A 65,010-nucleotide genomic window follows, 5' to 3' on the forward strand; every position below is an offset into this window, starting at 1 on the left:
AATGATAGAACATGCATGGTTATCACCAAGAAAGACAACTCCCTTCTGCCCTCCTGCATATCTGACAAACAGATCTCTGTAGGATGTCACATGAAAGGAAGCACCTGAATCTATAATCCAGGAAAACATATCTGATCCATCACCAGCATGAAGTGTATGAGCCTCCAGTGAAGAGGTGAAACATATCTCATGTCCACTGTCACTGTCACTAACATAAGTAACATTCAGCTCCTCTTTTTCTTTGCCCTTAGACTTGCCTTGAGCCTTGCCTTCTTTGGCTCTCTGGTCATTCTTCTTTTGAAAACACTTTTTCTCAATATGTCCCTTCTTGCCACAATAGTTGCATACAAGATCACTCTTAGAGCGGGACTTGCTCCTGTCTCTTTCTTTGTCTTTTCCACGTGTTTTGGACCTGCTGCGTGCATTCAAAGCATTTGACTTCCCAATAGCATTGTTCTTTCTGTTCATCTCTTCCTGTAGAAGAGCACTCTCCACATCTGCAAATACCAGAATGGTTTTTGAGTTGCTGGTAGAAGTCCTGAATGTGTCCCATGACTCAGGTAGAGAACATAGGATGAGTGTAGCTTTCAGCTCATCATCGAGCTTCAACCCCTGGTTGATCACCTGGCTGAATATGCTGTTAAACTCAATAATATGAGTGGACATAGCTGTCCCCTCCTTCATTTGAAGACCAACAAGCTTTTTTAGCCAGTAAGCTTTTCCCGTGGCACTTTTCTTGGCATAAGTATCCTCAAGACGTTGCCACATCTCCCACGCAGTAGGTTCATCCCTGATGCCTACAACCAGTGAATCAACAACTGTAAGCATAATGGTCGACCTGGCCAAGCCGTCCATCTTCTCCCACTGCTCATCAGTAATGTTGGAGGGCTTAACACCCTTCTCCTTTATAGGTTTGTACTGGTCCTTCTGCATCAACACATTGTAGCACTGTGTCCTCCATATGTCGTAATTTTTAGCTCCTTCGAGCTTCTTTATCTGGAACAAGGACGACACGTCGCTGCTGGAACTCATGGTAAAGTGATAAGAGTTTGTTCCTTGATGGAACTGCCTGACTCCCTGCGAGCACTAGTCACTCCAACAAAATTCTCCCGCAGCGGAAGTACGATCAAAAGTGAACTTTGTACTGTTTCAGTGGCACAAAACCAACTGAATATTGTTCTCCCACTTGCTGCAGAAACAGGACAGCAAGCTGATTTTACTGTTTTCAGTGGCGAAAATGCAATACAACTACGTATAATCACTCTAGAAAAATTTCAGAACTGATATAATATTTTACAGCTGCAATATTTTGCTTTCTGATGGTCAAAATAGGTCAAAACAGGCTGTTTGACAGTCCCGGACTGTCAAAAAAATGTAATTTTCTGATTTTTGGATGAAATCCCTGATTTTAGACCTTCAAATGACCTCCAAATACACCAGTAACTTCCCCCCCAGCTGAATATACAGTCTAGAGTTGAAGTGGCTCAAAAGCCCTCTGAATCATAGCATCATAAGCACATAAAATGGCTGCATATCCCATGCATTAACACGGTAAGTGTCATCAACAACTGTTGCTCATAAGGCATTTGAATACATATCCATTTGGGTTGCATCCAACATAGCATACACTGTAAGTATCAAGCACAGATCTGCCCAATGCATATACTCAGTGCCAACATTGACATACAATCACTGGCCAAGTGATAAGACCTGTCTCGACACTGTTTGCGGCATAAGCAAGCCTCAATGCGAATATAAGCCCTGACACAAGTATCAATTAGCATAGAACTGCCCAATGCATACACTGAGTGCCATCACTGACATACAATCACTGGCCAAGTGATAAGACCTGTCTCGACACTGTTTGCGGCATAAGATAAGCCTCAGTGCGAGTAAAAGGCCCTGCCACAAGTAGAACACCTGCACCTGTATGTGTATATTCACAATACAAGGTACAAGAAAAAGAAAATGGCAGGAATGAAAGATGACAATGCAAGTAATACAGAGTACCTGGCTCAAATGCCAAATGAGCCATGGTTATGCCAGTGGGCTTCACACCGTTGTGTATGATACCTGTAGCTTACGAGCAGGGCCACAATCAAGAGAAGATGCTCGCATGAACAATCCTCAGCATCAGTAGATCAGCAGTAGCGACTCGGGCAGCACAAGCAGCAGGCTGGGGTGCTCCTGGAGAAGGTAGGACTGCTCCAGCACTTGCTACAGCAGCAGCTCTAGTACAAGCGGTAGCAGGGGAGCTCCAGAAAGAGGTCGGGGTGCTGCTACAGCAGGTTGTTTTGCTACAGGGGAGCTCCAGGAGCAGCTTGGGCAGCAAACAGCAGCTCGTTTTTGCTATGGGGAGCTCCAAGAGCAGCTCTGTGTCGAAGAAAATCAGCAGCAGCAGCTCCTGAGGGTGTGCTGAAATAGTGCGCAGCAGAAAATCAGCCCGCAGCAGCTCGTTTTTGCTCTGGGCAGACCCGGAATGGCCTGGAGCAGCTCTGGGTAGACCCGGAATGACCTGGAGCAGCTCGGAGCAGCTCCGTAGAGGTGCTCAGGTGAAAAACGACCTGCACAGGGTAGGCTTCCAGCTCTCTCAGCTCAGCAATGAACTCCCCCAGCACACGAACTAGCAGTAGCAGCTCGCGGGAAGAGAGAAGGGAGAAGCAGGAAGTCTCCTGCAGGGTATGGCTCTGATACCAGTTAACGGAGAATCGGAGTGAGTAGGGAGTAGAGAGACTCACTGCACTCACAATAGTGGGGATAATCACAATGAGTGAGTGGTACCTCCCCAAGTACACACATATATATCTATTATGGATAAGGTAGTAACCCTTAAGTACATCTAAGTACAAATGTGTACATAGTGTACTTAAGTGTCCTACATTAAAGTACAACATGAAGTACTATTTACATAGGGTGGCCAGTGCCTTTACCCCAACAACCTATTGATTGGGAAAATATTGCACGGTATTATCCTTGATCTACTGTGCAGTGTAGGCTGACATCGTGCGATCTTTTTGAGGGTGCCTCCCATCGCAACCAGGACCATGATATTTTGTAGGATATTCAATCAAGGCTATTGAGCTACAGTGTCATTGCTCGAGGTACCGCACGATAGTTTTGTGATAGATTATAAAAATGGCCCCACCCCACATTCTTTGCAAAAGAACCATTTGAGCTGTAATTTTTGTGGAGCTAGGGTTTTTGCTTTATTCTTATTTAGGTTATATTTTTGCTTTTGTTGCTCTTTTTGTGTGAGTCAGATGGGCCAGGTGATGGCCCATCTCAACTGGTCAGAATCACCTCGCCTTAGCTGATTGTAGGATGTTAGAGAGAGAGAGAGAGAGAGAGAGAGAGAGAGAGAGAGATGCATTTTTGTGTATCAGTCAAGCCAAGAGATGAGTTGCATTATGGAAAAGTCCTAAACAAGGATGGTACATACATGCTAGTGAATGTTAATTATCCCAAGTGCCTGAAAGTGGACCTTGCAGACAGGAAAGGCATAGGATGTATAGCTTTGCACATAGATGAGTTGTACTACAGTGATTTCACAAGGTTTTTGAATATTGGTGATTGCATTCGAGTGTCAGACTTCAGTATGCAAAAGGAATCCTAGGAATTAGCTATGGAGGAATTGTACTCAATACACACATCAACAATAAACACAGACGATCATAACTCAATACACACATCAACAATAAACATAGACAATCGTAACTCAATAGAAGAAAATGAGGATGTTGAAACAAACACATTGATCCATACATTACAAGTGCAAAACAAATTGTGGACTACCAAATGCAAGCAACATTCATTGCTCCAGGCAAAAATCAAAAGCCATTGGGTATTTTCCAAGATAAAATATAACGAGGAACTAAACTTTCCAAGGCTATTCTTCAACTCTGCTTGAAGCATCAGTAATGAGAAGCTGAAATATTTAGATATTGTGAAGTGGGAAATAATGCACAAATCTTTGAAATTTGCTCATGCCATTCCCAATCTTTTTTTCAAAGAAATAAAGGTTCTGATAATGCAAGTTATGCAATCAATATGGGTACGCCTAAGAAAAGGCAAGATGCAAAACAAAATTCTTTTTGCAAAAGATGTGAAGAACAATACAAACATAAAAAGAATTCTCCCTTCGGGTATAGGCTGCCGAGACTTTCAGAGCCTCAGGACATCGCCCGATTATAATGAGAGGTTGCACAAAGAAACTTTTGCAATGATGAGGCAACTAGGTCCTCCAACATTTTTTGTCACCTTCTCATGTGCTGAAAGGCTATGGGAACCCCTAATGGCCACAATGCACAATACATATCAACCCAATAATAGCATGCCATTAAATGTGCAACAATTAGCCACGGAAACAAACAACCTTGTCAGGAAAAATCCAACACTATGTGCAAGATATTATGTTCATATGTTGCAACACATGTTATCTTTACTACAGAAAGAATCAAGCTTAATAGGGAATGTTCACGACTATTTCTTTGTGGCCAAATTCCAAAATAGAGGAAGCTAGCATGAGCATGGAATCATATGGGTGAAAGATGCACCAAAAAAGAAATGTGAAAATATGGAGCAAGTGATATCCTTTATAAACAAACACATTACATGTGATAAAAGTTTCTTGAATCACAATATGAAAGAAATACAAACACATAGACATGCATCAATATGCACCAAGAACAACAAGAGGGTTTGTCGATTCCACTACCCAAAACCACCACTACATAAAACAATGATTCTAACACCTACTCAAGGAGAAGAGAGAAGGAAGTACCAACTAATACAACAAAAGGTTGATGAGGAGCTTAGTAACTTGCAAACACAAACACAAATGACATTCAACGAATGGCTCGAGCACTTGTAAATTGACATTGCAACATGTTTGCTAGCACTAAAATCAAGCATCACAAAACCAACATTGTTTCTCAAAAGAGCCACCAAAGACATATTCACAAACGCCTTCAACAAAAAAATCATTTACTTATGGCAATCAAACATGGGCATACAATACATCATGGATCCATATGCAGCAACTTCGTATTATACATCCTATATTACCAAAATGGACAACAACATAACTCAGACATTGAAAAGAACCATGAAGCTCTGCATGTATGAAAGCTCAACCATTCAAGAAAGAATGCACAAAATGGGAAACGCTTTCCTTCACTTCCAACAGATGAGCGCACAACTTGCTTCCTTCATTGCATTGTCCTTGCCACTCCACAGGTCTACTAGAGAGTTTCAATTCCTCAACACAAACGAAAGAGAGAAGAGGGCATTTCTACTTAAACGTAAGGATAAACTCCAACATCTCCCAAATGACTCAACGGAAATATCCTACGGTTCAATAATCGATAAATGCTTGAAAGGAAGAGGCATGGAGGACATCTGCTTGGCAACATTTGCTGCGCAATACAACCACAACAACTCCTATAGCAAAAAGAGAAAGAAGGACAAAATAACAAGATTTGTTAAGTTCAATAAATTCAAGGATCCAGAAAATTTTTATCATGAACATCTACTACTATACTACCCATTCAAGGATATTATAACCAAATCCATATCTCGATTTCACAAACAATCCAAAACTCAAAATAATTAAACAAGTTGAATGACTTTCATTCATAAGGCCTACCCAAAAGGAGTTGGAGCAAGGGTGAAGCTTCTAGGCTACAGCACGATAATGTGGGCTTGGAGATTGAGAGTGGGGGGAGACGAGGGAGAGAGAGAGAGAGAGAGAGAGAGAGAGAGAGAGAGAGAGAGAGAGAGAGAGAGAGAGACAGATGAGAAGAAGTGGGAGAAAATGGTGGAACTGCTGAGTACTTTCCTGAAAAATAAAATAAATACAAAAATAAGCAATTTCGCTGTCAAGGGCCATCGTCTCAACATAAGCCTCCTTGAGGGCAGGCCAAAAATTTGCAAAAGTAGGGCCTTAGTGGATTGTCGAGCTTGTTTTCCAAAGAAAGGGACCTTCTATTAATGCTTAAAGGTACTACAAGAGATCCTTCGAAATCAATGTGTGTAAATGTAATGCGGGCAGCCCGCGAGCCATTCTATGAGGGGGAAAGGTGGACCCCCTCCCTTTCCCTTCCGTCATAGGCATGGGGAGCGCTCCACCTGTCCATCTTTGAGAACGGGCGGCTGTTCCGGGCAGGGTGCAAATTACCATTGTGCAGATATTTTAATCCGACGTCTTAGATCGCATGACGGGCGACCCCAGCCTTTGAAGGACAGAAAAAGGATGAAAGAGTTTGAAATTTGATGAAGAGGAATGTGGCCACTTGGAAGAGAGAATGAAAGTGAAGATGGGAAGGACACATGGGAGCACCAGCGAGCAACACCACCCTTCATACGCGTCGCCAATCTATGCGCATCACTCTCTCCAGAACCCCCCGATCGGTTTGCCTTCTAAATGCCTCCCTCCTTCAATGTTTTTCCACCTTCCATCCTTCTTCAGAATCAGTCTGCTCTTTTCAATCCATCCATAGCTTTCATTTCCTCTACCCTTCTTCAGCTTTACCCTCATTTCCCATCTTTCACCATGTCCAAGACCTCTTTCGCCCTCCTCTGCCTCCTGGCTTTTTCTCTTGTTAGTATCCTTGCCCCCCGGCCTCCTCTTGCCTCTGCCGGCACTGTCGAGGACTTGCTTCACAAGACCAAGGAGACCAGTGGCCACGTTGGCGAGCATGCCCAGTCTGCCCAAGAGGCCGCTGATGCTAAGGCGCAGGAGTCCCAAGAGAAGTTGAAAGAAACTACGGAGACTGCCAAGCAGAAAGCGCAGGAGTCCAGGGAGAAATTGAAAGAGACTGCGGAAAAGGCCAAGCAGAAGGGCGAGGAGTCAGGGGAGACCTTAAAAGAAACTGCAGCGACCGCGAAAGAGAAGAGCCAGGAGGTTGGCAAAGGTGCGAAAGAGAGTGCCCAGGCTACGAAAGAGCGTGTGGAAGATACACTTGAGGAGACTCAAGAGGGAACCCCAACATGGACAAACTGGGCTTACGATAAAGCTCAATCCTTAGCAAATGCCGCTTCGAAGTAAGGATTTGCGTTTTAATTTTTAATTAACATAACTCTTTTCGTAAACTGGAATTGTTTTTCTTGTCTATTGTCCATTGGTTGTTCAGCTGAGCTTGTGACGGTGTGCACGATTTGGATCCGAGATTGTTAGTGTGAGCATGATTTTCTTCACACTGAAATCGTCTTCCTCTTATTAGCTTGTTACTGTTTTCGGGTCTGATCACTAGTAAGGTGATTACATAGATAACAATTTGGGCTGTCAAACTTGTAGTGGGGGAGTGTTTACATAGATAACAATTTGGGCTGTCAAACTTGTAGTGGTAGTGTTTCGACGTCGTAAATGGGAATGTGATGATGGGTAAATGGAAGTTTTTAATCGTACTAAAGGAAGAGATCAGTCTCTAAATGGATGAATGGAAGAACTGGATGATTAGTTTTTAATCGAACTAAAGAATGTTATCAGTCTGTACAGAGAAGCGGAAGAGCTCGCAAAGCAGGCGGGAGAGCAGCTATCGTCAGTGAAAGACAAGCTGGGCAACTACGCCTCCGGTATATTTGTTTTGATCAAGCTGTGTCAAACCAGTAACTCAGTGCCTGTGCCTAATATTTAAAATCAAAATGAGCCCTCTTTCCATTCACACAGAATTTTCATGAATTTTCATTTCTCTATTGTTGGACCTCGAGAGTTTACAGTTGAAATACCCCAATGAAAATGAAACATTATCACATCTTCATACTTCATTATAAGGAAAAAGAATTCACAGTTGAAATACCCCAATGAAAATGAAATTTAGGCCGTACTCAAAACTGTGTGATCTTTATACTTCCATCAAAAGGAAAAAGAATTCACAGTTGTAACACCCCAATGAAAATGAAATGTAGGCCGTACTCAAACTGTGTGATCTGAGGAGAGCTATTTAAGGGGACAATCCTTTATTAACGCGTGATGCGGCGTGCAGGGACAGCGCAGCAGGGGTCAGAAGCAACAACGAGGAGTGCAGCGGAAGAGGCCATGGAAGAGGCTAAGCAAAAGGGCGGAAGCGCTGCCGAAATTCTGAAGGAGAAGATGGGTGCGATGGAGGAGGGGACGGAGGCGGCGAAGCAGCAGTTCCAAGAAGCGGCAGCGACTGCAGCCGAGAAGCTCAAGCAAACTGCAGGGTTCACAAACAATGAGAAGGAGCTGTGAAGTCCCTGCCATAGCCTTCCATTCCAGCTTTGCAACAACAGTGTATCGTCACCAAGCTTTGGACGTGATTGCCGTCAGCTTTGGACATGATTGCCGGAAGCTCTCGATGTAGTCATCTTCACGTAGCTGGTAACTCCATAGCCATGCATGCGCAGGTCTTTCTGCATCCTCACCAAGCTCTCGTCTCTTCACTCTTCTTCGGCTTCCTCCATTTCGGATGCGCAGCTTACTCTCTGATCCATCGTGTTGCAATCCTGCAAATAAATTCGAAAGAGTTTAGTACTGCTCTGATCATTTTATCGCATTTGTACGTCATCTAGTCTCACGTCGTTTTAATTTTATGGTTATGTATACCTCTAGCCTCCTATAGTTTCGATTTAGGTGAAGTAGGTCGTTACTGTTTGTATATACGAATAGCAGGACCCGTCTATGAAGGGGTGCTCAGCTGCCTTTGGTTTTCGAGAGACGAATAAAATATAAGGCTTCATTTACAAATCTCAAGCTTTGATAAAATTTAAGGAAATCGCCCTCCCCCCCACACACTCTCTCTCTCTCATTTCTCTCTAAAAATCGCGCACACAAACACACACACATCCTCTCTCTCTCTCTCTCTCTCTCTCTTTCTCTCTCTCTCTCTTTTGGCGCTCTCCACACCCCCTCCTCTCTCTATGTGTGTGTGTGTGAGAGAGTAAACAGTGTGTCAGTTGCAATTACTCCCCTTGTTGCATCTCTTGCATATATATATATATATATATATATCTTGCATATATATATATATAAAGTAAATAAATCATTAAATAAATAAACAAGTGAGTACAAATACTTGTGAGCACTAGCGAGTTGATTTGGAAAAAGGGGGGGGGGGGGGGGGAGAGAGAGAGAGAGAGAGAGAGCGGGGTAAGGGAAAAGAGGGACATGTTGATTTGGGAAGGGGGGGGAGAGAGATAGAGAGGTTACTCAACATAGGAGGAAACATGGCCTAAAGTAATTGGAGGGATACTTTTTTGGCCTGCAAGGGTTCTAAGGGATGATTTGGTTAGTGAGTTGCTAATCAGGGCCATAGTTTTGAAATTAGTTTATTTGGTCAATTCGATCTTGCAAATGAGGGTTAGTATTGAGGCTTGAACGTGGGTTAGTAGAAGTTTAAGGGCTTTTAATATGTTTAGGATTTAAGGTTTTGTTTGCTTGTGGAGGTCCTAAATGCTTGTCTTTTATCCTAAAGCTTTTGCCTTTTGTTAGGCATCTCTCTCTAAAGATGGTTCTCTTTGTTTAATAATTAATTAATTAGTTATTGCTCCCCCCCTCTCTCAATTAACTTATGCCTAATATGCAATTCTCCCCCTCCGTCTCTAATCGCTTACCCTCTACCTTCGTCATCGTTGATCTGTCGCACCTCCTTACTCCCCTACATACGCTCAGCCCTCTCCTCGCTCCCCTCCCTCTCCCTTGCACTCAGCCCTCTCCTCCCTCCCTCTCTCTCCCCTCCCTCTTCTCTCCCTCCCCGCCTCCCTTGCACTCGGTCCTCCGTCTCCCTCTTCCTCCCCTCAACCCTCTTGTCTCGTTCTTTCTTTCAAGGAGGATTTCACAACCCCCCTTCTCCTCCCTTCAAGCTAGCTTGCTCTTTATAGTAGCCAGCATAACCTTCTAGACACCAAAAGCTTCTCCAAGAAGCTTGTAAACTTTTCTCGAATCTTCTTCGAATTTGTGCGAAAAATTCAACGAAGCCTTACCTTTGATTACTTTACTCCCCCATCCTACTAGGGGCATAAATTAATTAAATGCACAGTTTTCTCATTGGGGGGCCTATTGTCTCTTGTATGACACCACATTTATATTAATCTTATCAAAATAGGCACGTCCTCACTTTTATTTAATGGCCCATCCACCACACACACACACACACACACACACACATACCTTTTCACCTCTTTCTCACCTCTCTTTCACTCATCTACCTTTCCCGATATTCCTTCACCTTCACTTGCTTTTTCTCTTTTCCTTTCCTTCCAATTTACACCTATCGTTTCCTTTCACAAGTTATTCGAAATATTTATCGAGCTACTTACACTTGGACTTATAATGACACTCTAAAAGACAGATCCCTACCTTGTTTCAAATTGTAAGGAGAGCACTGCCTGCAAGGTATTGTTAATAAAGGCGCACATATGATATATATATATAATTTTTGACACTATTTTTTACTGTCCCATGGGAAGGTCTAATTAGAGGTGCCACTTTGAGAAGCTAAAAATGTTGATTTTTTGAAATTCACATTTAGATTTCTATAATTGGGCTAAGTTGCACTAGCTATTTGCATCCCTTGAAATCCCCCCCTCAATGACCCTGCAGAATTCATGACCCAGATTCCTAAGCTTACAGCAGATCATCAGCAAGAGGAAGGTGCCAGCACAGAAGTCAGAGCTGATTTGGAAAGAGAGGGGGGGGGGGAGAGAGAGAGAGAGAGCGGGGGTAGGGAAAAGAGGGACATGTTGATTTGGGAAGGGGGGGGGGGGGGGGGGGAGATAGAGAGGTCACTCAACATAGGAGGAAACATGACCTAAAGTAATTGGAGGGATACTTTTTTGGCCTACAAGGGTCCTAAGGGATGATTTGGTTAGTGAGTTGCTAATCAGGGCCATAGTTTTGAAATTAGTTCATTTGGTCAATTCGATCTTGCAAATTATGGCTAGTATTGAGGCTTAAATGTGGGTTAGTAGAAGTTTAAGGGCTTTTAATATGTTTAGGATTTAAGGTTTTTGTTTGCTTATGGAGGTCCTAAATGTTTGTCTTTTATCCTAAAGCTTTTGTCTTTCGTTAGGTATCTCTCTCTAAAGATGGATCTCTTTGTCTAATAATTAATTAATTAGCTATTGCTCCCCCCCTCTCTCAATTAACCTATGCCTAATATGCAATTCTCCCCCTCCGTCTCTAATCGCTTGCCCTCTACCTTCGTCATCGTTGATCCGTCGCGCCTCCTTACTCCCCTACATGCGCTCAGCCCTCTCCTTCCTCCCCTCCCTCTCCCCTGCACTCAGACCTCTCCTCCCTCCCTCTCTCTCCCCTCCCTCTTCTCTCCCTCCCTTTCCTTTCCTTCCAATTGACACCTATCGTTTCCTTTCACAAGATATTCGAAATATTTATCGAGCTACTTACACTTGGACTTATAATGACACTCCAAAAGACAGGGCCATAGTGGGATCCCTACCTTGTTTCAAAATTGTAAGGAGAGCACTGCCTGCAAGGTATTGTTAATAAAGGCGCACGTGTGATATATATATATAATTTTTGACATACTATTTTTTACTGTCCCATGGGAAGGTCTAATTAGAGTTGCCACTTTGAGAAGCTAAAAATGTTGATTTTTTGAAATTCACATTTTGATTTCTATAATTGGGCTAAGTTGCACTAGCTATTTGCATCCCTTGAAATCCCCCCCTCAATGACCCTGCAGAATTCATGACCCATATTCCTAAGCTTACAGCAGATCAGCAAGAGGAAGGTGCCAGCACAGAATTCAAAGCTACCCCAAGCCACTCCAGGTGTGCCAGCGGGGGGGGGGAGAGATAGAGAGGTCACTCAACATAGGAGGAAACATGGCCTAAAGTAATTGGAGGGATACTTTTTTGGCCTGCAAGGGTCCTAAGGGATGATTTGGTTAGTGAGTTGCTAATCAGGGCCATAGTTTTGAAATTAGTTCATTTGGTCAATTCGATCTTGCAAATTATGGCTAGTATTGAGGCTTAAATGTGGGTTAGTAGAAGTTTAAGGGCTTTTAATATATTTAGGATTTAAGGTTTTTGTTTGCTTATGGAGGTCCTAAATGTTTGTCTTTTATCCTAAAGCTTTTGTCTTTCGTTAGGTATCTCTCTCTAAAGATGGATCTCTTTGTCTAATAATTAATTAATTAGCTATTGCTCCCCCCCTCTCTCAATTAACCTATGCCTAATATGCAATTCTCCCCCTCCGTCTCTAATCGCTTGCCCTCTACCTTCGTCATCGTTGATCCGTCGCGCCTCCTTACTCCCCTACATGCGCTCAGCCCTCTCCTTCCTCCCCTCCCTCTCCCCTGCACTCAGCCCTCTCCTCCCTCCCTCTCTCTCCCCTCCCTCTTCTCTCCCTCCCTTTCCTTTCCTTCCAATTTACACCTATCGTTTCCTTTCACAAGTTATTCGAAATATTTATCAAGCTACTTACACTTGGACTTATAATGACACTCCAAAAGACAGGGCCATATTGGGATCCCTACCTTGTTTCAAAATTGTAAGGAGAGCACTGCCTGCAAGGTATTGTTAATAAAGGCGCACATATGATATATATATATAATTTTTGACACACTATTTTTTACTGTCCCATGGGAGGTCTAATTAGAGTTGCCACTTTGAGAAGCTAAAAATGTTGATTTTTTGAAATTCACATTTAGATTTCTATAATTGGGCTAAGTTGCACTAGCTATTTGCATCCCTTGAAATCCCCCCCTCAATGACCCTGCAGAATTCATGACCCAGATTCCTAAGCTTACAGCAGATCAGCAAGAGGAAGGTGCCAGCACAGAATTCAAAGCTACCCCAAGCCACTCCAAGTGTGCCAGCCCTAACAGAACCAAGGAACAGCCCGAAGGAGCAGAACCAACACCAGAGACTCAAGAATAGAAAGAAGAAACCAAGATTGTAGATCCAGTTATCACTCAGGGAACACTAATTGATCTCAATGCTTCACATACCTTCAAGGTGCGCTTGAAGGAGTATTTTTAGTGAAGGGTTTGTGTCGACTTTTTGAGAAAAAGCCTCTCCACTGAAAGTGCCAGGTGTTGAAGGCATAGCCTCCACCCACGTGACCACTAACCATGGGATAGGTCAAATACACCTCTGGTAAGAGGGAGTTATTAGAACAATTTTGTAGCTATAGGGTCAGTTGATCCACCACATAATGTTTTTGACTAGGACTGTTACATTTTGAAACTTACTGTTGCCTTACAACAGTCAGACTGATCTCGAATGGCTATAAAAACTTGTATCAGCTCCTGTTGAGAGATTGAGTTATTGAGTTGATGTATTCTCTATCAAAACATAATATACAAGAAGCATACTACCTTTTGCAAGATTTCCTCTCTGTCCTCTTTACATCTCGTGATAGTCTTTTAGAGTCCGTCTATTGTTCGACTATACTCCAACTGCTGGCACCTTATTGTCAGAAGTGGAGATGTGTTTGTGTTTTTCACTTGTCTAAAGACACTCTGAACATTGTCTTTGATGTAAGTATGCACAATTAAAATTGAAAAATGCATCGATAGGGGAGTCATTCTTGGAATTGTTACATAATGGTAGGTCAATGCACGATCAGGTGTAGCCAATCGTAAAACTATTTTAGGGGCAATCTTGGGACCACAACGTGATGCATAGGTGGTCGATATTTTGAATTTCAGGCGAATTCAAGCTCTTGACAAAAAAAATCCCAACGTAATGATTGCCTTACTAGCATAATAATTAGACACAGCCTATCAAAACTTGTTGTTCTAAACATAGTAGAGCTTGACACATGTCACTACACAAGCAATTATGCCCTCCTTCGTGCAATCTCTATGTCCTTGCAACCACCATGTTGGTTCTACACTGGTTCTTGGAACTATTTAAGTGCTGCTTACAGTTAATCCTAAAATCAAGGAAAATCTATTTCGTTGTGCAACCATAGTGTTGGTTCTATTTTAGTGTGGGTTGCAGTTAATCCTAAACCAAGGAAACTGTATTTCCTTACAACCACCACGCTAGTTCTTGGAACTATTATGATGATGCTTGTAGTTAGTCCTAAAACCAAGGAATATGTATTTCCTTGTGCACAATGGCTTGTGCAACGACCATTACCAGCAAAACGATTGCTACCAGCAGTGATCACAATAATAGTATTATTCATATTAAAGTTGAAACTTAAAAGAGATTACACCCAGCAAGTATAAAATTTGAACAAAGAGATTACATCCAAAGACAATTTATAACAACTCAGCAATTGTTGAGAGCCTCATCGACAAAAAATTGAACAAAAGAGATTACATCTACATCCAAAGATAGTTTATAAAAACCACCAACTTAGCAATTGTTGAGAGCCTCATGGAGTAGAAATTGAGCAAAAGAGATTCCATTTATGACCACTCATCAATTACTAAGAGCCTTAGAGCCCAAAAGATTACATTCAGTGAGGATAACCACTCAACCATTACTGAGTGGTTATGAGCCTCATTGGGCAAAAGTTGCAAAGAGGATAACTCTGTATTGTTGATTGTTGATAGACCGCTATACATTATCATATTCACAGAGGCCATCCTAGCTTGTTGTGTCTGAATTTATTGGGAGATGATGGAGGACTAGACAATGGAGAGGCCGAAGACCGTGCACAAATGCAAGACTCAAAATATGGTCCCCCCAACAACACGAGAAAACTCTGTCCTAAAATCCTTAGCCCTTCATCAACATCTCTAGGGACTCCATAGATCACAGTCATAAAGAGGCCAACTATGTGCATGCCATCAAGGTGGTGACATGGAGATGTGGGGGCAATCGATGGAGATTATGAAGATATTCCACAAGAGCAGGCATTTCAAGTCCTAGCGAGTGCAACACAATGACCTTGTATGAGAAACCAAACAAGATTGGGATCACGTTGTATCAAGGGGGTTAGTATTGTTGACTACGTTTCTTGTGGGTCCTACCATGGTGAAAAGAGTGGGTGAGCAATGGAGCAAATGAGTAGGGGAGCAAATGAGTGGATGAGAGTTGGAGGAGGGAGCGTGGAGCAAAGCAATGGAGCAGGGCAGATGAGAGTTGGAGGAGGGAGCATGGAGCAAAGTAGAAGAGCAAGGACAGATGAGAGCAAAGTAGCCAAATAGCATTCTCCATTTTTTGAGGCCATAGTTAAATAGTAACAATGTCACTCTAATATTAATGAGCCACCTTAAATTAATCAAAATTTGAGCCATCGCGGGGGTGAGTGGAGGCTCAATGGTGCCATCCAAATAATCATGAGCCATCTTAATAAGCCACCTTAAATTAATCAAAATCCAAGCCACCGCAGTGATTGGAGGCCCACTAGTGCCATCCAAATAATCATGAGCCACCTTCGATTAATCAAAATTTGATCCGCCAATTAATCACATGCCTGGCCGCCCGCATAGTGCTTGATTTTGCAAACATTCTTTGCCATGCAAGGCTTCATCAGTTGAAGGTGAGGGCACCGTGGTGACGGGGACTAGATTGCTTGTTTTGACCTAAAAATAATCACCGGCATACAAGCCCATCCAATTATAGAATCATGAGCCACTATTTAATCTCATGCCACCATAGTGACTAGTAATTAACTGCACGAAAAGCAATCAAGAATATTTTTTTTCCCAAAAATTCACATACAGGCCCGTCCAACTATAGAATCATGGGCCGCTATATAATCACATGTCACCATAGTGACTGGTAATTAACTGTAGTAAACATAATCAGGGCATTCAAATAATCATGAAGGAGCTGCCATGGCCGTGACTAGTAACTGAGTGGTAATTAAATCGCATGCATGCCGCTAGTGCTCCGCCCACAGATCATGGACGGGCAAGATTGCCCGCGACACAGATGCATTCAATGCATCCTTAAATTGCATGCAAGCCCAGTGGTGTTGTCTAAATAATCCTAAAGGAGCTACCATGCCCGTGACTGGTAATTAAGTGGTAATTAAATCGCATGCAAGCTCGATCTAAATGTGAGCCGCTAATTATTCACATGCCATCGATCCAAATAATCATGAAGGAGCCACCACAATGGAGCTGCTAATTAGCTGCACTCTACCTAATGGCATGCACGTCAAATTTTTTGGCAAAAAAAGACTTATGGTTTAGCTGCCAATTTGAGCTTCAGACAACCACCAAGGTGGCCCTCGCTTGAGCCAAGACCACTGACGATGACCTTCACTCTACTTAAGCGTCCACTATTCCATTTCATTCACCATTTTTTACTCCTTTCATTGTTTCATCTTCATTGTTAACTACTCCTTCGCCATTTCCGACTCCCTTCAAAACCTCTTGTTCTTTCTCTATTGCGGTCTTTTGGCAACTTCTATCCCTTCTCACAATGGATCCATGTCATCCTACTCCTCCATCTCTACACAGTCCAAGAGCATCTCACACAATTTGTACTTCCCATCTATATAGTGCAAGAGATTCTCACACAATCTTTTCTCCCCTAATCTTGAAATCGTGGTATGCGAGAGCTCCTCACACAATTGTTCTTCCCCTAATCTTGAAATTGTGACATACAAGAGCTCCGTCACACAATCTTCAAAAGCCCATTGGATTCTCTCTCCAACTTCACCAAGTTGATAGATGAAGTGAACATGAAGGATGGATACATTATATGTCAAAGTTAGAAGATTAACATCAGTGAAAGCATGATTGAAAAGGCGCTATACATTCTTGGAGGCTATTAATTCTTGGAGAAGTTGTGGAAGAAATTAGATATTTTAGATTTATACCCAAACACTCAATGTGTCAGCAGCCTATGAGCACGCAAGTAGCATGCAGGCATCACAACAACATGCAAGTGCCACATCATCAAGTGCCAGGTCATCAACCATGTAGCAGATTGCCACATGGAGTCGGCTACTTCAACAAACCTAACCCCAATTGGGATAGAAGTGACGGCATTTGTCCCTTCATACAATACTTATTCTTTTAGATATCTTCATGTATATTCAACTCTATTGAGCAGACATTTATTGATTTTGCTTTGGAGCTCCCTTATAATCGTCCTCAAATTCTCACACTCTCCTCACAATTGCCACTCATGATTGTGAGTGCACTATTCTCTCAATTCAATCAACAAGGTAGTGGGAGAGAGTGTGAGTTAGTATTTCTCCCTACTACATTAGTATCATAGCTTCAAAATCATTTCCTGAGATAAGGAGGTTCAGCCATGGACAACCACTGTTTTATGGTATAGACAAGATCTAAAAAGGACACCATGGATGCCAGTGACAAGTCCAACCCTAGTGTAGAGGAAGAAGTTTCTTCCCATGGCTCTCCACCACCAAAAGTACTTTCGATGGTCATAGAGGGCCCGATGATAGTTTTTGCCATGGTAGCCATGACGCAGATACAACAACAGCAATCATAGAGTCTCTTTGCACACATGGTTCAGGTCTACGAGATGCAAGATGATCGTGTGCATGCTACCAAAGAATGGGAGAGAAAGAAGAGAGCAATTGCAAGGCTCAAGGATCCAGGGTGCTCAGAGAGTGCACAGCCAGGAAGAACCAGATCAACATCTCCTCATTTCTTTACTCTACCCACAGGAAGATGAGGAAAGGGAGACAGTTCCATAGCTCACCAAATCATCATTCCCCAAGAAGCTCGATTTTCTTTGGCATGACGATAAAATTAAACCCTTATTGTTGATTTCTTTGGCTCAACCAGGTATTTCTCCATTGTGCCTATGAAAGACAATGAGATGTGTATTCTCGCATCAATGCACCTCATAGGCAAGGTAATCACCTAATGGAAAAGTTGGCAAAAGTGGAAAAAGGACCATTATGATGCAAACCTGGAGACACCTCATTATGGGTGGGTGGAGTTCGTGAAAGTTACCAAGACACGATTCCTACCACCACAGTACCTGGATAGAGTTAGTTCTTTTAGATGCACCAGGGGGGACACCAAGACACTGAACCATTATGGAAACAGGTTTACATAGGTGTCCACACTGTTGAAATACAAGGAACGTGAAAAGCTAGGTAAGTTTCCCCATGGCTTGCGTACAAACATCTAGTGGTATGCTCAAATTTTTAGGCCACGAGATTATGAGAGTGCATGCAAAGTTTCTGTCCAAACTGATAGAATGTCTCTCTTCTCCACCACAAGCAAGTACAAGCAATCTTGAAGGTACATCTAATAGCTTACCTTTTGGAGCTTCTTTCTCACATGTTGACATATACGCTTGTCCACAAACCAATGCATGCCAGTATGTGATCAAACCTATCGAAATGACTTGGCTTAAATTGCATGGGAAGGTTGATCGCATCTATTCTCATGTAGGATCGTGAGTTGGCTGCCTATGCTCTTTGTTACAACTCTAGTTATATATGAGTCATGACCAAGAGCCTCAGCTATGGAGCAAGGCTATACAATAGATCACTTGAGAGTTAGACGCTAGGATTGTTGATGGCAAGGTCCTTTGTCAACTCAGTGTGAGAGCCTACCATGCACAACATCACTCGCTTTATGTCCACCCATAAACTGAGGTGATTTTGAAATCTTGACACTAAAGTAGTAATAATGAGATATATTATATATAAGGAAAAATATGTTGCACTACCATTTGCCACATGGGAGGCTGTTCGGATCAAAAGTTTCCATTGAGAACCTCTGGAACCGGAAATTCTACTCCACTCCAACAATAGGTTTCCATTTTTTTAGCTGGCAATGGTGCACTGGTTACCATGCATAAAGTATCCAGAAGTGGATCTTCAAGAAGAGGAGTCAGTGGCGGCCCGATGAGCATCTGCGTACATCATGGGAGACAACATCATCAATTAGTGAATAGTGTATGCTTGACATAGCAATGAAGTCCCTTAAGGCAATTGCAATGATATGCAAGTGGAGCATGTTTTAAATGACTGACATCATCCAATTGGACTATGAAGTCACTGCTGGAAAGATAAGTGCTCTTAAGATTTCTTGATAGGGGAAAGTAGGAGTTGTGACCAATCTGGGCAGATTCCTTGGAAGAGCATCAGGGGGGATTGTGGCTCCATTACATGACTCGAAACCCCATTGTCAAAGGACATTTAATAGATAATGTTGCTGAGATAGTGACAATCTATGTCTAGCAAGACCTCAAATAAAATCAATTCCCAAGAAATGTTTGATAGTTCCCAGATCTTTCATGCGGCAAACCTTTGACAATGTATCTTTTGCCTCTTGAAGCATCACTTCGTCTGAAGATACCAACAGAAGATCATCTGCATAGACTACAACAATCATAATTTCTAAAACATGTTTATGCAAGTATACACTTGGGCTTGAATCTAGCTTAACATACTCAAGCTGCATGAAAAAATCATGGAGCCACTGGTGCCATATTTTTCATGAGTGTTTAACCAATAGAAGGCCTTGCTCCATCCGCAAATAAGACTGGAAACACACATATCCCTCTGGTTTCCTGAATTTTATATACTTAGGTAAATCCCCATCCAAGAACGTGGTTGTGACATCCATCTGAAGTATGATCCAATGCTTGTGGACTGCTATGGCCAGATTAAGCTGACTAAGGCTATTCTTGCTACATAGTAGTCAATGCCAGCTCGTTGCATGAATCCAAAAGCTACTAACCTGGCCTTTAAATATGCCAACTATAGCGGTGATGGCTTCTGCCCAAAATTTAGTGTACATCTTCGCATGGAACAACATGCATGTTGCCCTTTTTGTGAGGGTGCGGTTCATTTGCTCAACACTATCATTCTAAGGCATATACGTATTCTTGATTGCATGTCTATTCCTATCAGCTACTAGCAATATTCATTGAAAACATTTGAGCAAAACTCCCCTCCCTATCATATTGGAGGCCTATGAGATGTTCACTTGCTTATCTCTCAACGTAATTCTTTTGGCGTGTTGAAACATTCAAAAGCATCTAATCCATTACAAAGCATCTAATTCTATAGTAATTTCTAGTATTGGAGTAGAACGTGATGTAGAAAATTGTCTTCTTTTTATCATATTTTTTGGCTTTCTTTTGAGGGGTAGCTGAAGCATTTGAGATGTCTTTGGTTTACTGCAGCATGGCAAATCCTTCCCTTGTTTCTATTGTCACATTGTAGCATTGCATTCACGTTGTTCAAGAAGGAATTGTAGACAGGCTTCACGTGCTGGTGCATCCATTGCAGATATCGTGCAGTGGGAGGCTGTGTACAATAGGCATCCATTTCCACATGTTGTTAGAAAATCCCACATTCCATGGGAAAGGGTTCCATACTTTATTGAGAAGGCGGTCTATGAGAGGGTGGAAGAGGCCCACTCCATCGTGGAGGCATTCAAGAACAAATATGCATGGCATGTGCTTTTCGTCGAGTATTTCAAGATGCACTGGGAACCACGCATAGGTATGGTACAAATCATGCGCCAAAAGTTTGTCATGGTAGTGATGTTTGCTTACGTCCTATATTTCATGTCAATGTGGTTCCATGTCTTAGGTATTTGCGTTTGCACAACCAAATGCATGCCTTTAGCTAATCAACATATGAGCGGTGAGATCCAGTCCTTCCACTCTGCTGAAGGCCAACTTTCTAAAGGGAAGATGAGTAGATTGGCTAATCCATTTCTAGTATTCTGGAATGCTAAAGGATGTTGGGTTTTGGAAAAATATCAGGTTCAAGAGGTTGTAGAGCACTTGGTGATGAGAGCATGGGGAATTTTTTATGACTCTGTCGTGTTTCATGATGGGACCTCCGTTGTTGTCCATGTGAGGATAGCTTGTACACCCATTTACTCCCAATGACCTTTTGCTTGGTTGGTTTGGGCACTAAATCGTAGGTGTCATTTTTCAAAATGGCATCCATCTCTGCCTTCATGGCTTCCTACCATTCTGGTACATCCTTCGCTTCTTGGAAGGAACGGGACGCCGCAAGTTGAGCTACCAAAGCGAAGTTCATGGAGGGAGTCTTCATGTTTCTTTGAGACCGTCGCGCTCCGGAATTGCTCTCGGGAATGTCCGTGACCTGTGAGTCTGCTGATGTCTTGAAATACCATTGAGGTAGCTTCTTCTCAGATGGAGGTGCCTTTGATAGAGTTGACTTGGGAGCTGGCTCTGGAATGGCATGCTCCTCCTCCTCCTCCTCCTCCTCCTCCTCCTCCTCGAGGTCTTCAGTCGGCTCCACCTCGCGGATGGTGACTTTGGGTGGAGGTAACGTTGGAAGTTCTGGAATCTCTTCGACAAGTTGTGGCTCGGTCTCTTCAAAGATCACATCCCTGCTGATAAGGATCTTCTTCTTGTCGAGGTCGAATAGGCGAATAGGCGGTAGCCCTTGGACTCTTCGATGTATCCCACAAAAATACAGCTCCGGCTATGGGGATCTAGCTTTGTTCGCTCATCTTTGTATACATGCAAAAATGCTTTAGAACCAAAAACCCTCAGATGAGATATGATGGGCTTCTTACCATATTAAGCTTCATATAAGTCTTTCCATCAACAGACTTGGTCTTGGTTCTGTTGAGGATGTGAATGGCAGTGTTCACGGCTTCACCCCAGTAGGCTTTCGAGAGATTCCTTCCTCGCAACATGGTCAACTCTGTCTCTGTGATGGTCCTGTGCTTCCTCTCAGCAACTTCATTCTACTGAGATGTGCGAGCTGTAGCGAGCTGTCTCTTAATCCCTTGCTTCTTGCAGAATCCATTGAACTTGGTAGAAGTGAACTCTCTCCCTTTGTCGGTGCGGAAGGCTTTGATTACCTCCCTGTCCTCCTCCTCTACCTGGGTCTTCCAGTCTTTTAATTTCTCGAAAGCCTGAGATTTCTTGGCCAGGTAGAATACCCATGTCATGCGACTGAAATCATCACTAAGTAAGAGAGAATACCACAAACCTGCGAATGAATTTGTCGACATTGGGCCGCAGATGTTGGCGTGAACTAACTCGAGCGGCTTCTTGGCCCATGATGAGGCCTCTTGTGGAAACTTGCCCTTGTATTGCTTGCTTTCCACGCAAGCCCTGCAGACACGATCATTGCTTGCAATCGGTGGAAGTCCATCCATCATCTTTGTCTTCTGCATCTCGAAGAGAGTGCCATAGTTGACGTGACCGAACCGCTCATGCCATAATCTGGATCTTCCATGGTCCTCGTGCAGTAACAGAGCGTTGAGCCGATATAGCCCATGCTCCTCGACACGTTGAGCCACCACCTGTCCGTTTGCCTTGGATGTGACAGTGACCTTGCCGTTGTTGAATGATATTGACATATTGTGCTTGTCCATTTGATTGACAGACAAAAGGTTCTTGCACAAATTCGGTACATACAATACACCAGAAATCAACTCCTCGTTTCCTGCAGTCGTATAATGAACGGAATACTACCGACACCCTTCACAGGGTATGACCGGTTATTCCCAACAGCGACCTTGGAATTAGGATGCGTACCTTCCATGGTTTTGAACCACTCCTTTTTGTTGGACATGTGCTTTGAGGCTCGACTGTCCACATACCAACCTTCCTCTCCTTCACTGACTGCATAAGAGGAGCAGTACTCAGTGATGATGACGAGAGCGCTAGTCGTGACGTTTTCTGATTTGGTCTTTGGCTCCTCCTTGGACTTGGACTCCTTCTTGAGGTCCGCCTTCTTCTTGCGGCACTCTTTAGCGGAATGACCAAGCTTCTCACAGTAGAAGCACTTCATCTGCCTCTTTTTCTTTGCATCCTCGGTCTTGTTTTTGTTTTTGGAGTCTTTGAACTTACCCTTGCCGGGGTTGTCCCTCGCCATGAGAGCCTTCTCGTCCGATTGCGTAAACGATTTCTCCCGAGCCTCTTGTTGCAATAGTAAAGGCCCAAGCTCCTCGAAGGTGAGAGGCTTGGTCCTCTGTCCTGCAGTGACTGTAGTCACGAAACTCTTAAAGCTTCGAGGTAGCTTGTGTAAGATCAACAGTGCTAGTTGACTCCTCTGTCCTGCAGTGACCGTAGTCACGAAACTCTTAAAGCTTCGAGGTAGCTTGTGTAAGATCAACAGTGCTAGTCGACTTGAATCTACCTTTTGACCAACTGCCACGAGCTGGTCCCTTACAATCTTGACTTTTGTCAGATGGTCATGAACATTGTCTGCCTCATTCATGTCCAGATTGTACAATTCGTGTTGGAGCATCAAAATTCGAGATGTATTGTCCGTTTCATACAAATCCTTCAAGATAGCCCACGTCTCTACAGACGTCTCAACTATCTGGATGTGCGGAAGAACAGAGTCCGCCATGGTCCCAATGATTAATGCTAGGGAGTGGGCATCTCTCTCTTCCCAATTCTCAAGCTCTTCACCATCCATTGGAATGAGAATCTTCCCCTTGTTGTCCAACAAGTTTTCTGGTTTTGCCTCCACCCCTGTTGTTAGCTTCCACAACTTTCGGGCCACAAGATGGCTCTGGATTTTCATCTTCCAGATTGGCTAGTTCGACCACCCATCTAGCTTCCCTGACTCTCCGAAGTTCGGGATTGTGAATGAGAGGAATCTGGAGGAGGAAGGAAGAGAAGGGGCTGAAGAGGCAACAGTAGAATCTTTGTCCTCCATCCTTGCTGTAATAAAGAACAGTAAACTGAATTTACAGTGGAGAACTTGACCATGCAGCAAACTTGAGTGTTGATTGGAGTCGCCTTCTAGCAGAGGTACTCCGATCTAGAGCTGTGAACCTAGCTCTGATACCATGTTGGAAAAATCGAGGATAGAATCACTCACACCTCACTTCCTATCTAGCTCATACAACACTCAGAAAAACTGAAAGAGAGATAGGACAGAAACTCAGATATATTCCTCCACAGAAGTGGGTAAACAAAAGCTCAAGGATGAGCATGTACAAACAACCTGAGATGCTGTCAGTGATGCTGAGCCTATACCTCTCCGTGTGCACTTGCCTGTGTGCAAGGCAGTCTGTGCAGGTGATGAGGAATGAGGAGGGAATGAGGGCTTTTTATAGGAGGGGCTAGGCCCCCTTAATCTGGCTGACCAGGGAGTCGGCTCCCTGCCCAATTTACTGACCTTCCAGCCCACCAACCGACCAGACTGGTCAGCCTTTGCTAGCTGATCTGGCCGGCTTGGGCCTGGCCTATTTAAGGGCCCATGAGCCATGCTTATGGGCTGCTGTTGCAGCTCCCAACGCCGCTCGTATGCAGGTCCAGGAGGCGCCTAGGATGCTGCACCATCCTTTGCTGCTGTGCGGGTTCCCTGCCAGGTAGGTCTCCTATCTTTTACCTTCCCCTACCCCCTATGGTCTTCTGCCCCCTTGTCCCCTCAAATCGGGGGCTCACAGGTGGGGCAGTGACCTAACAATTCTGGCAGCAAGTCTGTGATGACATTATGGGTGTTCTAGTAATGTCCTTCTTTGTTAATACACTCTTATTTGCTTGCTTCCACCTCAAGGTTCGACTCCATAGATTAGTTTTTTCACTTCAGACAAAATTTTAGGGGAAATCTGTTTTGGGCCACCTTATGACCCAGGTAATATACATCCCCAATAAATCCAACTTGTAAAACTACTTAAAACATAGATCAAGTGCAAATTGGCTTTGCATGGGAGAGCTAACTTTTGTATTCTCAAATGCTTTGGAATCCCTTATATTAAAGTTTGTAGTCTCTTGCCTTTATATGAATTCAACTACTTTTGTACATGCTGTTGGTGTAGGGTCATTGCCAGTTATCTATTGGGGATCCACTACAAATCTGGGTGGAATGATACATTCATCCTCCTTAAGCATTGATGTCCTTAATCTGGCCTTCCTCATTCACACAATGTCTAGGCAACAAGTATGACATAGATCTTGTTTTTAGAGAATAGGGCTGCGGGCATTTGCTGAGTTTGGCTCCTTTCTGGAGATTTTGGAGTTATTTCTACATCTGGGCATTTCCAGATCATTGTCAGAGGATATCCTCCATTAGATAATCAGTTGTGGACTCCTGTTTGAGGATATGTGATAGGGCTTCTAGGTCTATTAGTTCAGTTCAGAAAGCTGGATTGCCAGCACAATTAAAGCCAAGCTTCATTGCGATAAATAACAAGTGGCACACGTGCCTAGAGCACTGCCCCTTGAAAAAGATATCCAACCAAGTGGCATATAAGTGCCTGTTGTTCCGATGTCCAAGGGCTCCAAAAAAAGTATGTCTCTATGGTAGAGCCCTGCCCCTAACAGGGCAATGCTAAAAATACCAGAGCTTAGCGTTGCTATGGGGTCTGCTGCCTCATGCACACCCTATAACTATCTTGTTTTTTTCTAAACCCTATTCAATGAAATGTATGTGAAGATACATGAGGAATTAAAAAGGAGAAGAATAAAAGAGAAGATTGGGAGAAAGAAAAGGTAGAATGGGAGCTTGAAAGGACAAGAACGCAGGGAAAGATGTACTCCATGGAAATATGAGGGGATTGTGGAGAGAATGGCAGACACATACTGAATTCTCGCAGCAGATCACTAAGGGAGAAGTAGAGATGCTAGAGTGGAAAGCAGTGGTCAAAAAAAGAGATCGTATGAGATGCTTTAGAGGAATAAAAGAGGAGGAATAACAAAGCCTTGAATGTGCTGGTCAAAAGGCTGGCAGTAGGCGATACTAATGAGGCAGCTTAGAGAGTAGGTAAGGTTGACACATCAACAATGGCAATGGAGATTGAACCCAAAAATGCAGCGGACAGATCCACTTTCATGGGAATGAGAGTGGCATTGAGGGGAGTAGGACATACCTAGATGATGACCTCATGCTCTTATAGTAGGAGCACAGAAGCGAGGGAGTGGACATATCCACTTTCATGGGAATGAGAGTGGCATTGAAGGGGACAGACATACCTAGACGATTAGGAGCACAGAAGGGACGGAATGATTCGAGTAATGGCAACAAGACAGCAAGGGAAATGGGTTGCATATAGAGACCGTAAGGTGATCATCCAAGAGAGAGGATTAAAAAAACACATGACAGTGTCGGGAACTGCAAGGTGACATCTTCTATTGTCTCATATGGAGTGTGGCTCTTCACGATGACATCATCCGCATAGGATGTTGTATCCGAGGTGAAGTAATACATTGGAATTGATATCGGGTGTGTAGTACCTTCAAATGTCTCATCTCGTATCCACATGTGTCGTGCATGCTTCTCCTTTTGCACCACTAATCCAAGCAGTCTCAAGTATGGATAGACTTCGAAGTGTATCTAGTCACTTTGTGTAGCCTCTCTTAGAGCTCTCGTGTCTCTGTATAAAGATAACATCCCTATCGGTGTATGTCTATGAGAACCCTACTAGATCAGAACATACAGTACTGTTGCAATTCCACACAGCCATATGTAACTCGTCCTATTTCAGGCAAGGAGAGACCCTCCTTCTAGGCGACTTCAGCACATGGACGGGGAGCAAATAGGTAGAATATGGGTCCGACGCTCTCAAAGTACCAAAGGTGGACAGTAGAGCTTGGCATAGTGAGGCACTAGGATGATACACCACACGTTATGGCATAGGGGTGCTACTTATTGGAGATGGGGTCAGTATATGACTTTATCATTTGTAAACATACTTTAACAATGAGAGTTATCTAGAGGGCTCAATCATTTATCATATGGCGAGGGACAAGTACAAGGGACTATCTGATGGGATCCCCAGCTCGGCTTGGCATAGAACATTCCTATCTGGCATTCACTATCTAAGACGCTTCACCTGACACACAGGCCGTGATCCCATCGCCACTACCTGTGTCAAAATACACATTGATCATGCCCTCGATGCGGTCTATGAGAGCCACCTATTCATGAGCTATTGTAACATGCCTTATCCAATCCCACCCAAGGTTAAAGAAGCATAGGATGAATAAGAGGTCGAAAGGTGAAAGAGATACTTTCATTTGATTGAACATTAAGATTAAATTATTGGAGGAAAAGTTCTAATGAAGTTGCATGGATATTTTGGCAAGGTATGTGAACACCATGCATGAAGAAAGCTTCCAAATGGAAGGAGGCCACCATGAGAAGGTGGGAATGACATGCAGAGCCAGCCCCATTAAGCTCTATGTCATGTAAATGAGTAAGGGATGGTGGTTTCAAACGGGAGACCAAAACCTCAAGGAGGGATATAAGAATAGAAGGAAGGTTTCGAAAACCTTCATGATGATCCCATACTTCATTTTGAGCTCAGCCTTCCTCTAGACACAGGACGAAAGAGAGAGAAATTTAGACCTCAATTAGAAGTGATTGCAATTTATTTCATTTAAATGTGTTTGAATATGTCTTCAAAATTTTCTAAAAAATACTTTAATTTTGAAGAAAGGTCCATTACTTGAATTGAGATACACACATAGTATAAGGTGATAATGCTAGTGTCATAGCATGTGTCTTCAAGGATTGAAGCAATTAACACTATGAGCACCATACTACAATTTTATTTTATGTTTAGACTTATGTATCCTTGATAATTACTTCATTTTCTGAGTTGAAGACCTCCTATTACTTGCATTTCATTGTAGTTTCTAATGATCAATCATAAAAGCTTTAAGATGTACTAGATATTGGGGCAAAGTCGTTTGCTCTTACCCATAGCTGCATAGCATTCTCTTTTCCTTTGGTTATATTTCCTTTTATTTGAACCGAATGCATGTTTTTGGTATGGGTCCAAGAAAATTCAGTATTGGTAGTTCTTTGAAGAACATAAAAGGAACTCAAGAACTTCACAAAATCCTGCAAAAGCATTCACTTAATCTCTTCGGATGGCTCTTGATAAGATCATTCCAAAAATAAATCAAAGCTTGGGACAATCAACTAAGGTCTAAGGTCTAAAGAGCCCTTGGATCCATACGAGTTCCAACTGTCCCCATCGTATCACAAGAGGTCTCAAATTCCTATTCCCATTCATTGAATCTCTACCATCTTACTCCTGTTTTCTTCAATATGCTCAAGTATTTTCAAGGAGCCAGGACAATAACAGGTGCCTGTGCTAATTAATCGGGTAAAGGAGTAAAAGACTAACTTTGAGATAAGAGAAAGAGAGAGAGAAAGAGACCCTAAGTGCATGCATCCGACCTACTACTCATGGCGGAGAACTTGAGGATGCTAACTACTACTACACTCTGGTAAATCACCACGTGCACAAAAAATACATATGGGCCTTACGGCTGAGTACAATTAGAACTGATCGTTATCAAGAGCCTGAAGACTACTTAATGATCCTTCATGGCGGAGAATTTGAGGATGCTAACTATTACTACACTCTGGCAAATCACCACGTGCACAAAAGATACATCCGAGCCCTACGGCTGAATACAATTAGAACTGATCGTCATGAAGAGCCTGAAGACTACTTAACGATCCTACATAAAGAAGCCGAAGGCTGCTGGCACTGATCCTCAATCAAGGGCTTATAGGTTGTTTGCTCCTGGATTGAGAAGGGCTGATGCTCTCATCCACTGCTGACTGGAGGATACTGAAAACGGAAGCTGTGAAGCAGGAAGAAGCTGATACTGAAGGGGTGAGGACCACATTGCTGCTGCGTGACGCCGAAATGACCGGGTGAAGGGATGCTTTATGGGCGCTGGGGTAACCAGACTGACCCAGTCTGTAAATAGCAGACTGGTCTGTTAGGCACACTGACCCACACCTGCTGCTGCCTAAAAATATGCTATTTCGCGGGTGTTGTGAGTTCCACATGGACTGCCTGTGTGGCAGCCTTACATGGACTGCTGCTGTTGGCAGTCCTTGTAGTTTCTCCAAGTACATGGCCACAGGCCCATAGATCCTCTGGACAAATATCCAGCTCTTTCATCTGCTTATTCAATTTCCATAACTTAGAGATAAATATCTTCTTTCTGTGCTTGTAATTTACTCCCGCAATAATTCATGCACTGTGTGCTTAACTCCATCCAGCTGTGGCCTGGTACCTTATCAGACCCTTGATATCATGCAGCAAAAATATTTGACAGCTGAACGTATGTTGCATCAATGTCTGGGTCCAGTTGAAAAGCATGTTCTGCAGCACGCTTCCCTCGTTCTCTGTCCAAATATTGCCTGCATCCAGAAAGCAAGGTTCTCCATGATGTGGCAGATGGTTTACATGGCATAGTATAGATCACATCCTCTCCTTCATTGAGCCGTCCAGCCCGCACAAGAATGTCAATCATGATATTATAATGCTCTTCCACTGGTGTAACTCCATGCTCTCCCCTCATGGCGCTAAAGTACAAGCGTCCCTCGTCTAGCAGGCCGGCATGGTTACATGCAGAAAGAATGTTAAGAAATGTGACCTTGTTTGGGGCAGCCCCTTCTTCCTTCATTTTCCTGAACAGTTGTATTGCTGCTTTTCCCTGCCCATGTTGTGCATATGCTACAAGCATGGCATTCCACGCCACAACATCCTTTTTTGGCAAATTATCAAAAATCTTCTTTGCAGCCTTTACATTGCCACTTTTGGCATACATGTTAACGAGGGCAGTACCCACATGAATATCCAACTCCAATCTGCTAGCCTTGATGTGGGTGTGTATCCTCTCACCTTCAGCTAAAGCTTCCTGTGTGACACATGCATCAAGGAGAGAAACAAAAGTACTTTTGTTAGGTATTATTCCTTCCAGCTGCATTTGTTGGAAAAACTGCACTGCATCCTCGCTCTGACCATGATGGGCATATGCTCCAATCAGGGCATTCCATAGAACCACATCTCGTTCAGGCACTTTGTAAAACATCCTCCATGCATCCTTCAGGCTGCCACATTTGCCATACATATTGACAAGGGCAGTCCCAACCATAATACGTGATTCCAATCCACTCGCTACAATGTGAGAATGAATCGACCTGCCTTCAGTTAGTTGATTCTGGAAAGCAAATGCATCCAGAATGCTTAGAAATGTGACTGAATCTGGTGTAAAACCTTCAACATGCATTCGATGAAATAATTCAAGTGCCACCTTCAGGTCTGCGTGCTGAGCATATGCCTTGATCATACTGTTCCATGAAAAGAGATCCTTTTCAGGCATCATAGCAAATACAGCTTTTGCATCCTCTGGGCTGTTACATGTTCCGTACATATTAATGAGTGCATTTTCCAGCGCCAAATCTGATGCGAAATCACTACTCAAGATACTGCTGTGAATCAACTTGCCTTCAGCAAGAGCTTCCAAACCAGCACAAGTTGAGAGGATGGTGATAAAAGTGATCGTATCTGGCGTCACATATTCCAGCTGCATTTGATGAAAAAGTCTAAGAGCCTCCCTGGCGTGCCCATGCTGGGCACATGCTCCAATCATAATAGTCCAGGAAAAGACATTTCGTTCTTTCATTTTGGCAAAGACCGCACTGGCATCAGAAAAAGCACCGCATTTGCTATACATCTGTATAAGCACATTCCCTAAAAATCTGTTTTGCTCATGTCCATTCTTTATAATGTGGGCATGGACCTGTTTACCCCCTGTGAGCCCCCTTACGTTCCCGCAAAACCTTAAGAGAGAAGCTACGGTACCAATGTTATCATGGTTGCCAACTGCTCCGAGTCGATCCAAAGCTTCGTTTAAGGGTCGGCCCAAGTCTGTGCCATTCAGAGCCCTGGACTCTTTGTCAGTGCCATATAGAGATGGGGATTCTTTCTCGGGTCTTCCCGTAAAACGCATATCAATGGACTTCAGCACTTGCTCATCCTGACAACTTGGCTTTTGTACGGCGTTCCATGAAGCACTCATTTTCTCGTGTCCGTCAGTCACCTCATTCGCCGAGTCCACCCATGTGCGGCTAGCCGTCCCTCTCCAGTCGCCAAAAGGGAGGGGCTTGACATTGCTTGCATCGTTGGCGATCCACATTGGCGGAAGAAATCGACGAGAGGGTTCAAGGCCCTGAGAACGGGGAAAGGCAGGAGGCTCACGCGCTCTGGTGCTACTGCCGAGGAAGACGGTGGGAGGCTCCATGACACGGAAGTAACAATTGCAAACATAGTGGTGGTAGTCAGCGATTGAAAGAAAGCAAGATCGAAGTCCTGGATGACGGACATACTAATTCTCACTACATTGCTCCTGCTCTTATACTCTTAGAGAAATTACCGGGGAGGCATTTCCCGGTCCGGAAGTCTACAGATCGCTTGCTAGTTTCCCGGGAGATGCCGGCTACTACGTCGGCAATTTCCCGAGCGTCGAGGCTTTAACGGTGGTGACCGCTCCACGTGAGTTTTCAAGATTTGTCGATCTGTTTGGTAAGCATTGGTCTTGATTTTCATTTCACCAAAAAAAAGTTGGTCTTGATTTTCTCTTTTTTCTTATGTTTCTTACACTTGCCACATCCTTTATTTACTTGGCGCGCCATTCAAATGGCTTGTGTCATTCAATTCTTGCATGCAATTCTTTAAGGAACCTCCGCCGTTCAATGCCAGCACCGTCTCTTTGTTCTGGATTCCTGCTGGACGAAACTCAACCACCGCCTCGTAGAATGTTCTGTCAGTTCGAGCGGCAGAATTTTGTCCAATGTATTAGAAGAGGATTTCTCTATTGATTAACTAATATTTTGTAACGGAGCAGGCAATAGATAGTTCTTACCGGTACTGGTTCTTCCCTATTGTCTGGTTGGTTGTCTATATAAGAACAGCGTTCCAACAACGGAGTACTCGTCCTCAGGATTTTTGTTTTTCTTTGTTCAATTGTTTTCTTTTCCACGGCGGGGTTGGCTAATTATATGAAGACAGATAGTGAAACGTTCGTCAAAGGTGTTGTGTTGCCCAAATTTTTGGCGTGTGGTTTTTAAGCATCCTTCTTTTCTTCACGATATCGTTTCCTTCACTAAGCGAGGTGGGTTTTGCAGGTCTTACGAAGGCATGTACCGATTTATTGGATTCTCCTACAACTCCAGTTACTGGAAAGGGTATCACTAAACGAACAATCAATGATGAGGTTGTGGCCAAAGCGTTTGAAGATATAGGCAAGCCATGTTTAGCGTTACTTTTGTTCGTTGTTTTCTCCTCCACATTCTTCTCTGTAGCCAGCAGGTCTACTCTTTGTTTGGGCCAACATGACATCCAAGAGGTCGTTTGCAAAGTGTGGCCTTCTTTCCTCCTCAAACTCTCCTCCACAACTTCTCTGAAGTATATGCGAAGCGCTAGTGAATCCCATGCATGACACGCCTTCTACCGTAGCCAACAAGCTCTTGCTCTTTCTACAATTGTCCTTCCATGTGCTTTACTCTTCATATCTTGCTCTACGTATAGCGACTCTTCTTCATTCTCCTCATTTTCTCCTCCACGTTCTTCTCTATAGCCAACAAGTCTGCTCTCTGTTTGGGCCAACATGACATCCAGGAGGTCGTTTGCGAAGTGTGGCCTTCTTCCCTCCTCAAACGCTCCTCCATAACTTCTCTAAAGTATTTGCGAAGCGCTGGTGAATCCCGCTTCTAAGGCCACGCTACGCTCCAGTCTCCCAATCCACAATCGTTCTCAAGCACCAATCGCGCTATTACATTGATGCCCACCATGCCCACACATTTTTAAAGCTCTACACATCGTTTGTCGCCCCAATTGTCGCTGAATATACAGGATCAAAGCGGCCACCTCCTCATGCCTGACGTGTTTGTAAGTTTGAAGCCGCTTCTGGGTGAAAAGTTATAGGGTGCAAAGTCTTCAGAACTTCTTGGTTGAATTGGTTGTTTCACTCTTCAAATTGGAGTAAATTAATACAACCCGCTACACAGAAATTGCATATCGTAATTTGCAAAGTGAAATTGTTTATTTTACACATATCGTTTTTCGCTTTCACTAGGCCACATTGTTTGCAAAGTGAAATCTATTTTTTCACAGATCCTTTTTTTGCTGTCATTAGAACTTTAAACGTACAAATACTGCGATCTGTTTTGTAAAGCCTATGGATAACTTGCGGGATGGCTTGTTGTTGCTCAAACCAGCGTGGAATGCAATTATAGACATTGATTTTGCTTCTTCCTTCTTGTCTTTGATTTGTTGACATTCTCTACAATATTCTTACTTTTATCTATTAAGTGAAAATCAAACTTTGGTTGTTACTCTTCCCAACAACTTTAGATAATTCAATTATCAATGTAGTTTTTTTTTTTCATTACTATTGTCTTTGGTTGGTAGGTGGAGAAGCTATTTCTGCATGCTCTTATGTGGAAAAAACTGCATCCCTGCCTAGTCCTAAGCCAAAGACATTGCCCCTTGCCTCTCCAAGTAGACCTTGTGAAGATAGTGGGAGAGAGGGAAGGAGTCTCACTTGCGGCTTTCTCACATACACAATGGGGGAATACACACAAAGGTGGAGGCTGAAAACAGTTTTCCTCTTCTTAGTTGTGAAAGCCAAAAGAACTCTAGTACAAAGAAATAGAAGAACCCTATATGTGGGTCTCAAACCAAACTCAGCTAACTAAGGTGGCATACTAACTGAGCCACGAACTAGAGTACATAAGGACAGTTGTCATCTAGCTATTATTCGTGGGCCCCGGGGGATTCACAAGAGGAAACTTATGATATCACGTGAGTGTACAATAGGGGGGTTTCTTTTAATGAGGCATAAGCTTATACATTAGGGGTGGGGGGCCTTTTATTTTTTCCCAATATTGAATTTAAGTTAGGGGGGCCATGCCATATTTAAGAGGGGGGGACATAGTATAGGCTACCTTGGATAACTAGTCCAAACAAGTTTGGTTTTATGTATGGTTTTAAATAGTCATAGGGAAAGTAATCTAAATTTTCTTATTGTGCGATCTAAATGCTTGAGAAAGAACGTAGATTTAAAGGGGGGACATAATAGAATTTTGGTGGTATCTTATAAGCTTAAATAGGGGTGTTTTATCATCCTACATGGATCTTAAATAGGGGGTTTTCTTGAAGTTCATGCACGCAGGTGACGTCCCCCTTTCATGAAGAGTAAATCCCTCGGGTCGTGGGCGGAGTACCAACCGCATCTGCAGCTAACAAGTCGGTGACATAAATGCACAACTGTCACCCTGGCATATCACGAGTGGAGCTCGATATCTCAACACTCCCCCTCGAGCTCAATCCCAATTCCTACACACCAAGCAGTCTCTGAACTTACGCAGCTTCTTTGCGCCCAATGCCTTCGTGAATATGTCAGCTACCTGATCCTCTGTGCTGACATAAACTAGATCAATAAGACCTAGTAAAACCTTCTCCCGCACATAGTGATAATGCACCTCAATGTGCTTTGTTCTAGCATGATAGACTGGGTTATTTGCCAAGTGTATACTACTCATGTTGTCACAATAAATGACAACTAGCCCATCTGTAGACTGATGCATATCATAAAGTAGCTTATGCAACCAAGCTACCTCACATGCAGCCATCGCTGCACCCCTATACTCAGCCTCTGTGCTTAACAAGGCAACTGTGGGCTGTTTCTTGCTGCTCCAAGTGACTGCAGCACTCCCAAAAGAGAATACATATCCACCGGTAGATCGTCTATCAGAAATACTACCAGCCCAATCAGCATCAGTGTATCCATGCAACTGTATCTGAACCCCGGCCTCATAAAATAGTCCATACTGCAATGTGGACTTCACATACCTGAGTGTGTGTCTAGCCGCATCCAAATGTGGTTTCCTTGGAGCCTGCATAAATTGACTTACCAATCCAATAGCATAGCTCAAATCTGGCCTGGTAATAGTCATATAAATCAAACTTCCTACTATGCGCCTGTACATAGTAGGGTCTTCCAGAAGCTCACCTGCATCTGTGCTCAACTTCACATTCTGCTTCAAAGGAACTGAAATAGGCTTACAGCCTGTCATCCCATATTTGGACAGCATGTCCAATCCATACTGCCTCTGCAAGAGCTGTATCCCACTTGGTGATCTAATCACCTCAATGCCCAAGAAATAATGCAGCTCTCCCAAATCCTTCATCTCAAACTTTTGCTTCAATAGCATTTTCACGTGAAGGATATTTTCATCACTATCACCTGTGATGATCAAATCATCAACATAAATGACAAGCAGCATAATACCTTTCTCTGTTTTTCTCACATAAAGTGAGAAATCTGCCTTGGAAATCTGAAAGCCAATAGTGACAAGATACTGTCCTATCTTGTCAGACCATGCTCTAGGTGCTTGCTTCAAGCCATACAAGGCTTTCTTCAACCTGCAAACAAATAGCATGAACATAACCTGGTGGCTGCTCCATAAACACCTCTTCTTGCAAATCACCATGTAAGAAGGCATTTTTTACATCGATCTGATGTAAAGACCATCCCTTTGATGCAGCCATAGCAATGACTGCTCTTACGGTTGCCATCCTTGCAACCGGACTGAATGTTTCTTCATAATCAATGCCATATGTCTGTGCATACCCCTTGACAACTAATCTTTCCTTGTATCTGTTCACAGAACCATCTGCATTGTGCTTGACCTTATAAACCCACTTACAGCCAATTGCATTCTTGTCTTTAGGCAAAGGCACCAATTCCCATGTAGCATTTGCTTCCAAGGCATCCATTTCTTCATTTATGGCTTTCTCCCATTTTTCTTTTCCCATGGCTTGCTCAAAAGAAGTGGGTTCTGGTTCCTGTATCACTTTGACCATATAGGCATAGTGAATGGCTGTAAATCCATCATATTTCAGCCTATCTACAGGATACCTAGCTCTGGTAGACCTTTGCAAAATAGGCTCACTTCCAGGTGCTCTCAAAACATCCGTGGTCTTCCTTACTCCACGTGTAATAACAGAAGGAATACCTAACTCATCATCAATGCTCTGTTCTGATACACTGGATTCACCATCCACATAAGAGTGACCTGCATTCACATCAAACATGGGCTGATCTACCTTCTCTTTTCCTTTTCGTGATACCGGCATACCACTATCTGCATTGCTTTGCGGAGATTCTCCTGATCTCAATCTGCCTGTCCATGCCGAAGTATGTGAACCACTGCTAGAGGACACTGCAGGTCCACTAATATTTTGTAATTGCTACTGTGAATTCAATGCAACATTACCATTTTGTGCATCTACATCAATCATCACATTTACTGGTTTATACCAGCTGCTCATCTCATCAAAAACAACATCTCTGCTCACTGTAAACTTACGAGTAGGAGGGTTATAGCATCTATACCCTTTCTACTACAGAGAATAACCAATAAAGATGCACTTCTCAGCTTTTGGATCCAACTTGGACCTCAACTCATCTGGCACATGAACATAGGCAATGCAACCAAAAATTTTCAAATGAGAAATATCTGGTTTCCTACCAGTATACATCTCCTCTGGCGTCATGCCATGTATTGCTACAGTGGGAGTCCTGTTCATTATGTAAACTGTTGTAGCAACTGCTTCAGCCCAATAATAATCTAGAAGGTCTTTTTCATTTAGCATGGCCCGAGATACCTCTCCAATATGCCTGTTTTTCCTTTCTGCGAGTCCATTTTGCTGTGGGGTATGACTGCATGAATATTGCTGCTTTATGCCATGCTCCTGCAGGAACCTTGCAAACTCATTTGAGAGGTACTCTCCCCCTCCATCTAACCTTAGGCATTTTATTTGCAAGCCTGTTTCTTTTTCAACCATAGCTTTAAAAGCTTTGAAGTGCCCAAACACTTCACTTTTCTTTTTCATAAAATACACCCAAACTTTTCTGCTGTAGTCATCAATAAAAGTGACAAAATAATGACAGCCTCCAATAGATGCAACTTTAGTAGTCCACACATCAGAGTGGATTAATTCCAATGGCTTCTTACTCTCTTGAACATGCCTAGGAAATGGTTTCCTTGCCTGTTTTCCAAATTGACAGGCTTCACATACCTTATGCATTTCTGCAACCTTGAATTTAGGCAATCCTGTAACAATATTTTGGGCCTGCATTGATTTAAGTCGCTGTAGATTAACATGACCAATGCGTTCATGCCAGATATCAATATCTGCAACTACACCGGTCCCATGTGCAAACATTGCTATACTCAATTCACGCATATCCGCATCCAATGTAAACATCCTGCCCTTCTTCTTTCCTTTTGCTATCAAGCGACCGTTATTTTTCATATCCTCAACAAAGCATCCATGAGGATTAAATCTGACCTGCAAGCCCTGCTCAACCATTTGACCAACAAAAACCAGATTCTTGGTGATGTTCGGGACATGAAATACATCAGACAAGTATTTCTTTTTCCCATCCTGCATAGACAAAGGAATTTTACCAATCTGCACAATAGGATGTGCAGTATCATCACCAATCTCCACAAATCCTGGTCTTTCCAATTTCTTTGCATCCTACATCCATTCTGCATGACCTGTCATGTGGTTTGACGCACCTGACTCAACATACCACACATCATTTCTTTCTTCTGCACTTGTCACAGACTTGGTCATGTGCTGCACCATAAACAGATGCTCATTTCTGTCATCACCCTATCTACTAGAAGATGCATAATATAATGTCATTCTACTTTTTATAGCAGTCTTTAGCCATATGACCCATTTCACCACAATACTAGCATTCAACATTGCTGTTTGCATTTTGGCCTCTCTGCCATCCACCACGACCTCTTTGGCTCCCTTTGCCTCTAGAGTTACCATGTCCTTCTCCAAAGGACTGGTTTTCTTGAGTTTGCTGCATATTCTGATTTCTACCACGGCCTCCAGATCGGCCTCCTCTACCTCTGCCTCTACCTCTTCCAGCATTTGAGTAGAAGACAGTTTCTTTTGAAGTTCCTCATGAAGAAGATGCACCACCATTTCTCTGCTCTTCAGAAATTAGAAGAGCAAACAACTCCTCAAAATCAAGAAATTTTTCACGGACGGCAATGGATGTCCAGAACTGTGCATAATCCTTTCCTAGACCATTCAAGGTCACAGAAACTAGATCATCATCTTCCACTGGCGACCCAATGGAAGCAAGTGCATCTGCAATTTTCTTCACCTTCATGTGGTAGTCATTGATGCTCATATTTTCTCTCTGCACATTGTGCAACTCCTGCTTGAGCTGCATTTTCCTGGCTTGTGTATTTGTGCTGTACAATTTTGCCAAAGTATCCCATGCCTCCTTTGGCGTACTTGCATCCTGAATATGCACAATCATAGAATCCGAAATACTGATAGAAAGCGAGTACATAACTTTTCTAGCTCTCTCATGCCATCCTTTAAATGCCTGCATTTCCTGTTGATTGGGAACATTAGGAAGAACTGGTTCTTCTTCATTTCCTGTAATGAACTCCCAATAGCCTTTTCCCATAAGGAAATTCGTCATTCTAAACTTCCATGCTTGGAAGTTGTTCTTATCAAGCTTTTAAGTGACAATCTGTGAAAGAGAATTAGACGCCATTATAGAACACTGCAAAAAATTATGTCATTGCAAAAAACACAGCTTCTGCCTCACACGCGCAAATCTGCAAAAGTGACGAAAGTGGTATTTGACCACACAGTCACTTCCTAGTGACGATTTTGCATCAACACGCAATAAGGATGATTCTGTAACTCCCAGTAGCTCTGCACATAGGCATACGATGCAATTTCTGCGGCAACTTTTCACCGACCTACAGAGCAGTGGTCGCACAGCAAAAACCGGGCCTTTTTTTGAGTGCCTGCGAAGAACTTCCGCCTTCAAAACGGGCCCCGAAATGGCCTCGAATCAAAAAAATAAAGTCACCACAGGCTTCGCTCCATCCTTCGCTCGGTCCCGTAGCATATACTGCCCTCTCGCCACACTGCGAAGGGCGTCTCAATCTGAGACAGTGCACTCTTGCACTTCCGGCTGTGCTACCTGCAGAGATTTGCTCCCAAACTCGAAAAAGGAAAGCAACACTGGTCCTCTTACCACGACACTGCGAACTTGGTTTGCTTTCTTGAGCTCCTTACCACGAACCAGGCTCTGATACCATGTGAAGATAGTGGGAGAGAGGGAAGGAGTCTCACTTGCGGCTTTCTCACATACACAATGGGGGAATACACACAAAGGTGGAGGCTGAAAACAGTTTTCCTCTTCTTAGTTGTGAAAGCCAAAAGAACTCTAGTACAAAGAAATAGAAGAACCCTATATGTGGGTCTCAAACCAAACTCAGCTAACTAAGGTGGCATACTAACTGAGCCATGAACTAGAGTACATAAGGATAACTGTCATCCAGCTATTGTTCATGGGCGGTGTACCAACCGCATCTGCAGCTAACAAGTCAGTGACATAAATGCACAACTGTCACCCTGGCATATCACGAGTGGAGCTCGATATCTCAACAGACCTCCCAAGAAAAATCTCTTGAAAATTTCTCCAATCAAGAAAACACGCTCATTGAAGCATTCATTTCAAGAAGTTGCCCAAGGCATATGCTCAAGGTAACTATTCATTCCTTTTTTGTTAATTTTCTTTGAGAAAGGCAACATGTAATTTGTTCTCCTCTTTCTTTTGTTGTATTCAATGAAAAAGCTTATTCGAGAGAACCCAGAGTATGTTAATTTTAAGTCAACAATTACTTCTCATGTGCAACGTGCAAGCAACTCTTTGCATGTGAGCTGTTCCATGGAAAGAAATCCCCCAACAAAAAAAGGATCTTGTGAAGTTATCAACATTGATTCTAATTGAACGATCAATGGACTAAGAACGTTCCTTTGATTTTTTAAATTTCAATTAATTGATGATGTATCATCAAGTGAAAACTATGTTTGCAAGTAATTCTTAGATTTTAAAGATTTATGACTTGGAATTCTTTTTGCAAATGCTTATTCATACATTGAAAGTTTGTTTATGTTGATTAATATGTATCAATTATGTCTCAACAAGAATAGTATGGTTGGTATTATTTTATAAAGAGAAGCCAAAGACACATTTGTTAACACATGCAAAATATAGGCTTCATTAAAATTGCATATGCTTCTAATGTAAGTACAATATTAGGAACTTACTATGTCCCATTATTGCATTTGAAGCAGCAAGCAAGCAACTTGCATCCAAGGAAGAAAGTGATGAAGTAAATTCATACAATGGACTTAAAGAGGCTAGCAAGTTGCAACCATCACCACATAACTTTCCATGCATTACAAAAGCCACTGTGCCATCGAAAGAAAACTTCGTAGGTTTGGTAATTCTTTGGTGTCTCTAGGCATTACTCAACTATCAGATTGTGCACCACATAGATTTGTTTTTTAGGGAAAACACCTTTGCAAATATGGTACTTACAAGGTTATGAATCCAAAGTATCCCACACTCTTGAAAGGTGACTTGACGGACAAATTTCGTTCACATACAATCACATTACTCATACCCTCTACATACATCCACCAATTTGTAAACTTCTTAGAAATTGGTGAGTTGTATAGAATAGAGGGTGCAAGTGTTGTGGCAAAAGGACGAAGTGAAGGAGGAACTTCAAAGTTTTCTCTTCTTGTGGATGCTACCATATGTATCATTAGAGGAGAAGCTTTTGAAGTAAAGGAGCCCGATCATTCACTTCACTCATATGTTCCTTGGGCTTCTGAGGCAATCAACTTTGGAAAATTGTCAATCTCCCAAATCATGGGCACGCTTGCAATTGTGATTATCACAATTGCAAGTGACAAGGGTATGGCAGATCAAATCATAGTTGCAGATGGACCAAGAGATGAAGACAAGGCCAATGTAAGTTTTGTTAACTATTGATTGCTTTTCTCTTTATTCCCTTCGAAGAATCTTTCTAGTCTCACCGTACTACAATTTGCACTGCAATTGTCTTTTGTAAAGGAAAGGAAATGTACTCTCACTCAACTTGTGCAAGAATTCAATGAAGAAGGTGTTGTTATGTACATCTTGAAGAATGTAACATTCTTGAAGGCCCAAAGAACAGTTTGTGTCTTTGATTTAACCATCTTGGCGGAGGTGCCTGAGGGACCAACCAAAGACAACAATCTTAAGTGAGTTTTTGTTAGCCAAGTAGCACGACTTGGCTATGGAACGCAGGTAAAAATACTTGAGTGTCATTTACTTTATCTTTGAATTTTGTTGACCCTCTCAATTTTTTGACTCCAGGTATTTGGCATTATACACTTCACCAACATCAACACAAATTTTCTCGAGTTTGTTTGCGAGGCGTGCGAAGGAGTTCGTGTTAGCCGAGATCTTCTTCGACCTTATTGCTTCTCTGCATCCAATGAACACAAACACACTTTTTGGTCTCCAACCTTTCTTCCCTTCTCTAAGTTATGAACAATTGCTAACTACCCTTTGTGACAACATTCTATCTACATCAAAAGCAAGTAACTCCTCATCTTCTTGTGCACTGACAATAGATATCCTTCAATGATTTTATGCCATCTTTGGAAGATCATTCACTTTGATATGCTATGATGGGATGAAGTTGAGCAAGAAAATTACTGTAGGCAAAGCCAGAAAAACTCTTACAAAAGCCCTACTCTTAGATGAGTCAAATGACGTTTCCTCAATCATTTCAATAATTCATTTGAACAAAAAACGTATATACAATGTTTGGAAGAATAAAGATGAGGAACTACTAGAAAGACTTGTTCTACAAAATCCAACACTATCTACAAAAGACATAGCATTGTTATTTCATAGCAATGTTTTGGAGAAAACTTACGAAATACAAGCTACTCTCAACAAAATATACAAAATGAGAAGATTTGTTTTTCCAAGCACTACTATTCCTGTCACAATACCAACACTGACTTCAAAAAACATCGCTCAAACTTCTAAACATAAATGAAAGTGAAATCAATTAACCCATCAACAATAGTATGCACAAAAAATTATAGACACTCCAAGCTATCCATGTGTTTATTGTGGTTCCTTGAAATTCAAATCGAAGTTACGAAAAGTGAAAGAAAATATCGCTATATTTCTTCAAATCAATGGTATAAAAATATCCAATTCTCACTCATCAAGTAATTCTCTTTGTTACATTTGCTATAAAGACATCAACAATAACAAAGTATCGTTCCTATCTTCTAGAAACATGAAGATGGTTCCTGAAACAACTAACACAATGAATCTTAATGACATTGAAGCACGCTTGGTCTCTATCAGAATACCATTTGCCCAAATTCGAGAGTTGACATATGAAGGACAATTTGGTCTACATGGTAGCGTTGTAAATGTATTCGCTGACGTTGATAGAGCGCAACGAGTGTTGCTAAGATTCTTGAATGAGAATGACATAGTTGCAGTTGCAATCAAAAGGATACTAGCATTTAAACACAACTACTTGAGTGGGATTGTTCATCCTTCGTTCACAATGCTGGCACTAAAAGAACTATTGGGAACACCTTTATAGAAGCAGTACAATGTGTCCATAAATCCCCTTTGGGAAGAACATGTCAAAATTTTTCAAGAAGAAGACTTGCAAAACCAAAGCAAAGAAGAAGCATTGAATGAAACAATTGATGAAGACCTTCACACCGATACTTTAGTTCATGTGATATACACAAGCCAACAAGTTGTTGATTTTGAAAATCAAACCATTGCAATTGCTCCCTTGGAAGGATACTCACCATTATCTTTAAAGACAAATATTGTGAAGAACTTGCATTTCCCAAGTTGTTCTTTAGTAGTCCTCGAAATTACAGTATTCTAGAATGTACTTCCTACCAAGTCATTGCCACTTGGTAGTTAACAAACATTGATTGATGATTTGCACTACATAGAAAATCTATTCTTTAAGACTATGAAAATTCTTGTTCGACAAGTACTATCGTCTGATGGAGAGGAGGTCTTATCGGAGAGCAAGAAAGAAAGGGAGAACACCAAAATTGTGGGTGCTAACTCACCCAGATCAAGGTAAGCTCTTATTATATATGTATGGTACAAAGGGGTATATGCTAGGCCATTGGCCTTTACCCCAACAACCTCCCACTTAAAGGCCAATGCGCCTTTAAGGGAGAAGATGGGCATCCTAATGTCATCCGACACCCATCAATACTCTGCAATGTGCAAACCGCTCTGAGGAAAGACTCTTTGTAAGAAGATCTGCAGGGTTCTCATTTATGTGAACCTTGACAAGCTGGATGCGCTTGTTGTCCTCAATCACCTCTCTGATGAAGTGATACTTCACATCAATATGCTTTGTCTTCGCATGGAAGACAGGATTCCGTGCCAACTGGATGGCACTCTGACTATCACAGTGCAAAACTGGAACCTCTCCTACAATGCTCAAGTCTCCCACTAGACGAGTAAGACATATAGCTTCCTTGCATGCCTCAGTGATTGCAACATACTCTGCCTTAGTGGTAGACAAAGCCGTACATGGCTACAAACAAGAGACCCATGAAACTGCACCTCCAGTGAATGAGAAAACAAATCCTGCAGTAGACCTCCTAGTGTCTACATTCCCTGCAAAATCAACATCTGCATATCCAACAATAGATGTGTCCTTCCTCCCAAAGAAAATGCACATGTTCTTTGTACCATTCAAGTATCTCATGATATCTTTCACTGCCTCCCAATGCTTCTTGCCAAGATTTGCCATATACCTGCTAATAGCTCCCACTGCAAAAGCAATATATGGATGTGTAGTCATGTCAAAGTTCTCATGCAACCTTTTCTTCAAGGCATCCACATCCAAAGTAGATTTCCCAGCAATAAGCATGTCATCAACATATAAAATCAAAATAACAAGGCTGCCATCTGATGCCTTCTTTGTGTAGAGGCAATGATCTATCTCACTCCGTGTGTACCCTTCGGATCACATAAATGCATCAAACTTATGGTACCACTCCCTAGGAGCCTACTTCAGCCCATAAAGACTTTTATGAAGCTTGCATACCATCCGTTCTTTGCCCTGCACAACAAACCCCTCTAGCTATTGCATATAGATGTTCTCATGAAGATCTCCATGTAGAAAAGCTGTTTTTACATCCATTTGGACAAGCTCCATGTCCTCTCTGGCAACCAATGCAAGCACTATACGAAGGGTAGTCATCTTCACCACTGGGGAAAAGATCTCATCAAAGTCAATACCCTTCTCCTGGTTAAAACCCTTGGCTACCAGCCTTGCCTTATACTTAGGCAATGCATCCGCTGAAGACATCTTCAGCTTGTAAACCCATTTGCATGGCAATGCATGCTTTCCTTTAGGCAAATAAACCAAATCCCAAGTAGCATTCTTCATCAAAGAATCCATCTCTGATTGCATAGCCTTCTCCCACTTATGCTTGTCATCCCTAGACATAGCATCCTCAAAGCATGAAGGCTCACCACAATCTGTCAACATGACATAATCTAGAGATAGAGCATATCTCTATGGAGGTTGTGAGACTCTAGTGGAACGTCTCAACACTTGCTCACCATGAGCATCTTGCTGTCCCAACTAATTTTCCTGCATAACCTGAGGTTGTCCACTTAGATGTGGCTCTCCCACCTCATGATCTATGGGCTGTCCATGCCCTGCATCATGTGGAACAGGTTGTGCATGCCTCTCATATGGTGGTTGTCCATCCTCTTGAAACACCACTCTGCATATCTCAACTGTCTTTTCTGACTTCTTGTGCATCTTGTCCTCATTAAAGATAATATCATGGCTGTGTACTATCTTCCTGGCCTCTGGATCCCACAATCGGTATCCCATCTCGCCTAAATTACCATATCCAAGAAAAATGCACTTCCTTGACTTTGGATCAAGCTTGCTGTGTTTTTCCTTAGGGATATGAAGATGCCCATAAGGTGGCTTGCCTGACCAAATCTCTTCTAGCACTTTTCCATCTAGTGCCTTGCTAGGTGATCTATTGATAAGATATACTGTTGTCTTGATAGACTCAGCCCAAAAGCCATGAGATAGACCAGCATTAGAAAGCATGCTTATATTCCTTTCTTGAATAGTTCTATTCATCTTCTCAGCAACCCCATTCTGAGAAGGATTCTCAGGAGTAGTCAACTCCCACTTGATGCCACGTAGCTCACAAAAATTCTTAAATGCATGAGAGGTATACTCTCCTCCATTATCAGTGCGCAAGCATTTAAGCTTCTTGCTCGACTGATTTTCAGCAAATGCTAAGAACTTCTAAAATGCATCAAAGACATCACTCTTCTTTGAAAGAGGATAGACCCACACTTTCCGTGTAGCATCATCAATGAAAGTAGCAAAGTAAGAAGCACCACCCAATGAGACAGTAGGCATAGGTCCACACACATCACTGTGAACCAACTCCAATGGTTCAAGCCTCTTCTTGCCCAAAGAGTTTTTATGTGAAGACCGTGTTTGCTTCCCATACATGCAATGCTCACACATGCTAAAATCTAAAAAATTAAACACGAGAACATACTGCAAACCAGAAAGTATCTTCATTCCTATCATGCTCATGTGTCCCAACCGACGATGCCACAAAGAGATGAATGACTGCTCGATCACATTGATTACATTATCTCTAATGCTTGACACATGCATTAAGTACAACATTCCATGCTTGGAACCTCTAGCAATCACAAGTGGCCCTTTGCTAATTTTCCATGTATTATTGCCAAAAAACACATGATAGCCATCATCATCAAGTTGTCCCGTACTTATCAAGCTCTTTTTCAGATTTGGAACATGGCTAACATTCTTGAGTACAAATGTAGAACCATTAGGAAGAGACAAATGGATATCTCCCACTCCAACAATGTCACATGGATAATCATTTCCAAGTCTCACAGTTCCTTTCCTTCCTGCATCATAAATGGTAAACCACTCCCTATGTGGAGTGACATGAAAAGATGCTCCTGAGTCTAGTATCCAATTCTGTGACAATGCATCATCACTAGTCACAAGAAAAGCATGCTCAAACATAGAGGCATAAAGAATGTCACCCTCATCACTATTGTTACTTATGGCATTCACTTCCTCTATATTGACCGTGGATTTCTCTTCCTTCTTGGGCTGCACATTAGCTTTGCCTTTGCCTTTATCATTCTTCCATTGTAGCAATCCTTTTTTAAATGGCCTTTGTTCCCACAATAGAAGCATTCCAAATCCTTTTTGGCATGGGATTTTTCTCTAGATTTGCTTCTAGACTTGCTTGTATTTGTGTCGTGGTATTTTCCCCTGGAATATGACCTCCCTCTCACATTGAGAGCACTTGAACTTTTAGTTCCAGCATTGTTCTTTCTATTTACCTCCTCAGTGAGAAGGCTACTCTCAACATCATTGCTTGTCAGGGCCCCTGCACGGGTTGAATTGCCTATAGCAGTCCTAAAAGTGTCCCAACTTTCAGCAAGGGTGACCAATTAGAACATTGCCTTAACTGAGTCATCAAAGGCAATTTTCTGAGCTAAAAATTGACTGAAATTTGTGTTAAACTCGTTTAAATGGCTAGACATTGAAGTCCCTTCTTCCATGCGAAGATCTATGAGTTTCTTCAGCGAATACACTTGACAAGCGGCACTTTGCTTCTCATAAAGATCATGCAACTTTGTCCACACACCATAGGCACCACCTGCAGTATCTTTCACATTGAAATACACCGATTTTGAAAGTGTGAGCATGATCATGGAGCATGCAAGCTCATCCAATTCCTTTCACTCTTTATCATCTTCCCAATCCTCTGGCTTTATGCCTTTGCGTTTTATAGGCTTTACTTGCTTCTTCTGCACCAGAACATTGTAGATTTGCTCCTTCCACTAGGAGGAGTTTGTGCCATCCAACTTCTCAATGTTAAACAATGCATTCTCTAATGCCGAAGCCATCACAATGGATGACAGAACAACCGAGATACACTGCACCAATGTACCAAACTCAAGCCCAAAAAACATCAACTGCAATGACAATAGCCACACTATCATTGTCACAAATACATGTTCTGTTGTAAGTGACCTCAAGGCATCCCAAAACTAGCCAATAGCTTTTGCACAGTAGCTCCGATGCAAAAAGTGTAAACAAAAGAAATGTAGCTTATAGAAAACTTTACAACTTCTCAGTTTACAAAAAGTCTAAAATCCTTACAGATTTCCTTATATCTGTTGTTGGAAACCACCGCCTGTAAACTTTTATAGCTGTAATAACAGTCTGCAATAGTTTTGGCCTATTTTGAACTGTCAATATCTTCCCAACCGTAACTTGGTTGCCTTTGCTATAAACACCAAAGTTGTAGACAACCAATAGATCTACAAACTTCTAGTTTACTGCAAGTCCAAATTCATTATGGATTTTTTGATATTCACTGCTGAATGCAGCTCCCTGCTCACTTTTTCTAGCTGTTGTCATAAACTGTCAAAACTATAAATCATGGGCATATCGGGCATGTTCGGGGGTGAGAGCCCCCAAGGCGACGGTATAGGAAATATTACCTGAATATTCCATGGACGACTAGTCGGTTCCACCGACTAGGTTGACTAGTCGGCTCCACCGACTACGTTGATCCAACTACTGCCCTCATAGCTATAAAGAGGCGACCTCCCCAGTCCATTGTACCACATCAGATCTTCCAAGCTAGTAGCTCTTCACCTAGTATTTGTCTAGATCGCCATCTAGGCTCCACTATGGGAGTGCACGGGTCGATGGAGCCATCATCTGTACTACATCAGTATTGAAGGAAAATGTTCATCTCCAGTTTGCTGTGTACTCTCTATTCTTTGTTTAGTTTCTGTTCCGCTACGCCGTGTAACTTAACATGGTATCAGAGCCCAAGCGGCTCTAAGGATCGAAGAATAGAAGAGAGGCGAGGGCTTCAACAGCATACGGAGTGATGGCAACAGGAAGCGGATCAACAGGAAGCGGCTGGAGTTCAGTAGCTGCTGCTGCACCAATAATCCAAGCGTTGAGGATTCGCCCACCAGCCTTCACTGAAGGCAAGCTAGATGGTACAAACTACACTCTGTGGAAGTTTAAAATTACTACTATTCTAGATTCATATGAGCTTCTGGAGACAGTACTAGGGACTGCTGACCCAGAACCACAAGGAACCCCTGACCCAACAAATCCTGGGAGTACGATACCTCCTAATGCCGACCTTCTATGAGCTTGGAAATGCAGGAATGCAGATGCTCTGTGTGCCCTGGTTACAAGTACTACTAATAGTGTTTCGACCTTGATTTAGCATACATCTAAGGCAACTGTGGCTTGGAACATATTGAAGAGTCAGTATGAGAGATGAAATCAGACAAGGATCCAAAACCTGGAGAATCAACTCACAGCAACTGAGAAGTTTAATGAAGGAGAGACAGCGGAGGTGTTCATAACCTGAATCAAAAACCTGCGTGACCAGATGGCTGGTGCTGGGATACAAAAGACTAGCGAAGAGCTAGCTCGGCGGTGTCTTCGGATATGTCCACCAAGGTTTGATGGACTAGTAGCAATGCTTAACACTCAGGTGAGACCCCAGGTTTGATGGACTAGTAGCAATGCTTAACACTCAGGTGAGACCCCAACCATTGTCATTTGAGGAGTTCTATGCTTTACTTATGGAGGAGGAATTGAGGCTTAAAGCTCGAGATGGAGGTAGCAATGGGGATGCTGCGTTCTTTGCCACTGCGAAAGGCAAAGGTGGTTCCTCCACCAAAGGTGAGTCCTCTACTAGTGGTGACAAAAAGAATAAGGGCGGCAAGAAGAAATTCCAGGGAGAATGCTTGATTGCAAATTGCTAGCTCAAGAAAGCAGATGAAAAGAATGGTACCCTGAAGAAGACAGATAAGGGGAAAGAGATAGCTAACACAGCAAAAGCAGAGTTGATCTATTTTTTGCCATTGAGGAAGAGTGTTCCTCAGTTCAAGAAGCGTCAACCACTGATTCATGGGTGTTGGATAGTGGTGCCTCCCGTCACATGACCTGCAAGAAGGGTCTATATTGTTCCATGCAGCCTCTACAGGAACCCATCACTGTGACGGTTGGAAATAACGCAAAATGCCTTGTTGAGGGTACAAGTACGATTTCATTTGTTTCTGCAAATGGAGATGATAAGAAACCATCTAATGTTCTGTATGTTCCACAAATCAAGAGAAATTTGCTATCAGTTGCTTCCATAACTGACCTTGACCATGAGGTGAGGTTCAACAAGATAGGAGCAAAAATTCTGGATAGTGTTGGCAATCTTGTTGGCACAGAAGTAAGGAGGAATAACCTGTATGAGCTAAGTGCTCTTGTGGGCACAAGCAGACTTTAGCACGAAAGATTCAGCCACATCGGATTTGCAGTGCTGAAGGAGATGCAGAAGTAAGGTATGGTTGCTCACTTACCTGTAGTAGCAGAAATCAAAGAATAATGTGAAGCTTGCATGATGGGCAAGCAACAGAGAAAGGCATTCCCACAAGAAAGCAAGAATAGAGCAAACGCTCCTCTAGAGTTGGTGCATGTTGACTTGTGTAGTAAGATGCCTACACAGGCCTTGGGGGGATCTTCCTATTTTTTATTGATTGTCAATGACTATAGTAGAAAGATGTGGGTGTACTTTCTTTGCGAAAAGGCTCAAGCTTTTGGTAAATTGAAAGAATGGCTACAACTTGTTGAAAATGAAACAGGGAGAAAAGTAAAGAAAATCAAGTCAGATGGTGGTGGTGAGTTTGTTTCTACAGAGTTTGGAGATTTTTGCAAGAGCAAAGGGATCAAGTGACAAACAATGACACCACATATGCCTCAGCAAAATTTGGTTATTGAACGCCGAATGTGGACCACCGTGGAGATGGGGAGGTGTATGTTGAAAGGTGCTGGACTGCCAAACCACTTTTGGCCTGAGGCTATCAATACTGCAGTTTACATCCTTAATTGCAGCTATACAAAGGCACTCAAAGGTAAAACACCACATGAGGCTTACAGCGGTAAGAAGCCATGTGTCTCCCACTTCAGAATGTTTTGGTGTGAATGCTATGCGCATGTACCAGACAAAGAGAGAAACAAGCTACAACCAAAAAGCACCAAATGTATCTTCTTAGGCTATTGTGATGAGAAGAAATCCTATAAGTTGTATGACCAAAAGGCAAAGAAGATCATAGCGAGCTGCGATGTGGTGTTCAAGGAGCAGCCACATGCAGTGGAGGCAGAGAAGAGCTCTTCCACTTTATCATCAAGCGAAGAGGTAATTTACTATGGACCTATGCCAGGAGCTATAAAGGAGGAGGAAATATCAGATGATGAAGGTATAAGTCACCAACCTGTTGTTACACCACTGGAAAAGCCATTGCCGCGATGTGTAAGGCAACTCTACGACCATGATAACCAAATGCCTATGTCTGTTGAGCAGCATGCAAATGGACCAAGGCGGTCTCAAAGAATCGAGGAGCAAAGGAGGGCTTCTGCTCACATAGTTAATATGGCCTTGATGGCTGAGATTATTGCAGAAGTAAAGGAGCCTACGAGTTTGGAGGAAGCACTTGCAAACCGAGATTGGAAAAATGCTATGCAAGTAGAATATGACAGAAAATGAAACTTGGGAGCTGGTAGATCAACCACCTAACAGAAAGGTTATTGGCACCAAGTGGGTTTGAAAGATAAAGTACAAGGCCGATGGGACTTTAGAAATTGATTTTCAAGAATCTTTCGCTCCGACTGCCAGAATGACCACTATTTGCACAGTACTATCGGTGGCTGCTTATAAAAAGTGGCCAGTTTATCAAATGGATGTTAAATCAGCATTCTTGAATGGTGATCTCAAGGAGGAGGTGTACATGGCTCGGGTTTGAGGCCCCCCATTCTGAGAACAAGGTATGTAAGCTGAAGAAGGCTCTGTATGGGCTGAAACAAGCCCCAAGAGAATGGTGTCAATGGATAGACAAATTCTGAGAACTATGAAGAGAGTGGGAGAGAAGGAAGGAGTCTCACTTGCAGCTTTCTCACATACACAATGGGGGAATATACACAAAGGTGGAGGCTGAAAACAGTTTTCCTCTTCTTAGTTGTGAAAGCCAAAAGAACTCTAAGTACAAAAGAATAGGTGAACCCTATATGTGGGTCTCAAACCAAACTCAGCTAACTCTAAGGTGGCATATTAACTGAGCCACTAACTAGAGTACATAAAGAAAGCTGTCATCCAGCTATTATTCATGGGCAGTGTACCAACCGCATCTGCAGCTAACAAGTCGGTGACATAAATGCACAACGGTCACCCTAGCATATCACAAGTGGAGCTCGATATCTCAACACTCCTCCTCGAGCTCAATCCCAATTCTGGCACACCAAGCAGGTCTCTGAACTTGCGCAGCTTCTCTGTGCCCAATGCCTTCGTGAATATGTCAGCTACCTGATCCTATGTGCTAACATAAACTAGATCAATAAAAACTACTAGAACCTTCTCTTGCACATAGTGATAATGCACCTCAATGTGCTTTGTTCTAGCATGATAGACTGGGTTATTTGCCAAGTGTATACTGCTCATGTTGTCTCAATAAATGACAACTGGCCCATCTGTAGACTGATGCATATCATAAAGCAGCTTATGCAACCAGGCTACCTCACATACAGCCATTGCTACACCCGTGTACTCAGCCTCTGTGCTCGACAAGGCAGCTGTAGGCTGTTTCTTGCTGCTCAAGTGACTGCAACACTCCCAAAAGAGAACATATATCCACTTGTAAATCGTCTATCAGAAATACTACCAGCCCAATCAACATCAGTGTATCCATGCATCTATATATGAACCCTAGTCTCATAAAATAGTCCATACTGCAATGTGGACTTCACATACCTCAGTATGTGTCTAGCCGCATCCAAATGTGGTTTCCTTGGAGCCTGCATAAACTGACTTACCAAACCAATAGCATAGCTCAAATCTCACCTGGTAATAGTCATAAAAATATAACTTCCTACTATGCGTTTGTACATAATAGGGTCTTCCAGAAGCTCACCTGCATCTGCGCTCAGCTTCATATTCTGCTCCAAAGGAACTAAAATAGGCTTACAGCCTGTCATCCCATATTTGGATAGCATGTCCAATCCATACTGCCTCTGCTAGATCCATATCCCACTTGTGGATCTAATCACCTCAATGCCCAAGAAGTAACGCAGCTCTCCCAAATACTTCATCTCAAACTTCTGCTTCAATAGCATTTTCACATGAAGGATATGTTCATCACTATCACTTGTGATGATTAAATCATCAACATAAATGACAAGTAGCATAATACCTTTCTTTGTTTTTCACATAAAGTGAGAAATCTGCCTTGGAAATCTGAAAGCCAATAGTGACAAGATACTGTCCTATCTTGTCAAACCATGCTTTGGGTGCTTGCTTCAAGCCATACAAGGCTTTCTTCAACCTGCAGAAAAACTCAGGATGAACAGCATGAACATAACCTAGTGGCTAGTCCTTATAGGCCTCTTCTTGCAAATCACCATGCAAGAAAGCATTCTTTACATCCATCTGATGTAAAGACCATCCCTTTAATGCATACATAGCAATGACTACTCTTACGGTTCCATAATCAATGCCATATGTCTGTGCATACCCCTTGACAACTAATCTTGTTCACAGAACCATCTGCATTGTGCTTCACCTTATAAACCCACTTGCAGCCAATTGCATTCTTGTCTTTAGGCAAAGGCACCAATTCCCATGTAGCATTTGCTTCCAAGGCATCCATGTCTTCATCCATGGCTTTCTCCCATTTTTCTTTTCCCATGGCTTGCTCAAAAGAAGTGGGTTCTAGTTCATGTATCACTTTCACCATATAGGCATAGTGAATGGCTGTAAATCCATCATATTTCAGCCTATCCACAGGATACCTAGCTCTGGTAGACCTGCGCAAAATAGGCTCACTACCAGGTGCTCTCAAAACATCCCTTGTCTTGCTTACTCCAGGTGTAACAATAGAAGGAATACCCAACTCATCATCAAGGCTCTGTTCTGAGTCACTGGATTCACCATCCACATAAGAGTGACCTGCATTCACATCAACCATAGGCTGATCTACTTTCTCTTTTCCTTTTTGTGATACTTGCATACCACTATCTGCATTGCTTTGAGGAGATCCTCTTGATCTCAATCTTCATGGCAAAGTATGTGAACCACTGCTAGAGGACACTACAGGTCCACTAATATTTTGTGATTGCTACTCTGAATTCAGTGCAACATTACCATTTTATGCATCTACATCATCAATCACATTTACTAGTTTATACCAGCTGCTCATCTCATAAAAAACAACATCTTTGCTCACTGTAAACTTACGAGTAGGGGATCCAACTTGGATCTCAACTCATCTGGCACATGAACATAGGCAATGCAACCAAAAACTTTCAAATGAGAAATATCTGGTTTCCTACCAGTATACCTCTCCTCTGGCATCATGCCATGTATTGCTATAGTGGGAGTCGTGTTCATTATGTAGACTGGTGTAGCAACTGCTTCAGCCCAATAATAATCTGGCACGTCTTTTTCGTTGAGCATGGCACGAGATACTTCTCCAATATGCATGTTTTTCCTTTCTGCAAGTCCATTTTACTGTGGGGTATGACTGCATGAATATTGCTGCTTTATGCCATGCTCTTGCAGGAAACTTGCAAACTCATTTGAGAGGTACTCTCTGCCTCCATCTGACCTTAGGCATTTTATTTGCAGGCCTGTTTCTTTTTCAACCATAGCTTTAAAAGCTTTGAAATGCCCAAACACTTCACTTTTCTTTTTCATAAAATACACCCAAAGTTTTCTGCTGTAGTCATCAATAAAAGTGACAAAATAATGATAGCCTCCAATAGATGCAGCTTTAGTAGTCCACACATCAGAGTGGATTAATTCCAATGGCCTCTTACTCTCTTGAACATGTCTAGGAAATGGTTTCCTTGCCTGTTTTCCAAATTGACACGCTTCACATACCTTATGCATTTCTACAACCTTGAACTTAGGCAATCCTACAATAATATTTTGGGCGTGCATTAATTTGAGTCATCGTACATTAACATGACCAATGCGTTTATGCCAGATATTAATATCTGCAACTACACCGGTCCCATGTGCAAACATTGCTGCACTCAATTCAGGCATGTCTGCATCCAACGTAAACATCCTGCCCTTCTTCTTCCCTTTTGCTATCAAGCGACCTTTATTTTTCATATCCTCAACAAAGCATCCGTGAGGATTAAATCTGACCTGCAAGCCTTGCTCAACCATTGGACTAACAAAAACCAGGTTCTTGGTGATATTCGGGACATGAAATACATCAGACAGGTATTTCTTTTTTCCATCCTACATAGACAAAGGAATTTTACCAATCTACACAGAAGGATGTGTAGTATCATCACCAGTCTCCACAAATCCTGGTCTTTCCATTTTCCTTGCATCCTACATCCATTCTGCATGACATGTCATGTGGTTTGACGCACCTGAGTTAACATACCACACATCATTGCTTCCTTCTGCACTTGTCACAGAATTGGTCATGTGCTGCACCATAAACAGATGCTCATTTTTGTCATCACCCTGTCTACTAGAGGATGCATAATTGCCTTGCTGCAATTTTCCAGTCATGATGTCATTCTGCTTGTTATAGCAATCTTTAACCATATGACCCATTTTACCACAATAATAGCATTCAACATTGTTGTTTACATTTTGGCCTCTTTGCCATCCACCACGACCTCTTTGGCTCCCCGTGCCTCTAAAGTTACCACGTCCTCCTCCATAGGACTGGTTTTCTTGAATTTGCTGCATATTTTGATTTCTACCACGGCCTCCAAATCGGCCTGCTCTACCTCTGCCTCTACCTCTTCCAGCATTTGAGTAGAAGACAACTTCTTTTGAAGTTCCTCCTAAAGAAGATGCACCACCATTTCTCTGCTCTTCAAAAATTAGAAGAGCAATCAACTCCTCAAAATCAAGAAAATTCTCATAGATGGAAATGGATGTTCAAAAATGTGCATAATCCTTTCCTAGACCATTCAAGGTCACAGAAACTAAATCATCATCTTCGACTGGCGACCCAATAGAAGCAAGTGCATCTGCAATCTTCTTCACCTTCATGTGGTAGTCATTGATGCTCATATTTTCTCTCTGCACATTATGCAACTCTTGCTTGAGCTGCATTTTCTTGGCTTGCGTATTTGTGCTATACATTTTTGTCAAAGTATCCCACACCTCCTTTGGCATGCTTGCATCTTGAATATGCACAATCATAGAATCTGAAATACTGATAGACATCCAGTACATAACTTTTCTGGCTCTCTCATGCTAGCCTTTAAATGCCTACAACTCTTATTGATTGGAAACATTAGGAATAAGTGGTTCTTGTTCAGCTCCAGTAATGAACTCCCAATAGCCTTTTCCCTTAAGGAAATTCGTCATTCTAAACTTCCATGCTTGGAAGTTGTTCTTGTCAAGCTTTTCAGTGACAATCTATGAAAGAGCATCAGACGCCATTACAAAACACTGCAAAATATTCTGTCACTGCCAAAAAACACAACTGCCTCACAAGAGCAAATCTACAAAACTGACGAGAGTGGTATTCGACCACACAGTCACTTCCTAGTGACGATTATGCATCAATAGGCAATAAGAATGATTTTGTCACTCCCAATATCTCTGCGCACAGGCATACGATGTAATTTATGTGATAACTTTTCACCGACCTACAGAACAGTGGTCGACAGCAAAAATATGACACTTTTCTAAGTGCCTACGGAAAACTTCCGCCACCAAAACGGGCCCCGAAATGGCATATACTGCCCTCTCGCCACATCGCAAATCTGAGACAGTGCGCTCTTGCACTTTTCGGCTGTGCTACCTGCAGAGATTTGCTCCCAAACTCGAAAAAAAAGGAAAGCAACATTGATCCTCTTATTAGGACACTGCGAACTTGGTTTGCTTTCGTGATCTCCTTACCACGAACCGAGCTTTGATACCATGTGAAGAGAGTGGGAGAGAAGGAAGGAGTCTCACTTGCAGCTTTCTCACATACACAATGGGGGAATATACACAAAGGTGGAGGCTAAAAACAGTTTTCCTCTTCTTAGTTGTGAAAGCCAAAAGAACTCTAAGTACAAAAGAATAGGTGAACCCTATATGTGGGTCTCAAACCAAACTCGGCTAACTAAGGTGGCATACTAACTGAGCCACTAACTAGAGTACATAAAGATAGCTGTCATCCAGCTATTATTCATGGGCAATGTACCAACCGCATCTGCAGCTAACAAGTCGGTGACATAAATGCACAATGGTCACCCTGGCACATCACGAGTGGAGCTCGATATCTCAACGAGAACAAGGTATGTAAGTTGAAGAAGGCTCTATACGGGCTGAAATAGGCCCCAAGAGCATGGTACCAACGGATAGACAAACTCTTTCATAAATTAAACTTCAAAAGATGTGCCTCAGATGCTAACTTGTATGTGTACAAGAAAGGTGGAAAATTTGCTATTATTGTTCTATATGTGGATTATCTCCTTATTACATGTGACTATGAAGACATCATCCAGCAGACTAGAAAGGCATTGAGCACAGAGTTTGAGATGATAGACTTAGGCTTGATGCACTACTGTCTGGGGATTGAAGTCTGGCAAGAGCCAGGCAAGATCTTCATCTCTCAGCAGAAATATTAAAGGGAGATCTTGAAGGCATTTGGTATGTCCGAGTGCAAGGAGATAGCTACACATATGGAGGTAAATGTGAGGCTGTCTATGGAGGATGCCTCACCACTAGCAGACATCGGGAGGTACATGAAGTTGGTTGGCAGTCTCATCTATCTGTGCAACACCAAACCAGACATCAGTTTTGCTGTTGGCGTTTTGAGCAGGTTCTCCAGTAAGCCCCGAGAGAATCATTGGAATATAGGGATGCGGGTGCCCAGGTATGTGAAGGGCACTCTTGATCATGGCATCACTTATGGTACGGGCACTTCCTTGGCTGGTCATTGTGATTTAGATTGGGCTGGAGATGTTGATTCCAGGAAATCAGTTTCTGGATACTGTTTCTCTTTAGGTTCAAGTATCTTCTCTTAGATCAGTAAGAAACAACCAACAGTGGCATTGTCTTCTACCGAGGCTGAGTACAGAGGCAGCATGTTTTGCCACGTGTGAAGCAGTGTGGTTGAGGAGGATCTTATGGCACATGGGAGTGCAAGAGGATGAGGCAATTGTGCTGAGGTGCAACAATCAAAGTTGCATGGCCATTGCTAAAAATCCAGTGTCTCATGCACGCACAAAACATATAGAGATTCAGTATCACTATGTGCGTGATTTGATCGAGGACGTGATAGTGGAATTGGTCTACCGTCCAACAAAGCAAAATGGAGCAGATATCTTCACCAAGGCACTCGGGAAGGATCAGCTTCAGAGTCATCTACAGAGACTCGGCATTGGGTCGAGAAGGTAGTTCACCTACGAGTGGTCATAGAGTGGGGGTGTTAGATATGCTCAATGCCCCACCCTCTTGGTAACCACCAGTGGTGCATGGTGCTCAAGTTATAAGGCCCCCATATGAGGAGAAGCCATGTGTGAGTCCGAGAAACTGGATCGATCCTGACTTGCATGTTAGATGAGGTCTATCAATGAGACCGTTGATGGTAGAAAGGTGATTGTGTGGGAGCCCGTTATTCTTGCTGGGGCCTGGGGGCCAGTGGCCCCCTGGTGGGGGTTCGAGGGCGAGAGCCCCCGAGGCAATGGTATAGGGAATATTCCTTGAATATTCCATGGACGACTACTGGTCGGCTTCATTGACTAGGTTGACTAGTCAGTTTCACTGACTATGTTGATCCGACTACCGCCCTCATAGGTATAAAGAGGTGACCTCCCCAGTCCATTGTACCAAATCAAATCTTCCAGCAGAGATCTTCTAGCTAGTAGCTCTTCACCTAGTATCTGTCTAGATCGCCATCTAAGCTCCACTGTGGGAGTGCACGGGTGGACGGAGCCATCATCTGTACTACATTAGTATTGAAGGAAAATTTTGTTCATCTCCAGTTTGCTGTGTACTCTCTATTCTTTGTTCAGTTTCTATTCCACTGTGCCATGTAATTTAACATGTGTGGCCTTGTTACCGTTATAGGGCTCACAGGGGTCACTTTCTTTTGACAAAGCCTTATATAAGCACAATACCTTTAATGTGCTCATAGAGGCATTGTCAAAAGAAATTGGCCCATGTGGACACTTGTGTGCGCACTTTATAAGTATTCAGATTAACTATCCACCTTAATCCATGTGACCCATGTGAGCACTCATGCAAGCACTCGATAGGTATTAGGGGATTACCTAGCCATCTACAAAAGAAAAGTGATGCATGTGAACACCCATTTGAGCACTCTATAAGTATTAAGATTACATAGCCACCTTAGTCTCAATTTAATTTCCTTGGGCAAAAGATCACAAATCCTTTTAGGGTACAAAACGTAGCCATTTAATCCACAAAGTACATATAAGTTAGCCTCCTAAATGCACAAGTTAGTCATTTAATCCATAAGTTGGTCTCCTATGTACATAAGGACACATGTCCTACTAGAACTTAAGTGGAGAAGGCATAAGGAGTACCTAAGGACATATACCCTGGCACATGAACGAATGCATCAATTTTACAAGCAAAAACCTATGAGCAGGTTTATTCGAGCGTGTTTTTTGAGAGTTTTAAATTTTTCTATTTCTTTAGGAAACATGGTTTTTACACTTTTATTTTCACTAGAACTAGATCCTTTTATCATAAAAATATACAGAATAGTCACCCATTCAATTTTACATAACATAAATTTTCTTATTCACAAAAATCCTTTGTACCTCTATTATTACCTTAAAAAAGTGTTGAAAAATAATTTGTTTATGAAACATCCCTCATAATCACTCTAAATGTAATAATATTATACATATATAATTACTTATTAGACAATTTATACCAATATGACAAGAGCTTTCTAGTGTCTTAATAGCATGAATAACAAGATATTTATGGTTATGTTTCTAAAGAAGTTTAAATTACTATGAATAATTATTAACTTGGGCTTATATATCACTCGTAAAATACATATAATATTTAATACTATATGTTACATCAGCCATAATCTCAGAATTGTTTGGTGTGGTTATGGTGAAGCAGAAAACCAGAGGGATTGACAGTGCTTGCATCAATACGGAGTGCATAAGTAAGGCCTAAATGGGCATAGAGACTCTAAGGTCCAAATGACACATGGCACTCAAGAGAACACCATGTGGCAAGCACTAGGCTAGGAGGGAGGATTCCAGAAGGAACTTAAAGAAAAGCAAGTTCATGTGACCAAGAGAGGAATCCGTGGTAGGGTGGAACATACTCAGCTGAGCCCTTCTTTCTGGTGTGGTAACATTGGTCGATGATAGTGCAACACATAATTTCTTAAACTACTTGTTAGTTAAGAAATTAAAATTGCCTAAGAGTCCCAGTGCCCATAAATATGTGGTCTCTTTGGCAAAGGGCAGTGATAAAAAAGTTTGGGACACCATGATATATGGTGTAGAGATGGATATTCAAGGCTATCAAGATGCCTTGGATTTCTAAATCATGCATCTCAACCGAATAGATGTAGTGCTTGGTCGAGAATGGCTGTAGCTTACATAGGACTTATCTTAATAACTCCATTATGTTTGAAAAAAGGGGGTAGAGTCTTCTAGATTCAAGGAGAACATGATGTGCCTAACTCTCCTCTTATTTATTCGATGGAATTGGAATGACTACTATACTAAGAAGAATGCGAGGTATATCTTTGTGAACTTACTTTTATTGGTGATTTTATGTCTTCTGCATCAAAAAGAAGTAATGTTTTTTTTCATAATGTTAAAAAGTATAAATCTTCTTTCAATGATTTAATGTTTGAATTTCAAGATATTTTTTCGTTTGATTACCTAATGGTTTACCTCCTGAGAGAGAAGTAGATCATAAAATAGATTTAATTCTTGGATCTAACCCTATTTGTAAACCCCCATATAGGCTTAGTCTAACGGAGGAACGTGAGGTCGAAATACAGTTAACAGAATATCTTAGGAAGGGCTAAAACCAAACAAGTAGCTCACCTTAGTCTGCACCAGTTTTACTGGTAAAGAAAAAGGATGGTACTGTGCATTTATGCATATATTACCGAGCACTAAATAAAATCACCATAAGAAATAAGTATCCTATGCCTCGCATTGATGGATGCGTCAATTTTACGAGCAAAAACCTATGAGCAGGTTTATCCGAGCGTGTTTTTCAAGAGATTTTTAAAAATGTTTTTCTTTAGGAAACATGGTTTTTACACTTTTATTTTCACTAGAACTAGATCCCTTTATCATAAAAATATACAGACTAGTCACTCATTCATTTTTACACAACATAATTTTCTTATTTAGAGACATCCCTTTGTACCCCTGTTATTACCTTAAAAAAGTGTTGATTCCTTTAAGAAACATTCCTCATAATCACTCTCAATGTAATAATACTATGCATATATAATTACTTATTAACACATTTATATCATATGGCAATATCTTTTTAGTGTTTTTATAGCATATTTATGGACATGTTTCTAAAGAAGTTTAAATTACTATAAATAAGTATTAACTTGGGCTTATATATCACTCTCATAAAATACATGTAATATTTAATACTATATATGAAAGATTTTCCAAAATATAACTCCATAGATGTGCTCAAATGGGGTGTTCCGATCAATTTGAGTGGTTGAATGACTATATTTGGACATTGGATATGAAAGTTATGTCACTTTTAAAAGTGCTGTCCAAGGTAGTTTCGCCAGCGAAACTACCTGGATGGCTTGCTTCAATGAGTTTTCTTTGAAGAAACTCTTTCATGAAGATAGGTTGAGAGAGGGTTTTCAATGTCACCCCCTATTAAGTAAAAGTTGTATGAAGGATCATAAGGGAATTTTCATAGAGAAGTCTACTCTACATGTGGGTTTCTTCAAAAGCCATCCCATTATGCTCTCACCATTCCTACAGATTCACCTAAAGATTTTTGTATAAAATAGGCATTGCTATAATACTTTGCATATTTCTAAGTGAAACTATGTTTTCTTCTGATCGATTTTTGCCATATTAATGCATAGTTGGAAGCTTTTTTTTTCCTTCGCTCGGACGCTCGGAAGATTTCGCTCAGAAAATGCTCGTCCCCCGCATTAATGAGCTCTTTGATCAATTACAAGGGGCAAAATACTTTACTAAAATTGATTTAAGATCAAGATATCACCAAGTACGAATTAGGGAAGAGGATGTCCCTAAGACATCATTTCGTACTAGGTATGGGCATTATCAATTTAAAGTAATGCCATTTGGATTAACAAATGCTCCAGCAACTTTCATGACACTTATGAATAGTGGAAATTTGTTGTAGTATTTCTATATGATATCCTTATTTATAGTAAAACCAGGAAAAAGCATTTGGAACATTTGTGAAAAGTGTTCCAACTGCTTAGAGAAAATTCACTCTTTGCTAAAGAATCCAACTGTGAATTCTTTGCAAAAGAAGCTCCTGTCTTAAAAGTAGTGGATCCCAATGAACCATTCATGGTTGAGACAAATGCCAGTGATTTTGCTATTGGGGCGGTACTTTACAAAAAGGTCGACCAATGGCTTTTGAAAGCAAAAAGTTAGATCGTGCCCAATGGAATTACTCGGCATATGAGAAAGAATGTATGCTATAGTCTATGCTTACAAAATTTGAGATCATCTTTGATCAAGAGAGCATTAAGTGGATTTGTAATCAGCCAGAGGTTAAAGGTAGAAAAGCTAGATGGGCTGAGTTAATGCAAGAGTTTGATATACAATTGACATATAGGAAAGGGAAGTTCAATGTGGTAGTAGACTCTCTTAGCCGAATACCAATTGTTAATGAATTGAGTTTTACTCAATTTCAAAATGATTTCCTAGAGTCCTTAAAGGGGAAATGTGAGTTTGATCCTCACTTCTTTGAAATATAGAAAGCAATCAAAAATAGGGATCCAACTAATCAAGAGGCTTTCACTTAGGTTTCGCATGGAAATGGCGACACACCACAGGTTAGTGATAAAGGACTCAAGTGGAAAAAATATACTATTGAAGATGGCTACCTACTGTACAAGGGTAGAGTGTGTGTCCCGGATGATAATGACATTAGGTGCCAAATCCTTTTTGAATGTCATGATAGTCCGAGTGCTGGACGCTCGGGAATTCATTAGACATATGTACTTCTAAAAAGACAATTCTTTTGGCTTGGAATAGGTAAGGACGTCCAAGATTATGTATTGAAGTGCCAAAAATGCCAGGTTAATAAGGTTGAACGCCTTAAGGTAGGAGGTCTCCGACACGCATTATAGATTCCATCTGGCAAATGGGAAAGCATCTCCATGGATTTCATAGTAGGATTACTTAGGACACAAAGAGGGCACAACTCTGTGTGGGCAATTGTGGATCGGTTGACCAAGATGGCTCATTTTATTCCTGTAGTGAAGATGTTAAAACTCCAGAATTAGCCAAGCTATTTGTGGAGCATACCTATAGAGTATATGGGCTACCATCCGGTATTGTTAGCAACTGGGATGGCAAATTTAACAGCCATTTTTGGAGGGCTGTGTTTAAGAGGTTAGAAACTTCATTGAATATGAGCACCACGGATCATCCACAGAGTGATTGTCAAACTGAAAGGGTCAATTAGATCATTGAGGATATGCTTCGAGCATATGTAAATAAACGAAAAACTAATTAGGAACAATATTTGCCCATATTAGAATTTGCATATAACAGTGCCAAACATTCAGCTATAGGTTTTACTCCATTCATGATGATGTATGGATTTCAACCAAGACCCCCAATGACAGTGGGACTCGAAAAGAGAAGGTTCAAGTGGCCAAAGACTTTCTTGAGGATATGAATCAAACACTTAAGTTAGCTAAAGATAGCATAAGAAGAGATCAAGATAGAGCACAAAGTTATGCAAACCCCCACTGTAGAAAGTTGGAGTTTGAGCTAAATGAGAAAGTCTACCTTAAGGTACCTGAATCTTCAGAATCTCTAAAGATAGGTAACTGTTCGAAGTTGTCTCCTAGGTATTGTGGACCATTCACAATACTTAAGAGGATTGGAGAACTTGCTTACAAATTAGCCTTACCTAAGGGATGTAGAGTACATCCAATTTTTCATGTTAGTAGGCTAAAAAGAAAATTAGGAGATGATGATAATCTCATTAGAAATGAAGTCCTAGTTGAACTCATTGAACCTGCATCTTTACCACATGAACCAGAAATAATTTTAGATAGACAAGAAAAAAGAACGCGACACACAATATGGCAAGAATGTCTAGTTAAGTGGAAAGATAGATTTGAAGAGAGTTCAACATGGGAAAGGGTAAGCAGTCTCCAGAGAAGGTTTTCCAATTTTGTTTTCGAGGACGTAAACCATTCTTAAGGGGAAGGGAATGTTACGTTAGCCATAATCCCAATGCCTGGTGTGGTTATGGTGAAGCAGGAAACCAGAGGGCTCGATAGTGCTTGCATCAATACGGAGTGCATAAGTAAGGCCTAAATGGGCATAGAGACTCTAAGGTCCAAATGGACACATGGCACTCAAGAGAACACCATGTAGCAAGCACTGGGCTAGGAGGGAGGATTCTAGAAGGAACTTGAAGAAAAGCAAGTTCATGTGACCAGGAGAGGAATCCTGGTAGGGTGGAACGTATTGAGCTGAGCCCTTCTTTCTGGTGTGGTAACACTATATATAAAATATTTTTAAAAATATAACCCCATAGATGTGCTCAAATGGGGTTTTTTGATCAATTTGAGTGTCTAAATGACTATATTTGGACATTGGATGTGAAAGCTATGCCACTTTTAAAAGTGCTGTTCATGGTAGTTTCACCAGCAAAACTACCTTGGAAGACCTACTTCAAAGGGGTTTCACTGGCAAAACTACCTTGATGGCTTGCTTCAATGAGGTTTTTGTGAAGAAACCCTTTCATGAAGCTAGGTTGAGAGAGAGTTTTCAATGTCACTCCCTATTAAGTAAAAGTTGTAAGAAGGATCATAAGGGAATTTTCATAGAGAAGTCTACTCTACATGTGGGTTTCTTTGAAATCCATCCCATTATGTTACTCACCATTCCCAAAGATTCTTGTAAATATTTGTGTATAAAATAGGCATTGTTATAATACTATGCATATTTCAAAGTGAAACTATATTTTGTTCCGATCTAGTTTTGCCATATTTTTACATAGTTAGAAGCGTTTTTTCCCCTTTCGCTTGGATGCTTGGAAGATTTCACTCGAAAAATGCTCGTCCCCCACATGAACCATTCATAGGGTGGCAACTAAAAGGTTTCAAGTTGGTTTCAGGTCCTATGGCTCCATCGATAGGTCTGACTAGCCCATAGGACACCTAGGCAATAACGCAATGAAGGTGGAATTGCATGCAAGCTATCACATTGACAAGTGGCTACTATTGATGAAGACATCATCCTCAAGTTGTTATTTACTCCTTTTATGCTCATGGCTCAATTCTACAAAAGGCCTCCTATATACATAAGGATGCATACACTACCCCCTACTACAAACAAACCCCCTTCCTATGAGAATCAAATATCATCATTGGCTACCATGAGGATTTGGAACAAGCTAAATTGGGGCTCCATAGATCTACATGCCAAATCTATTGGGGTCACTTTGGCCACCTTAATCTCACTCTAATTTCCCTAAGGAGCCCAAGAGATTGTACGGTATACTCTTTTAGAGTATATAGGCTAGTCATTTAATCCATAGATATCTTATGTGCCTTAATCACTCACCTATATCAACATGCATACCTAAACTTTGTCAAGCATGCATTGTACTTTGCACAACTAGGTTTTGATCCACCTAAAAGAACATTGTTGATTTGGCTCTTAAAGCCATTTTTTTACTATCATTGACAAAGCGGACTAACTTCAATCTTTCTTTCAATCAGTTGTCCGACAAGTTCCACGTACAATAATTTATTACACATTCAATTTCTCTATCGATCTTTATATATTCAAATTATCTGTTGATATTTTATGGAGATTGCAATCCAGGTAGTGATTTGAATTTGTGCACATAGCTTGTAACTTCCCTGCTATCAACAAATCATTGCATAGTAGGACACGATTCAGATAATCACCACTCTTTAGGATCAATGATGATGAATAATATTTTTTTGGAGGGAGCATCGTAGGTTAAATCAAAGACCTCCTAAACCTCATCACCCTTTTGCTCATTAACAATCTCCTAGAAAGTCCAATCCCAAGTTTCATCAAAGAACCTATAGGTTCGAGCACGGGAAACATTCTTGCAAGTTTGGGGAACTTGGTTACTTACACAATGTATGTCTAGGAGCGGGGGA

The 65,010-nt window shown here is 41.9% G+C and overlaps 2 protein-coding genes across 3 annotated transcripts; one reads left to right on the forward strand and one right to left on the reverse strand.

Annotated features, from left to right (window-relative positions):
* Window positions 1-6,386: 6,386 nt before the first annotated feature.
* Window positions 6,387-8,686, forward strand: LOC147892595 (uncharacterized). Of its 2 annotated transcripts, none has more exons than XM_087387571.1 (3): window positions 6,387-7,041; window positions 7,487-7,572; window positions 7,983-8,686. In XM_087387571.1, exons 1-3 carry the CDS (start codon window positions 6,422-6,424, stop codon window positions 8,207-8,209), a joined length of 933 nt encoding a protein of 310 aa, XP_087243697.1. In that variant the 5' UTR covers window positions 6,387-6,421; the 3' UTR covers window positions 8,210-8,686. The 2 variants fall into 2 exon arrangements, with proteins under 2 accessions (XP_087243697.1, XP_087243698.1); XM_087387572.1 differs by having other exon boundaries at window positions 6,389-7,041; window positions 7,496-7,572.
* Window positions 8,687-28,078: 19,392 nt separating this feature from the next.
* On the reverse strand, window positions 28,079-31,019 carry LOC147892596 (pentatricopeptide repeat-containing protein At5g27110-like). The gene has a single exon (XM_087387430.1). The coding sequence runs from the start codon at window positions 30,835-30,837 to the stop codon at window positions 28,843-28,845; it is 1,995 nt and encodes a 664-aa protein (XP_087243556.1). The 5' UTR covers window positions 30,838-31,019; the 3' UTR covers window positions 28,079-28,842.
* Window positions 31,020-65,010: the final 33,991 nt, after the last annotated feature.

The sequence above is a fragment of the Dipteris shenzhenensis genome, chromosome 16, assembly GCF_047967505.1.
Source record: "Dipteris shenzhenensis isolate YYH24624 ecotype China chromosome 16, Dip_SZ_1.0, whole genome shotgun sequence".
NCBI lineage: Eukaryota > Viridiplantae > Streptophyta > Polypodiopsida > Gleicheniales > Dipteridaceae > Dipteris > Dipteris shenzhenensis.

What these genes read in the sequence shown, in the direction of transcription:
- LOC147892595 (XM_087387571.1), top strand. Translation starts at nt 6,422, where the DNA reads ATGCCTCCCTCCTTCAATGTTTTTCCACCTTCCATCCTTCTTCAGAAT. An exon ending in TTAGCAAATGCCGCTTCGAA is followed by an intron (nt 7,042 to 7,486) that starts GTAAGGATTTGC and finishes GAATGTTATCAG; the next exon opens with TCTGTACAGAGAAGCGGAAG. An exon ending in GCTGGGCAACTACGCCTCCG is followed by an intron (nt 7,573 to 7,982) that starts GTATATTTGTTT and finishes TGCGGCGTGCAG; the next exon opens with GGACAGCGCAGCAGGGGTCA.
- LOC147892596 (XM_087387430.1), bottom strand. Translation starts at nt 30,837, where the DNA reads ATGGAGCCTCCCACCGTCTTCCTCGGCAGTAGCACCAGAGCGCGTGAG.